We start from the raw sequence: 71,466 nt of genomic DNA, 5'->3' as shown, positions 1-71,466 counted from the left end.
TTCCCCCCTGGTGCCTGTGTGTCTACTGTCCAGTCAGTTTAGCGCAGGGGTGGGGTGAACAGGGATGGAGTCCACAGGAGGAAAAGAAAAAAGACACTGGAACAGTTCAGACAATGGCTTTGGCCTGCCTTTGCTATTTCAAGAGGCTTCCTCCACATGTGATTTCACCCCAAACATCACCCTCCCGCCTCTGCTAAGTTCAGCTCTACCTGTTTCGTCTCTGCCAGCTAAAATCCACTCAAGATAGGAGAGTGACTCACACAATGGCATGACTTCAGGGCTGAAACAGCTTCCTGGTTGTTGATTTGTTTCTATAGCTCGCTTTCATGCGAATAATAGGGTGTAGAATTGCCCATTTTGGGGAGCAGGAAGTACATTGAGATTTGTGTTTAGGAAAGCGTTCGCTAAAAGGGCACTAAAAAGGGTGTAATAAGAGACAGCTACACAACATACACATATGCACACATTGGGACAGTGTCCTCAGCACAGGAAGCCCAGCCTTCTGATGACAGGAAGCAGCCCCTCACCATGGAGACAGCAGTCTGAGCTGGTGTCCTGCAGGTCAAAGGCAGATACATGTACACAGGCAATCTGAAGCCATCTATGGAAGAGGCAGGGAATTAGAAATCTAAAAGAAAGAAGAGGAAAGCGCTCATTTTTATACAGTCCACTGAAGACCACGAACACTTTCACTCACACAGAGTTTACACTGCACAAGCTCTGTGGCCAACACAACTCTGTAAATAGACAAGAGCATCTGACAGGCTGTGAGGGGGTGATCTTTCATCTGTTAATCACCACATATTTTGACTATGTTTTAAAGTGATTCAGTGATTCCTAAATGTTGGTGCTTGGTTTCCCATCCATCCATCCATCCATCTTCATCCGCTTTATCCGGGGCCGGGTCGCGGGGGCAGCAGCCTAAGCAAAGAGGCCCAGACCTCCCTCTCCCCAGCCACCTCCTCCAGCTTATCCGGGGAACACCAAGGCGTTCCCAGGCCAGCCGAGAGATATAATCTCTCCAGCGTGTCCTGGGTCTGCCCCGGGGCCTCCTCCCGGTGGGACATGCCTGGAACACCTCACCCAGGAGGCGCCCAGGGGGCATCCTTGTCAGATGCCCGAACCACCTCAGCTGGCTCCTTTCGATGTGGAGCAGCAGCTGCTCTACTCTGAGCCCCTCCCGGATGGCCGAACTTCTCACCCTATCTCTAAGGGAGAGGCCAGCCACCCTTCGGAGGAAGCTCATTTCTGCCGCTTGTATCCGCGATCTCGTTCTTTCGGTCACTACCCACAGCTCGTGGCCATAGGTGAGGGTAGGGATGTAGATCGACCGGTAAATTGAGAGCTTCGCTTTTACACTCAGCTCCCTCTTCACCACGACGGACCGGTGCAGCGTCTGCATTACTGCAGCTGCAGCCCCAATCCGTCTGTCGATCTCCGGCTCCCTTCTCCCATCACTCGCGAACAAGACCCCGAGATACTTGAACTCCTCCACTTGGGGCAGGAACTCATCCCCGACCCGGAGTGGGCACTCCACCCTTTTCCGGCTGAGAACCATGGCCTCAGATTTGGAGGTGCTGATCCTCATTCCCGCTGCTTCACACTCGGCTGCGAACCGTTCCAGTGCGAGCTGGAGGCCATCACCCGATGAAGCCAACAGAACCACATCATCTGCAAAAATCAGAGATGAGATTCTGAGGCCACCAAAGCGAAAGCCCTCCGCCACTTGGCTGCGCCTAGAAATCATGTCCATAAAAATTATGAACAGAACCGGAGACAAAGGGCAGCCCTGGCGGAGCCCATCACCCACCGGGAACGAGTCCGACTTATTGCCGGCAATGCGAACCAAGCTCTTGCAACGGTTGTATAGGGATCGAATGGCCCGTAGCAATGGGCCAGACACCCCATACTCCCGCAACACCTCCCACAGGACACCCCGAGGGACACGGTCGAATGCCTTCTCCAAGTCCACAAAACACATGTAGACTGGTTGGGCAAACTCCCATGCACCCTCAAGTATCCTGGAGAGGATAAAGAGCTGGTCCAGTGTTCCGCGACCAGGACGAAAACCGCATTGTTCCTCCTGTATCCGAGGTTCGACTAGCGGACGAACTCTCCTTTCTAGCACCCTGGCATAGACTTTCCCAGGGAGGCTGAGGAGTGTGATCCCCCTGTAGTTGGAACACACCCTCCGGTCCCCCTTCTTAAAGATGGGGATCACCACCCCGGTCTGCCAGTCCACAGGTACTGCCCCTGATCTCCACGCAACATTGCAGAGGCGTGTCAACCAGGACAGCCCTACAACGTCCAGAGCCTTCAGGAACTCGGGGCGGACCTCATCAACACCAGGTGCTCTGCCACCAAGGAGTTGTTTAACTGCCTCAGTGACCTCGCCCCCGGAAATTGGCGGGTCATTCCCCGCATCCCCAGACTCAGCTTCCTCCTCGGAAGACGTGTCAGTGGGATTAAGGAGGTCCTCGAAGTATTCCTTCCACCGCCTGACAATTTTCTCAGTCGACGTCAGCAGCGCTCCGCCAGCACTATACACAGTGCAGGTAGAGCACCGCTTTCCCCTCCTGAGACACCTGACGGTTTGCCAGAATCTCTTCGAGGCAGTCCGAAAGTCTTTTTCCATGGCCTCTCCGAACTCCTCCCACACCCGAGTTTTTGCTTCAGCCACTGCCCGAGCCGCATTCCGCTTGGCCTGTCGATACCTGTTGGCTTGGTTTCCCTTTTGTTCAAATTGCAGACACTTAACAAGGTTGTTATTTAAAAAATGTGCTTTTATTTTCCCGTTCCACCATATTCCAAAGACACACATTTAAGTACAATAAACTCATTGTCATGTTCAAGAAACCAGTTTGACATGACACGGTGTGTCATCCTGCTGGAAGCAGCCATCAGAAGATGGGTACACTGTGGTCATAAAGGGATATGGTCAGAAACAATACTCAGATAGGCTGTGGTGTTTAAATAATATCCTTTTTGTACTCTGGGGTCCAAAGTGCGCTAAGAATATATATCCAGAGGATTACACCACCACCAGAAATCTGAACTGTTGATAAAAGGCAAGATGGATTCATGCTTTCATGTTGTTTACACCAAATTCTGACTGTACTATCCAAAAGTCAGAGTAGAAACTCGAGCCTCATTTTTCCAATCTTCTAAGATCCTTTTGATTAGCCCATAGCTGACAGAAGTGGCATCCAATGTGGTCTCCATCTGCTGTAGACTGCGTCAGGTTCAATGTGTAGTGCATTAGGAGATGCTCTTCTGCATGCTATAATGAGTGGTTATCTGAGTTAGGCATGATTAAGACTTCATAAATATTGCAGCTTTTTGTTTACTTAGTGTTCTAATTTACCAAGGTGGTGGTTGCAGGTGGCATTGTGGTGTTGTTCATAGCAAGAAGATCTTGATTTGAACCCAGGCTGAGGCCTTTCTGGCCTTGGCATGTTCTCGGTGTATGTGTCTACATGGGTTCTCTCCAGGGCTGGACTGGTAATCTGGCATACCTGATGGGCCGGCGCACTTTTGGGTCGAAGGGTCAGTTAAAAGACCCCTACGCACCAGCCCTACAAGCACTTACAGCAGCCGATTCATTTATTTTTATTACCGGCAATGTCCAATCAAATCTCTTAACACAATCAGGCCCTCTCCTACTTTTGCTTTAGTTCACTAGAGTTTAGTGAGAAAGAAGTGGTGAAAACGTAAAGCTGAACAATTAAGACAGAAAAAGAAAAAGAAACTAAAAATAAATGCAGCGATCATGGTGCCAGAGCCAATTCTTTTGTCCTAGTCCAGCCCTGGTTCTCTCAGCGTACTCTAGCTTCCTTCCACACTCCAATAAATGATAAAATTATAGTTTAAATTATATCATAGGTTTCCAGTAAATGTAAACATGAGTTCCCCTTTTTCTTGATGTCCAGTGTGTGTGCATGCGTGCATGTGTTTGTATTGTAGTAACCTTAGTCCACTGTTCAGTCATCTGCATCAACGGGCGTACACCCGTTGATGCAGATGTTTACACTCTGGCTCCACGCTGACGCGAACCCTACACACACTTTCCTCATGCTCCCTACTCAAAACCAAAACATTCACCTCCCCCTCCTTTGTTGCCATCCTCCTGCTTTGTCACCATATGCATCCCTTCCACTTTTACACAGTGCTTAACACAAAGTACATAAACATCTGTCATCGTGGACATCAGTGATGTTTTTTGACTCTGTGTTCAAAGTCGTATGAAACGTGACAGCATGCTGCTGCAGAGACAAGTTAATAATCCATCAGGTGGAAGGAGAGTTCACGATGTGGACGTGCACGCATTCAGACCCACCTAAAGAGGATACAGACGAGGAACATTGCAAAGAATAGGCGCTGGTTTGGGTTTTGTGTGTGTGTGTGTGTGTGTGTGTGTGTGTGTGTGTGTGTGTGTGTGTGTGTGTGTGTGTGTGTGTGTGTGTGTGTGTGTGTGTGTGTGTCAGATTGTTTTGTTTTCAGTTTATTTATTTATGGAATTATTTTGCAGTAACACTATTTTGTTTTCTGTTGGTTTGATTCGATGTAACACGTTTAACTGGAATTACAATAATGACTGGTGAAGTGCTGTAATTTGAAATGGTTTCTGTTTCCGTCAAAACAGAACTGTGTCTGTTTGTGAGGGTTCAAAAGTAATTGGACACTACAAAACACTTTGGGTAACATGTTGGTGTTGTTTCAGGTTGAGTTTACTCACAAGTGAAGTCAAATGAACCAGCTGCAAATAACATGGTAGAAGAAGCGGAATTAATGTTTTGGATAGCTACAATTTATGGCTTCACAGCAGGTCAAGAGCGCTTCCCGGAAGAGCCGTGGATGTTTTTCTTAAAAGTGAGTAAAATAAATTCAAATAAAAGACCCCAGATCTCTGAGAACACGAGAAGCCGACCCCCCGCTGAGCGTCAGAAAACAGAGCACATCAGGCTGCAGTTGGGAGATGTTTAATGGGTGGGTGAAAGACAGTGATGGATGGAGAGGAAACTCATAACTCAGTCTTTCCTCTCATCAGTCACACTTGGTGGTTCTAAGCTTATGCCATGGCAGGAATAGCTAATAAGGACATTTGCACACTTGTATTTATTGATGCTCTATTGATGATTTATCTCTCACTTGCAGCGTCATTCTGTCTGCTCAGATTTAAAAAGTGCATTAAAACTCGAGAGCATTTTATTATCCATAAGGGCATAAATCCCAAACAAGTATCCTTTTCTGACTAAAGGATATTTGACAACAATTAAAATGAAAAAGAGCAAGAATCAAGAAAACTTGAGACAGTCTTTGACCCTAAGGAAATTTCCAGTAAATATTAAAAAACAATGATTTTCTATGACACTATAACATATATTGACAGTGAATTCTTAAGTCTTTAGCAGTAATATAAACCAGCTTAAATGAAATCTGTGATGCAGTTAAAGGTTCATTTTCTTTTAGGTTATTTAATAGAAAACAGTCTGTACAAATAAATATAGTGTGTCTACACATTGTCCAACTAACTGATGTATTCTTGGAGTTTCCAATGAAACCTATCCCCACTATGTATATAAACTAACCCCACACGAAGTTTATACTTAATGAATTTAAAATACATCAGATCAGATTTTTGGTTCATGGAAGCTGCCATGTTCCCCAACCATATTTGAATAGTGACCAGGAAAGACATCTTCCTTCTGATTAATTGTGGTCTCTGTACCGGGGTAGAGACTGGCCCTGTACATTGTACACCAAAGGTAGAGGAGAAGAGAAGTTGCAGGTGTTGACTTGCCATTGACCTTTAAATCCGTGCCTGAACCTTCAGATTCCAGATATGAGGCATCATACTGACATTTTATCATCAGAGAAGGGGTCCCCTTTACCAAAGAAACAAAAACACAAAGGAAAGAGACAATGCCACCGACATCTTAATAGAATGTCATGCTCTTTCTCTTCACCTAAAGCCTCTTTTTCTGAACTGAAGGCTCTAACACATGAAAATGCGCATTAATTGTGCTGGTTTAGCTCAGGGGGCGAGCAGGCACCCATCTGCCACATGGCCAGAAAGCAGAGGCCTGGATTTGAGTCTGACCCACAGCTTTTTGCTGTGTCCTCCCCTCTCTTTCTCTCCACTTTCTTGTCTTTATTCACCATTTGTATCGAATAAAGGCCAATGCCTTTATTGTAATATGAGCATGTAATATTAAAACATGCTTTATTCCTGATATTTTTGCAGTTACTCATTGTCAGCAGATTAGACATACAGGGAGTGCAGAATTATTAGGCAAGTTGTATTTTTGAGGAATAATTTTATTATTGAACAACAACCATGTTCTCAATGAACCCAAAAAACTCATTAATGTCAAAGCTGAATGTTTTTGGAAGTAGTTTTTAGTTTGTTTTTAGTTTTAGCTATTTTAGGGGGATATCTGTGTGTGCAGGTGACTATTACTGTGCATAATTATTAGGCAACTTAACAAAAAACAAATATATACCCATTTCAATTATTTATTTTTACCAGTGAAACCAATATAACATCTCCACATTCACAAATATACATTTCTGACATTCAAAAACAAAACAAAAACAAATCAGTGACCAATATAGCCACCTTTCTTTGCAAGGACACTCAAAAGCCTGCCATCCATGGATTCTGTCAGTGTTTTGATCTGTTCACCATCAACATTGCGTGCAGCAGCAACCACAGCCTCCCAGACACTGTTCAGAGAGGTGTACTGTTTTCCCTCCTTGTAAATCTCACATTTGATGATGGACCACAGGTTCTCAATGGGGTTCAGATCAGGTGAACAAGGTGGCCATGTCATTAGTTTTTCTTCTTTTATACCCTTTCTTGCCAGCCACGCTGTGGAGTACTTGGACGCGTGTGATGGAGCATTGTCCTGCATGAAAATCACCAAAGGAAAGGACGTTGCCTAATAATTATGCACACCTGATATAGGGTGTTGATGTCATTAGACCACACCCCTTCTCATTGCAGAGATGCACATCACCTAATATGCTTAATTGGTAGTAGGCTTTCGAGCCTATACAGCTTGGAGTAAGACAACATGCATGAAGAGGATGATGTGGACAAAATACTCATTTGCCTAATAATTCTGCACTCCCTGTACAGCCCTACCTCATCAGGGAGTTGAAAAAATCGTTGACTATACAAAAATAACAGCAGGTTATAAGCTAACATTGTCACAGCTAATGTTAGGCTTGAGTGTCCTAAAAGTCACACTTTCCCTATTACAAGAAAATTGATCATATTCTTACATCATATGACAGTTTATTTACTAAGTGTCACTAAGAGTACACCCACTCCAAAGATTGTTTTATGAATGCCACCGAACAACAGCTAGCAGCAGCTAACACTGGTGATCAAAAGTTAACATAGGCTAACATTAGCTTACCGACAGTTCAGCATGTCTTCAACAACTTACCTCAGTATGGCTGAAAGTTTTACAGCCTCCTCCGGGATAAATGATGGCGGACATCTCTCACCCAACATCGACAGCTGAGGTAAACAGTTGACTGACAGCCTTCCACAAATAGGGAAAAACTACGGAGCAGATCCCTTTCCAAACAGTAGTAGAAACACACCTAGTATGGGGTATATTCTAAATTTAAAGCTTCTGATTTCTTGACTCACTTAGAAATATATGTTCTATAACAGCCATCAAGCTAGGATTCTGCACTCAGATTGGGAGGAGAAAACAACTCAGTTCACTGCAATCTGTAATCTACTGAGATCCGGCTGGAAAAATGTTACAGATACATATGATATGCAGCGTTTGCCTTTAGTTGGATGAATGTAATATAATGTTACAAAGTCACAATGACTCATAAATATCAATTTCCTTAACTGTCTTATTGATTAGTAACATGAACTGAATGTCAAAAAGCTCCTTATCCAAAGACATATTTTTGTCTGACTTTGTAACTATTGTGGAGCTTCTAAAAGATGTTGAATCGATAGCCTGGCCTATAGGTTATGGACTCAAGCATGGATTGACTTAAAGAAAATACGATAATTCACTGTGTTAACAATCAAAAGCTTGTTTGTCACCCTCTGTCATCTAAATGATGAGGGATCCGTGTGGTCGGGTTGGACAGTCCTGGTCAGACTGTCGCTCAGAGATGTCCAGGGACTGTAAACAGACAGAAAGGTCATATGGTGCCATTTCTGTCATGTTCCAGGATAAGTCAGCAAGTCAAAAAATCCTATTTCAAATCGAACTATGCTTATTTTCTTGACTGCAAAACAGATCAGTCCAGTTCATATTACGGCTTGCAGTGGTCTGTGATCTTTGTAGAAACCATTTTCGAATTATTTCAAAATGACATTCCTGGGAAAACTAATGCTGATCATTGGTTTCAGAAACTTATTCAACATTCACTACCCATCTTCTATTCTCAGAAGTCTTCAGCTCCCTCTTTTCTGTCTCTGGCACTTCCTCTCTTCTGTATGCCTTCCTCTTGCTCTTGCTATCTCCCCAGCAGGTCCTGATGTATCCTAAGCAGAGTCTCCCAGTGGGCCAATACATGTCTACCCTACAGCTGTTGTGAGGGCCCGCTGTGCATCTATAAAGCCCTCCTTCTTGGTGTGTCTCCCTTTGATTATCTTCATTACCATCTCGCTCTCTCTTTATTTAAACCCACAGTTGGTTTCAGTGGCACAACTGATGGCACCCTAGGAAAAGCACTTGGCTTCCTTTTCAATCACTTCTCAAACAGAGGGTTACGCAATGCACGACAGTCAACACATACGCACTCAGAGTAGGCTGGTAAACACAAACAATGCTTAAGGCCAAAAAAATTCAAGGAGAGGAGGGGAGAAGATAGCAATAGATAAAAACAAATACAAAAAAGTCAAAGAAAATTAATGACAAGTTAACGACTGAATATTTTTTGGTGGCTAAATAAATAATCAAAACATTGCTTTTCAAAGTGACAATATACGTGAGCTGTTTTTAAACATTTAAATCATGAGTAGCAGAAAATGTAATTGGTCACTGCAGGAATGCTTTGCGTAAAAATACACGCAACGTTTGATCATGTGAGGAAATTCACTCCAGCCAAGGAAACAGTGAGTGGAGAATGCTTATTGTCTGCCTATGCAGCGCCACTCTAGTGACTGTAGACGACAAATTAGTGGAATGAGGACCATTCATTTTATTTCCCTCCCGGGAGTGCTTAATTGGACATTGTGCACAAATGTGTGTGCATGCATTTAAAAGAGTGTGTTTCATGGACAAGGTCAGTGTAGCAGAAGAATCCCCGGAAAGTTTCCCTTTCTCTGCGCAGTGATTCAGGAAATGCACTGAGACAAGGAGCTATTGTCATGAAAAACCAGCTGCAAGGAGTGTGTGTCCGTGTAAGGTCAATGCACTTTTAATGCTATTGGACTGAATCTGAGTTGTCTGACCAGCTGGATAAATCTTGTATTGATTGTGGACAGGTAAATAGTAGGAGTTATGAAACAAACTTGGCCTATGGGTTGTGAAATTGAGCACAAATTTGTAATAAAACGATTCAACAATTCATCGAGTGAACAATCAAAAGTTGAAGTTGGCTTTGTGTTTATCACCCTGTGTCAGCTAAATGACGAGGGATGAGTTCGGTCAGGTTGGACGGTCCTCTTCAGACTGTCGGTCACTGACATTTAGAAAATGTAAACAGACTGACAAATGGCGCCTTTTCAGTCATTCGCCAGGAAGGGTCTGGCCCTGGTTGTGTAGTTAGGCATGTTTGATCTTTTGTGGCCGTGTTCCCAAAAGGTGGTGTGTCACCAGCTATCCAATAAAATGGCAGGAAAAGGTACAAGCGCCCAAAAAAAAATGATATGATGTGACAGAAGTTCAAACAAAAGTAGGATGCAATAAAAGAGACATTGTGTTCTTGTACAATATAGCATGCAATCCTTTTTAATTATTGATTTATACATTTAGTTTCATGATAACTGAGCAAATAGATTTATGACAATGTGATACACATACAGTATTGTGCAAAAGTCTTCTGTCATTTCTTTATATTTTCTTAGGGAAATAGGAAGTAGTTGCAGAGTTTGCTGAAAATTGCTGAGCCTGGAACTTTGATGTTTTCCCTCACACCTTATCTGCATCTTTTCATGTAGTGTGCAGCAGATCATCTCCAGATTGTCTTCACCTCTTCGGTGGTAATCAGGCCAAATAGTAATTTCTTGCCTTGGTCAATTGTCATTTCCAGCTGGAAATCATTTCAACTATCCATGATTTCCAGCTTTCTTTTGTGTAGATTTCCAAACACAAACTAGTGAAGGACATGACTTGGATACATTTTAAAATTAGGGTTTTTTTGCTAAGTTGTCTGTATTTACTGGTTGATTTCTTGAATTAGGTGCAAAAACAATCAAACACACACAGAGACAATCCTCGTTAAATGATCAGGTACAAGAACTGGACTGAAAATGAGCTACAAGAGGTGGCTCAAGACTTTTGCACAGTGCTGTACCTATAGACCTATATATACCTGGCTGATTATAGGGGTTAAAGAACATGTTAACCATAGAGTTTTATCTCTGTGGCTGTTTTGTCGGCTGCACCTGATTAACACATCTGAGTTGAGCTTCCTGTGTTTCCTTCCTCCTGTCACCATCTGTTCACACGTGCATATGCATACAGTTCCATATGATTTCCTTCAAGTTTTCTTTTTCTGTCATTTTTCCATTTTACAGGCACACTTTTCATAGATTTAATTTAAATGAGGGAGGATTAGAGATGAAACTGAAAGCATTAGCTTGGATGATGAGGTCTTATACGCTCCATATGCATATTTTGGTGTATTTATGTGTGTTTGTTTGTAAGTGTAGACAAATGTCTACCTGGAGAATGGCCTGAGGAATCAGAGGCCAAACCGTGCCATCTGGTCCTACAGCCTGGAACTGACCAGTCAGCATTAAGTCAACAGCTCTCTCTCTCTCCATCTCTCTGGTTCTCCCTTCTCTCCCCCTTTCTGCACATATCCACCCACGCACTGACAGACAGGCCTCGGCTATGTGCGGTCTCAGTGGAGCTCTGATGGCCTTTGTGAGGCAGCCATGCTGGAGGCAACAGGCCCGGCTTAGTGCTCCACTGTGACATGCTGGCTTCGTTATTTCTCCATTCAGCGGAGGATATGGTGTCATCCTTCCTCCTCTGCGTGAAAAATGAAATCAGGCTTTGTGAGCATTTTTTCCAGTGAGGCACTAACAAGAGGAGATTTATTTTAAAAAAGACTGAAAAGAATATGCATTCAAATTTATCAGTATGCAGCACAACTTGATACTGGGTGAGGCTAACTGTCTTTTGTGGTCCAGACTTGTTTTGAAGCTACAGTGTGCTGATCCTGTATCGTTTTTTTCCAGTATGAAATGTATGATGTCTGTTGATCAAACATGATGTTTGGACCAGATTCTCTGGATTAGCTTGTGACCCAAGTTGTATGAAAATTCTTGCAACAATTTATATTAATAGCTAATGCCTGGTCTAATCAAATGCATTCAACAGTGTAAACCTTTATTTTTTGTTTTGCTTTTGTTTTGTTTTTTCCTGCAACCAGGTTTGCAACAGCAGAAATGCGCACCTCAACACTAGACAACCAACGGGTGACATGTTAGTCGCAACGTCCAACTTTTATACTGTCTATACTCCCAACATACTCTAATATTCAATTTAATTTAATTCAGTTTCATTTATATAGCATAAAATCACAACGTCAGTCACCTCAAGGCACTTTTATAATACTGAAAAGCAACAATAATAAGGAAAATCCTACATACCAGATGATCACCTGTAAGCAAGCACTTGGCGAAGGTGGGAAGGAAAAACTCCTTTTTAACAGGAAGTAGCTTCCTGTAGAACCAAACTCAGGGAGGGCCAGCCATTGGCTGTGACTGGTTGAGGGTGAGGAAATGCCCAACTTTAAGGTAGGATAAACATGTTTACAGCTTGATAGAAACCGTGGCTTCATTCTCTAGCTAATTTTTCCTTGTATAAACACCATACAGAGGGAAACCAGTGTGCCTGTTTATGTTGCATTAAAGTTTGAAAGTGAGTGACAGACACGTGCTGTCACATAGAGTCACATAGAGACTGACTGTCTGAAAGATGCTTGCAAAAGTTGGCTCTGCACTTTTTTAATCTGGTAAGTGTATCACAGGATTTCCTGAGAAGTACTAGTAGACATCTTAATCGAACAAACAGTGATTGCTCAACTGAGTTGGTGCTGTTGAAATAATGTTTTGCTTTTTTTTCTTAAATGTCATTTAATAGCTTTAAACAACATTTAATGACACTGTAATCAGTTACAAAACAAGCATGCTGACCGTAAGACACATTTACTCTTCTGCGATAACAGGTCACACAATGTGAGTCACGTATTAGCAAGTAGCGAGTGTAAAGCACTGTTGGTTTCTTGGTTCAGTGCACTCTACACCCAGCATTTAGTGGGTGTAGAGTCATAACATCTTGCATAGACACAAATAATCTCTACGCGACACGTAGCTATTGTTGCACCCTTTGAATTTAGTGATGGTGTTAGCATTTATGTTTAACTGACCTAACCACTTACGGCTTACGTTTCAACTAAAGAGCAACAAAGTGCATAAAAGCTGCCAAACATTTATTGTGGCTTTTTTGACTCTGGCTCATTCTGACCAAACATGAACAAAAACACTAATTACTTTGGGTATTTTTAATGGTTCCATACAAATTGAGTTCACAGCTGACAGTCGTGAGGTCGACGACTCTCTTAGGCTACGTTCACACTGCAGGTCTTAATGCTCAATTCTGATATTTTTTGATCAAATCTGATTTTTTGGTCTACTTGTTCACACTACAAATAAAATGTGACAGCAAACGCGCTGTAGTGTGAACGCTCAAAGCGGCCCACATGCGCGAAAGAAGACGTCACACACAACGCGCTCTGTTTAGACCCAGAGCAAACAGTATTGTTTGACTGATGGCCCTGAATATAAAGACTTGTTTCGGACTTTACGTTTCCCAATTTTGCTTTAACTTATAAAGTTATTTTGTTATATACATATATCTTTATTGCTGTTTTAGAGAGGAGCGGTGCTTCAAAGGATAGTTGCAGATTTCTGTCAGAATCTGCAGATTATACAGTACAAATAAAATGTTCACGTTTCCCATACTGTCTTCCCAACAGTTTCACTGGATGGCCAGGAAGCGTTCACGACATCTTCTCGGCTCGCTTCTTCAGCGCTGATAATTGCTGTCTGTCTTGTGTCAGTGACATACAAGACGGATTTAATGCGACACGACCATTCAAACAGCAGTCGCTTTTAAAACATCAGATATGTATCGGATTCTGTACCACATACGAAAATGACCCAAGTCGGATTTGTGACCCAAGTTGGATTTGTGCTGTTCACACTGTCATACCATGATCGCATATGGGTCGCATAGGGTCAAAAAAGTCGGATTTGATGCGCTTTCGCCTGCAGTGTGAAGGTAGCCTTACTCGGCCTTTCTCTCTGCCTGTCTGGAGGAGGGGCGGTTTGTTAGCAACACCGTCAGCACCTGTGCCCAGTGTGCTAGAGTGCTAAAAAAGCCTTCACTGCCGTGGATTTTTGTAGATCCTACGACGTAACCTACATAAGTGGCCGCCTCCCTCACCAGCATTCACACTTTTCTGTGGTGTTTCATGTGTCAATTACATCGTGGTTGAGTTGCAGTGTTTCATACGCGGTGCCAGCCACAATAGAAACAAATAAAATGCTGGGATTTTTTTTTTCCTCCTGGGTCCACAGTTTTTGTTGTGGTCAAAGGCAAACAATTTTTTTTATTAATTAGCATTTTGTGCATGTGTCTCCCTTGTTGTCATGCCCTGTTTGTGACACACGGAAGTCTCCACTACCCTCCTTGTGCTCCACTTAAATTTAGCTTTAAGCAGCTCAGGAGTTGAGTGGCATGTTTTCCTCTTCGGGGTAACATGCCTTTATGTTCTTGCTGAGAGCGTTCAGTACTAAGTAACTCGACTCTGCTGAAAACAGTGCTTATATATACTTGATGCCCTCAACACCTACAGGAACTACACACAAAATACTAAACAGCCTCAGCTTCAGGTGCTAACCTTGCCAAATTTTCTCATTATGATGTGACACAATAAGAAGATTTTATTGATACTAGTACTGAGTCACTTTTTACGTCCCAATCAGTCCTCCCTGTGGACAAGAAGTCGGGTTGGCACAGGCCTACACACATCTTCAGTGACAGTGCAACTGTTTTTATCATCACTGACTCAGAATGTAGAGTAGATACAGATAAGAAAGAAAAAGCTTGCATGGTGCTTGATGTCAATGCACAACTGAAACAAGCACACCGCTAACTAAGACGAATAGATAAGCCTCAAGGGGGCATGATTTGGATGATTTGATCAATTCTTACCCGTTCTTAAATCAAGCTAGTTCTTAATTTCCATCCTACTTATACATGAGCCTGACAGCTGGGTGATTACTTACTAGCCCATTAGCTTTTTAGGCTATTTTTCTGAAATCAGACAGCCTAAATGCTTGTGTTAAGTCGATTAACTTCCTGGTATTGATGGTGTTATTAACTGCTGTGTTTTGATTTAAATAATTGTATCATTTACTGGTTCTTTGCCAGTTTGTAGTTTGACTGATCATTTCCTATTAACAGTCCGCATTAGGCATCAAGCCACTTACTACAGCAGTATAAGTAGAAAGACATTTAGGTTTAAGATTTCAGGAGAATAATGAAGCACAATAGGTTACTTTCCACTCAGTGTCAGGTAGATAGGGTTTTGAGGGTAAGATTCCAGACCTGGCATATGCCAGATGGAGGAAAGACGCAAAACCCCCTGGCACTATCTGTGACTATGTTATTTTCAACAGAAAAACACATCATACAGTGCGAAACAGGCTACTTAAAATACGTAAATGATGTCTAGAAGCATAAGAAGGCTAAGTGTGGGATTATGTAAAAAATATTTATCATGTCATCAAAACCTGAACATGAGTAATTTAGGGCAGATCCTCCCACTCTCAACACACACATGCACACACAGTTTCACTCGACAAGACCGAGTACCTGTATGATATAAGTGACAACATGCTTTGTGTTTTTATTTCCATGTTGCGCTCAGAGCTTTCGTGTAACTGAAAGACGGGCAGCATCAGAAACGCCAGCCTACAGCACTGATGACCTCTTACTCTTCTGCCTACCATGTGGCGTGCTAATACTGACATGACTACTTCAAAACTTGCGATAAAGGACATCTGGTTTTTTTTTTTCTTTAACCCTCTCAGGCTCAAATTAAACTTTTTGTTGCTAATGCACAACCAAGTCCTGCAGTGGTACTTCTGAGTAAAAAAACCTCATAAAATATGTATGTGGGGTAATCAGGTTGTTAGTTTTTAACTGTTGCAAATCGGCAACGCATGCCTCGAGAGGGTTAAACTGTTATACTCTTTAGATCAGAGGAACAGTCAACAAAACATGTAGCTGGTGAACAATACCCAAAGATTTTCATCGCCCACTAATCATGGAGTGGTTGGTTTGATCCCCAGTCTAAGTGCCAAATTTTAAAACCTGCCCCACATATGTCATCAGAGTATGGAAAAAGGTGTGTAATATTTGCATTTTTTTGTCATCATGTCAGAAAAACAGAAAAAGTGTCCTTTTTTAAGCTTCCTGTTAAATAGGTCAGAGCAGGAACTTTAAATATCTCCCGTTCAGTCTTTTATGAACACTTTCTGCTCTTCAAGCACTTTTTTAATACAGTAAAATCCTGTATAAACATCTAATATTTCTGTGCTGACCTGGTTTCCTTTCATTGTTTGCTCTTCTGCAGCTGACCCAAATGTCTGTGTCCTCTAATGCTTGCCTTGGTTACACAATGCCAGTGAAAACAACTTTAGCTGTTCAGTGATATCCAGCAAGGGCATAAAAGTCTCAGAGATATGGTAATCGTGCGAGATGCGTCTGCCTTATCAGCAGGCAGACCTAATTGCAGTTATGCTGTAGCTGTTTCCGCTGTCCACAGAGTGCTGTATTTGTTCTTGTATTATGGTGTTAGGAGAATAAAATGCTAATTCATCTTCTAAAATGGGGTATGTAGGATTCCCAGTGGTGAGATGTTAGTGATAATGAGCAAAACCTATTTGAAGGTAAGAATTATAGCTGTCTGAGGACCGTAAATGCCAAACTAGTTTAGATGCAATTTTTGAACTGTGCTCAACACACTTTGTCCAAACAATAGTCTGGGAGCAAACATGTAGGCTGAGGAAGATCCAAAACAGTTATTAGTACAAATGTATAAAGACCCAAAGTCCTGGTCTACTTCTTAAGACTCTTAAGAGTCTTGGCCATACACACACTGCCTACCTGTTTTGTTTTTCAGTGCAGAAAAATACATCCTGTTGTTCCTGTGCTCATAATAACATCATGGTCTAATTTTACTATTAAGTCCAGGAGCAGATATGAGCTGAAAGCATACTTTAAAAAAAATCTCTTTATTCAATGAAAAAAATGCAAGAAAGTACAAAGCAGATGCGTGCTCAGTGGTAAAATGACATACTGGCTCTAATAAGCATAATGCTGTAATATATAATCAGAACAAACACATCACTAATTCAATTCGTCCAGAAGAATAGATCTAGGCCACAGCGTTCCTGCCAACCACCGTGTACCTCGAGTTCAGGTTTTTTGGAAATATTACCGCAATCCAGGAAAATAAAGCACAACGCCACAGAAAAGCAAGAAGTGCCATTTAAATCTGAGCAGTAGTAGTTCAGCAAGACGCTGTCGCCATGGCAGCTTGGTCTGATTAAGCATTAAAATCTGGGTGTAAAGCGCTGATAACTATATGCACCAACTTTGGACTGGGACAAACGTGGGCTAAGAAAAAGGGTTGAGTTTCAGCTGATGAGTTGAAGCTACTTTCAGTTGCTCCCTGAATTTGTCCAGAAGAAGAACAGGTCTAAGCCACAGCAGGTTGCTCCGTATGTTTGATTTGGCAGATTTTCAGGTTGGCAGTCCTTCCTGACTCAACCGGGCAAACCACTGCACTATGGAGCCACGTACCCCATGGAATCATGGTCAATATTTTAATGTTTAACATTTTAAAGATGTTTAAAATGAATACAAGTACATGTTAAGCATATTGAGTTTAGGTTTAATATGATAAAATGTGCTATATATAATTAAGAATGCAATACACAGGTATATGGGTTAGCTTATTTTTAAAACAAAACATCATTCAGTCCCAGCAGCCCATTCAGGTTTCAGCGTCACATGAAGAGCAAATAACTGCTGATCATTCTTATTCTTCCTGTCTTGCTTGTGAATAGTGTAGTCTTCATGGAGACGGACATGCAGCGCAAACATTTAGCCTTCTGTAGCCAAGTAACACCCTCCCTCCCACTGTCTCCACATACACATGAGGTTTGCTGGCTGAGTTTGCTTAACCTGCTTGAACTGCAGCATTTTCTCAGGACTCGGCTTCATCTCGGGGCTTTATCTACCACAAAACCCAAGCCAACCAGGCAGTGGAAAATTCCCTAAACCCAAACGTGACAGAAGGCTTTTATCGACAGGGTGTGAAACATGGCAATCAAAGAAAAAAGGAAAACCAAAAGCTTTTAATCTGCAAAATCTGGGACATGCAATAATCCCAGGTCAGTCTCTCTTGCTATAGGTCTCTGATTTTTGTCATGCACACACATTCACATTCTGCTCTCCAAATGGGAACTTGAATTACTTTTGTGTGTGTGTCTGTGTTTTAATTACTAAGAGAGAAGCTAAGAGAAGTTTTCACAGATTTATTGTGCTGGGTTTGAGCCAGAATAGGTGAGAGAACTGCTGCTGGCTGTTACTGTTCCCAGCACATACATATGAGTGCGAAGCCCCTCTGCAGGAGGTCTCTCACATCCCTGCAGCCAGCATGAAAACAGATTGTTTATATATTCTGCTAAATATTGCAGAAAACTTGTGGATATAAAATGGAAGGACGCCACCATCATTCCTTCAAGTGCCCAGTAACTAAAGTGAAAGTTAAAGGCTCCCTATAAAAGTAAAAATGTATCGATAACATCTTAAACAATGATTTACTCATGAACCAAGCCCCTTTTTGCTATTTTTTCTTATGTAATATAATTATAATGTTTAAGTATCAATCAATCAACACAGACATTAACATTTCCTTTGTTTCATTTTGGGGTTTGTTTTTTTTCTCAAATGGGCATTGGCAGCGTTCTCAAAGTCACGTACGGCGGGGCGAGTCCTTCTACAGCGGGGCCTTTCCTTCTCAATGAAACCTTCACAAAAGGCAAGATGAAAGATAAATCCAGCAAAAAGGGCGGAAACGGAGCAAAATGAAATAAATGCTGACTTACTGCGTTCCCATTCTGTTTCACACATCACGCCTGTTTGGTGGGAGTGTGTGCCAGTGGAAAGCAAGTAGCCTCTGACACCTTAGCCTTACTTTTGGATGGCATCCACTTTGACACTATGTATAGGAAGGCATCAGAGTGTGTGTGTGCAGGCATACACCGTGACACAGCACAATACCCGGTCCCTAGCCAAAACACAGAGGGTGGGACCCACACCCTGGCTCTGTGCTAAGTGTCACATAGAGCTCTCCAGGGGACATGATTGTACACACTTGCTAAAAGGATAGGGCCCCCCGCCTCCCCTCCTCCAGCGTGCCCACTTTTCCTATACTGGCACCACTCCTGAATTGAAAGGAAATGCAACATCACACGTAATTATCTGCATATACGCTGCACCACTGATCAGATGATTAGCATGGAAAGATATTATTATATAATCTTAATTGTAGTGGAGGTCACATCACTCATGTTTAGTTACCTGCTATGTAAAGTTTCTGGTACCCAGAATTTACCTTTCTAAGTTTCTATTAGTATTATTTTATATATCAAAGAGAAAGCATGGATTAGATGTCATAGATGGAGCTTTGGTTCTGTCTCTCCTCTTTTGCTCCTACCTGGCAGCTCCATAGTCAACATGCTTTGCCCAATACTATCCCTCCTCTGAAGATGTCAAAACCAACACTGTCTCTCTAACTTTGTGTCCAAAACTTCCCTCCCTGCTGCGGAGTCAGGACGGTCTGCTTCTCCCCACCGCAGGGAAAAGGGTAACACCACCTGGGTCTGGGTGCAGTTCCCCCCTCCAGGGGCAAGGGTACCTAGACCCGGTTCGTAGAGTACGCTTGGGGAGTGTGATTGTGTGTACAGCGTCTCTTTATGTCTGTCTCCACGTTGGTTGAGTGTGGAGTAAGTGCATATGAGAGCATGAGGGTGGGAATGGATGTTTGTATCTGTGTGTGCCTGTATGTCTGTGTCTATATGTCAGGTTGGGTATCAGACGCCACCTCTCTGGGGACATCTCAGGCCCTCCAAGGTTTGGAGGCCTATCTCCCCCCACCACTTCCCCTGCCAGTGGGGGACTCCCTCAGACATCGGTGCATTGGTGGTTCTTTGTGTCCGGGGATGGGCATCCAGGTACACACCGGCTCACTCCTTGGCGGCCGCTTATCGGGGCCTGGAGCCTGGGGCTCGCTCAGGCCACTTCGGAGGTGGGGTGCCCCCGGCCTCTCGGCCTGGGGCTCGGTCACTCAGGCACGGCTGGCTGCCGGCGGAGCTCACGGGCGCGTCACTGCAACTCCCCCTGGCTTCTGCTCCGCGGCTGCTGAGTGAACCCTCATCTGGGACTCTCCTCAGCTCTTTCTGGGACAGTGGCGCGGCTGCCCCTCTGTTGGTCTTCCTTGGTCTCTTGTGTTCTGGGGGCCTCTGGATGTCTGGAGTTTTGATCTCCTCCATAACTGCTTCATGCCCTGGAGGACGGGGCAGTGGCCCCCCCACACCCTCTAGCAGATCATTACATGAAGGAACCTTTTAAATACAAGCGCGTCCATGCTCACAGGTGTACACACGGGCGCTCACACACACAAACTACACCCTTTTTGGCTCCTACCTTAAAGCACACTGTGTTCTGTTGATCTTACGTGCTGCACAATAATGTTTAATATTTAGTATTTACTGTCATATTCCCATATATCATTGTGATGTTGTTTATTCTATTACTCTTGTTCTCTTCTGCTTGTTTTCTTTTTTCTTTCTCAACAGGTGATCCAGGTGATCGATATATGCATTTTTTTTCTCTGCTTATTCTGTTGTTTTTTGTTTTTTGCCCTTCTCCCCCGTCCCTCTTCTCAGCTGTTTTTCTTTCCCTCTTTCTTTCTCCCCTTCTTTCCCCCAGTCAAGTCTGTCCCGTATTCAGCAAATGAAAATAAAATAAACAATAAAAGGTGAATCAAATGGACCATTACGGCAAGGCTGGGATGGTCAATTTGGTAAAGTAAATCCGTTAGGCATCTTTCTTTGCCTTAACAATTCTGATGGCAAAAGAGCCAAACGGGACAGGCAAAAAAAAAAAAAAAAAAGAGTGTGTGTGTGCAGGCATACACCGTGACACAGCACAATACCCGGTCCCTACCCAAAACACAGAGGGTGGGACCCACACCCTGACTCTGTGCTAAGTGTCACATAGAGCTCTCCAGGGGACATGATTGTACACACTTGCTAAAAGGATAGGGCCCCCTGCCTCCCCTCCTCCAGCGTGCCCACTTTTCCTATACTGGCACCACTCCTGAATTGAAAGGAAATGCAACATCACACGTAATTATCTGCATATACACTGCACCACTGATCAGATGATTAGCATGGAAAGATATTATTATATAATCTTAATTGTAGTGGAGGTCACATCACTCATGTTTAGTTACCTGCTATGTAAAGTTTCTGGTACCCAGAATTTACCTTTCTAAGTTTCTATTAGTATTATTTTATATATCAAAGAGAAAGCATGGATTAGATGTCATAGATGGAGCTTTGGTTCTGTCTCTCCTCTTTTGCTCCTACCTGGCAGCTCCATAGTCAACATGCTTTGCCCAATACTATCCCTCCTCTGAAGATGTCAAAACCAACACTGTCTCTCTAACTTTGTGTCCAAAACTTCCCTTTGAATGGTTGAACACCAGGTATTTAAACTTATTCACCATCATTGCCTCTACTCTTTGCAGCCTCTCCTTTCCACCTACCTCACTCCCATTCACACACACATCTATTCTGCCTTGCCTCTACTTACTTTCAGACTCTTATTTCAGGATGTTTTACATTTTGGATGTACTGCTGTGGAACTTTAAAATTTAACCAGTGCTGATCATCTCTCTTTTGCTGATTTGATCACCCTCAGTTGTACTACAGTTGGGTCTATATAGTGAATTAATAGATGTAAGCACAATGACATGAGTGAACACGATAAACTATATTGCCAAAAGTATTCGCTTTGCTGCTTTCACACATACATGAACTTGGGTGACATCTCATTCTTAGTCCATAGGGTTTATAATATAATGTTGGCCCACCTTTTGCAGCTTCAACTCTTCTGGGAAGACTTTCCTGTCCTCTAATTAATGGCAGAGGTTGCGGTCAGGACTCATCCATGTCTTTATGGACCTTTATGGAAACCCATTACATGACGTGTTCTACACACTGTTCTTGAGCTAATCTTAAGGCCACAGTAAGTTTAGAGCTCTGCAGCAATTGACTCTGCAGAAAGTTTAGACCTCTGTGCACCACTGACCCCACTCTGTGATTTGTACTCTCCTGAAAGCAGCCACAAAAGTGTTTGGAACACCTGAATTTAATGATTTGCATGGGTGACTGAATACTTCTGGCAGTATATTGTATATTTTGATACCTTTCCAGAGGTATTTGTAGCTTTGGAGAACCACCTGTGCCAGCAGAAGCAGCCGGGATCATTTCCATAAAAGGAAACCATGCAAAACAGAACGTTTGGGGTTTATCTGACAATCATTAGTGAGATGCTTGCAGTAGCCTCGCCCATATTCAACTGACATCAGTGCCTCCAACTTTGGACCCAGCAGTTTCGTGGTGCACAGTAGATAAACTGAAATACATTTGCCATGTGACATGCAGCAGCCAGTTAAATATTTAGTGTAGTATAATATTTCACATTCTCTTCACTGTAAAAGAGTATCAGTATTCATCTTTGTCTCATAATCCTTTAAAAAATGTAAAAACACACACACACACTACAGGTAGAGCACCAGAAAGCAATCGTCTCCACCAGCCCAGTTCTATCTTCAAACACGTTGTCCAATAACCACACAGGAGAGTCTATTCGTCATTTACTCACCTCTCCTACGTCAGCAGCTGAGAGATAAAAACATGTCTGTGTCAAACAGTTACTTATGAGTATGTTTGCAGACCTTGAGGTTTGAACGGTTTAGAAAAATAAAGACAAATGATGTCACAAATGTACAAGAGACAACAAGTTTGTTAGTAAAACTGTTTCTAACAGTTCAATCAGACCAGAAATGCAGCATTTTTTACAGACCGTGTTACAGATTTTATTAAGACAATGACATCATTGAAAGTAAAGATTAAAAACAAACTGAACTCCACAACCTGCCATCATAACACACTGTTCTGACGAGATTCAGCTACACGTATTCAGTCACTGGGTTTTTCAGCCTGAAGCGCATGGATACCTAAATGTGAATAACAAGATGACTGCATTTTTCCCCTTCTTTTTAAATATCTTTATGTCATCATGCAGGAAGCATGACAAACTGTCTTTGGGGAAATGGCGGTTCCTATATTTACAAATTGTACTGTTAAGTTTTGGTTGGCTATAGCGCACACAGACACAGATTATTTCTGAAGCTCAAGAGCAGTTTTTGTTGTTTTCATTTGCAAATTTAGGCTTGTTGACAATTCATCCATAAATAATGAACATAAACTGCAATTTCAGCAACTTTATTGGCAAATGGTGGCAAATTTATATTGGATTTGATTGTTTTCTTATATTTGTTGCTCCAGACATTTTTGACTTTTGTATTCTACAAATAAACAAACTTTCCTTTCTCAGTGCTTGATAGTGATACTCTTCACCTCTGTGAAGAAGTGATAGGAATCTTTTCCTCCCTCCCTTCCCACACCAGAGTTCTTCATTCCTCCAAATGGGAGGTTCAGATCTCTCACCAGCCAGCAGTTGGTCCACACCAGACCTGCTTGCAACCGCTGGGCCACCCTGTGAACCTTCCCCACATCCTTGGACCACACTGTGGCTGACAGACCGTAACGTACACCATTGCCCCTGGCAACAGCTTCATCCTCAGTATCAAAGGGGCTGATGCAGGTGACGGGACCAAAGATCTCCTCCTGCATGACACGGGAGCTGTCAGATATGCCTGTGATGACCGTCGTCGGCATGAAGTATCCAGACTTGTTGCGCTGCGGGAGGTCCAGCTGGTCGAGCCCCTCACCGCAGTGAATTATGCCACCTTCTGATTTGGCAAGGGCTATATAGCTACAAACCTTTGGATTTGAAAGGAGACATCAGAGACATCAGACATCAGAAATTTAAACAACAAGTGTTTAGTCACATTCTGCATTACATGTAAGCACCTTCTCCAGGTGTTCTTTACTGATGAGCGCTCCATTTTTGCTGCTGGGGTCAGAGGGGACACCAGTCTTCCACTTCTTAGCCGCAGCCACAAACCTTTCCAGGAACTCCGAGTAAATACTCCTCTCTACATAAATCCTGCTGGTACACAGGCAGACTTCACCCTAAGAGGAGAAGAAATGGAGAAGATAAAAATGGAGGAATTCAGAAAGTTGTTTTTTGACAACCCACCTTAAGACAAAAAGTTGGGCTGTGATTGCCCCCTTGTGGACAAACTATGTTATTACACCCTCAACACATACAGAAGCTCCTGTTACAGATAATCACCTTCATTTCATTTGCATTAAGAAGTTCAATGAAAGAAAATTTGAAAAAAAAATTCCCGTTAAGTATGTATTAAAAATGGACCTTCTGGGCTTTGTTTTACAGTTTTTTTGCACACCGGCAATTTATACATATCAAATCAAACTCATCAAGTTAGGTTGTGACGGATTCTGCAGTCTAACGTATATTCAAAACACCTACCGTCACATTTCAGTACAAAAAAAAAGATTAACTTTAACACTTCTAAACTGACAACAAACATTTCCAGCTATGATCTGGAGAGCATGAGATTAATAACCTTGTAATAAAGAAATGATTTCTTGAACTTTTCGTTCTGTAAAAATGTGCTTCACTGCTGCACATTCCCCAACAAATTTCCAGTTAAAATAACAATCTGTGGACACAGAAGCTCTAAAGACTCTCGGGCAGCTGTCCTGTCAATTGAGTTTATAATATATAAAAGCCAAAACTAAAAGTGATGGTACCCATAAATAAAATTAATAAAGCTAAACAGTCCTAAAGAAAAAAATATCCTCAGTCACATTTTGTCTTCACCTGATTGAGAAAGCTGGATCGGACGGTGGTCTCGATGCACTGGTCTAAGTCTGCGTCAGCAAAAATAATAGCTGGGTTTTTGCCTCCCAGCTCCAGTGAGAGCTTCTTACAGTAGGGGGCGCTCCGCTCGGTAATGCGCTGGGCAGTGGCTGTGGACCCAGTGAAGGAGACTAAAGGGACCTCAGGGTGACTAACAAGCGCGTCACCGGCTCTTGGACCACTGCCAAATACGATGTTGACGACACCGGGAGGAACACCTAAAGAGATGAAGACGATTGCAGACCACTGATTAATTTCGCACTACAGTGGTCCCTCGCTGTAACGCGGTTCACCTTTCGCAGCCTCGCTGCTTTTTGTGTATTTTTCCTTTTTTTTTTTAACAGCGCATTATGTTCTGCGTCCTGATTGGCTGAAGACAATTGCAATCAATCTCGTGCCGTGTGTCCTGCGCAGTACAGAATGCGTTCAGCTTGTCAAATTTAGATAAATCTTCGTTCGCTAGCATGTATGCATAGTATGTTTGTAAGTTTTCTCCCCAACAAACACAAAAATGTCGACGAAACGTTTTGCGCGGTTTCATTCTATAATACTGGTCTTATTTTTCTACGAAGGTCTGAACTTTGAGTGTTTAAACGAGAGCAAAGTGTGAAAATGTTCGTGCCTGTCTGAGAAAAGTGTATAAAGTGTGTAGTGAGGGGTTTTACAGCCTCAAAGCATCTATAATAATTGTAAAAAAATTAAGTTGGCTCCTTCGCGGATTTCACCTACTGCGGGTTATTTTTGGAACGTAACTCCCGCAAGTAACGAGGGACCACTGTACTCATATCTGTTCATTATTTGCAGATTAAAAAAAATACCTTAATGAGTTATGTTTTTTGCTTTGCTTTAACTCCATCTGCATGACATTGCACTGTGGGTCCTGTAGTCCTACCTGCTTGCTGCATCAACTTGCACAGCATCCAGGCGGTCACAGAGGTCATCTCACTGGGTTTGGCCACCACTGTGTTGCCTGCAGCGATTGCAGGTGCAATCTTCCAGGTCAGAAGGTACAGGGGCAGATTCCAGGGACTGATCAAACCAGCTAAAAAACACACCAAAGGCCATTTAAGAGCACATACACAGGACAAATGGGTCATCTGAAGGTTTCACTGCAAGCAGCCTAAGTGCTCACCCACTCCCACGGGGCAGCGGATAGTGTAGTTCAGGCAGCCCATGTGGTCCATTGGGCTGCAGTCGGTGGTGTGGTGAAGCATGGATGTCGAAAAGAAGCGGAAGTTGTACGCTGCCCGGGGAATATCCACAGTCCGTGCAGCTGTTATCGTTTTACCTACAAAGATTCTGAAGTGAGCATCAAAGGGCAAATGAAGCAGTTGGCTACACATTTTTGAGACAGAGTACAAGATTAGACATTCATGAATCAGTATTTGATTAATAAAAAGTGATTTCTGAGCCACTCATTTCTATTCCTGCATTAGTGACCTGATTTCTAAGGTGGCAACATATAAGACAGTCTAAGCAACCTTGATCTTTGGACTCAGCTTGTGCAAACTCCTCAAGGTTGGCCTCAATCAGGTCAGCCAGTTTGTGGAGGATCTTCGCTCGCTGCTCTGGGCTGCATGCAGACCATTCGGGGAACGCTTCTTTAGCTGCTGCCACTGCTGCATCCACCTGCAGGCATGAGATGAGGTATAAGCAAACTGCACAATTAAGCACGATCACGTCCAAGAATAGAGCTTGATTCCACTTTGAGAGAATACGCAGGATTGTTTAAGTGACATTTTATTGATACACTCTTAAAATCTTAAAAAGCTGATCCTTTATATTAATTTCTAAGGAGTTCAGAGGACTTAAGAATATTGTTAACTACAATAATATGTACACGGATGCATTTCAACAAAACACTACATTTTTGAAGAAGGTCAAACATGAACAGCTGAAGTTAACTGATGTGTTTAATGATTACTTGATTGCTTGCTCTGCAAAGCTCAAAGGTGGCTTTTTCTGAAACCACATTTTATGCAACGCACTAACCTGAAACCTCAAACGTCATTCAGAAAGTTTGTTCTGTTCATCTCTTAAGTCCCTGACACGGAAGAAGTCCCTCGGATGAGTGACAAAAATTTCTCCCAGTGATAATGCAATGTCTAGATGAACACAATAGACTTTCTGGGACTTTCCTACCTGGATGATTAAGCATGCATCAAAACACATACACTAAAATGTACTAATATTGCTGAGTCAAAGGCCTTTAAATCTGACAACAGGATTTGTAATAACAAGCAATCCAACTCAATGCAAAAAATATTCTTGTGCAAATGTTGTGATGTTGCAGCTTAGTACAGAAAAAAGAAATTGTATTTAAATAAGACAGCTCTGCAGAAAGCTGTCAGTCCAGCCTAATGCAAACACACAGCAGGACTTATACAAACATGTCTAAACATATGCAAGGATTCATTCAAATCTCAACCTCTTGGTTTTGCAGATGGTTTTAACTTGATCCCCACCTCCTCCTTGCCACTGTCCGGCACTTTGCAGTAGACCTCGCCAGTTGACGGGTCGTAGGAGTCGATGTAACTCCGACAAGAGACGAACTTTCCTCCGATGTAGTTCTCCAGAACCAAAAGTGAGCGCTCTTCTGACGTTTTCGACATGCTTGTTAATTACAGGCGCCAAAGTAACACCAGTTCACTTCCCAGAGAAAACGATGACTGCACGTACTGCTAACCTGACAAACACTGGGCCTCCAAAGGAGGGGCTTACTCTCTGATGATCCTATTGCCTAACTCTTTATCAGACCTTATTCACACAGATCTTTGAGCCTGAAAGAATAAACACTTTTTCTACACACAGTATCTTAAAGAGAACCTTAATTAATATCATGGCAATATGTCTGCTCAACACAAAGTTCAGATAGTTAAGATAAATGTGGCTTTCCAGTGTTCATAGACAATATTCAAGCATCTGAGTGACTTTAGGTGTGTTTAGAAAAACTGCAGAGGTCTGAAAAGTTTTATGTTTATTCTCACAGGCTGCTTCATATATCATAAAACTGGGTGATCTACTCCTGCTGGTGGTTAAATGAATGAGGTGAAGCCGTTTTGTTTCAGAAAGACGGACACAAAATGTCAGGTATATGTCGCATGACACTATTTACTTGTCTATAAGTTTAAATGGACATTGCATGTATGGCCTCACAATCTTGGATGGGCCTTGGAGGTCCAGGGCAGCCGAGGGATGTCACTGTACCCCCTTAGTTGAATTCTACTGATATACTTCAAATTATAACTATAAATTACACTAATTCATACTTTTTGGTCATAAAAAAAACTTAAACATCCACACCCCTCATAAGTTTTTGCAGCGCTAGCTCAATTTGATCATTCAGTTCACAGTTTAGTGCATAGGGCTTCTGAGGCAATCATGTAACCGGTATGACTGAGGAGGAGACCAAGAGGATGGATCTATGCAGGTCAGGCTTTGGGAAATACCCTTCATGTCTCTTTGAAACTAAAAAGAGGTCATTCATCAGCTTGCGTAGCTCTAAAGCATGACCCTACTCGCAAATAGCAAAGCAAAAGGAAATGTGTTGGTTCACAGTCAGCCGCCAAGTCCAAACGGTGAGTTTAGTGATACCTGGAGAAGAGATGTCTCTGCTATTTTGCCTTACAGACGGACATTTTTGCACCTTTATAACTGTGGCTATATTTCTGTGACTGTACAATGTGTACATGGTTGTAATCCAACACTGCTAATATCTGAACCTCAATGAAAAGATATAACTGTGTTTTTTTTTTAAACAAAAACAAAAAACATTAACATAATTTACAGCACCTAAAGTGCTTTCAACTGTATTTGTGTACACAACTCCTTGAGGAAGTGCTGATTCAAAGGTGACTGCCCACGAAGCCATCACATTACTCATCCACTTACAGAGAACGTGATTCACTATTATGATATGAGCCAAAAAACTCATACCACTAACCAAAGTTCTCATCGTTTTCCTACTCCTGGTTTTTTTTTTTTTGGTTGGTTTTTTTTTGCAGCACATATATTTTCCTGTAAGGTGAGTAGCGTGTCTGCGTAATGACCACTAACATCCTGTGGCAACTAAGCAACTTTCACGCTGAGTTGCTCACTAGTGCAGGATTTCTTCCTGAGGCCTGTGAATGACTTAAAGATCACTTACTGACATGGACACTAGATCCATGAAGTTAAATCCCAAAGCATACATATACAGTTTACACCTATGTAGTTCATTATAATATTTATGTACATTCATTTATATTAATGTAAGTATCCAATCATCCAGTAGCATCACCTTGTACAGTTACTCATGTAGACATGATCAAAACAATCTGCTGAAGTTAACTGAGCATCAGGATGGGGAAGAAAAGGGATTTAAGTGACTTTAAATGGGGCATGATTGTTGGTGCCAGACATGCTGGTTTGAGTATTCCAGAAACTGCTGATCTCCAGGGCTTACAAAGGATGGCCTGATAGAGAAAATATCCAAAGCAGCAGCTCTTTGGGTGAAAATGTCTTGTTGATGTTTATCACAATAACTCTACTTGTTACAATCAAAGTCTGCAGAAAAGAATCTCTGAACTTGCACACTGAACCTTGAAGCAGATGGGCTGCAGCAGCAGACCACACCGGGTTCTAATCCTGACAGCCTTGTTTAAAACCCCACAGCCTATCCCAGAATTGTTGCTGATCATGTCTATCTCTTTAGAATCACAACGTACACATCTTGTGCTGGCTGCTTCAAGCAAGATAACAACTAACAGGTTTTGCAATAGAGCGTCTTTGGGATGTGGAGGAATGGGATTTGCATTACAGATTTGCAACTGATAAATCTGCAACAACTGTGTGATGCTATCATGTCATTGCGGTCTATAAGCTGGCAACAATCACAAGAAAATGTAACAGAATGGACTAAAAGAAGATACTAAGAAGTTACATGGTCATGGCCCGCATGCATTTGTTAACAGTGACAAAAACTGCTGAACATATCGTTCAGCAGTTTTTGAATGAATCATTGTGTTTGTGTTTGGAGAATTCTTGTATACTCGCTCTACAGGACACGTTCGTCCTTTCATATTTCATCTCTTCAGCCGTTTTACCTCAGGGAACGTCACATTAGCACCTACGCAAAAAAACAACCACTATATTTCTGTTTTTTCCAAAGAGAAAAAGAGAATGGAAACTTAACTCTCATTGAACTCTCACCCTAAATTGTGCGCAATTAGAGGTGACAATGAGTAGGTTGTTCGTCAACATGCGTCAGAGCTTTAAAAAAAAAAAAAAAGTGTGTGGGGGTCACAATTGTGAGCATTTTGTAAAATTATTTCACATTATTAAGCCAGCATTTACATTCTAGCTGTGAGACTGTCAGGACAAAAGCCAAGCTTTGTTCAACTTCACATGCAACACTTTTACTGAAGATGGCCCTTCCAGAAAGGTTTGTTTTTCTTGGCTTATGGGATTATAATAACGAAGAGTCACTAGATGAAAGGATTTTCTCAGATGCAGAAATCAAAACTCAAACCACAAGTTGCTGATGTCATGTTCATTTTTTCTTCTTTCTTTTTTTGCACAGAAATGATACAACTCTTTGAACCCCAAATTGCACTCAGATGAGCCTTTGTTTAAAAAAAGAAAAAGAAATAAAGAGGGAAATCAAACCAGGTCTTCAAACAACATCTTTCTGCTGATTTGCAGAAGAAAATCAGTAATAACTCTATTATTGTTTCACCATAAATGAGAAATGCCTTCTCCAAGTAGAAATGATAATTTTCACTTTTTTGTTCTTAAACTACTCCACCCTGGTTAGAGTAAACATTTGAATGCATTAAACTTCATCCCTTCGGTTATTGAAATTAAAATAAAATAAAAATAGTTCTAGTTTTAAAAAAAAAAGATACTATTTTGCCCTTTAGAGTCCCACATAACGTAACATTAGTTACAATAGTTAATTTTAGTTTTGATTAGAAAAGCCTCATCAAGGAAAACGGGGCAGTGTAAACCCAGTGCTGACCCCTCATGCATAGAAGCAGAGAGGGGAAAAACATGGACTTGTTCTTTCACTCCTTAAATAAAAGTCAGTGTTATCCGATTTATTACAGCTCCTTCAAAAAGAACATAGTTAAACCCATCACTGTGAGATGCTCTGCAGGGTAGGATCGGTCTTTCAGAGTCTAAAGAAAACATTGGTTTAATCAAGTGGAATCAATTTAAGAGCAACAGGCTTTACTGACAGATAAAGGTGGAGTGAGCAGGAGCTGGGTAGTGCGCCTGTATGACTGAGGAGGACGCTCAGCAACACAGAGTTGAGATGTGAGAGCTGGCGGATGCATTGGGAGTTTATTTTGTGACATCTTGCCACACACTTGGTATCTGTGCAGTTAGTGATGTTCAGGGCAGACAGGTGGAGTAGCTGCTACACTGATTGGATAAATGGATGGATGAATAAGACGCTCTGACTCCATGAGCGGCGTTTCTTTGATCTCTCTGAATTGCATTTTGTCTCTGGCTGCATGCAGTCTCCAGAGCAAGGTCAGGCTAGCTGGCTCTGTGTCGGCGGAAATGGTCTTCATTCTTTGATCTGCAGGAAAGAAAAATGAAATGGCGTAAGAGTACTTTATTAAACGGGGGAAGTGGGACTATTTTGCCACAGGATCCAACTCATTACCTCAGTGACAACCCCCGCGGCGATGGTGGAGCCAACATATCGCAGCATGAAGCGGCCCAGCTCCTTATAGTCTTTGTACAGCTCTAATGACACGGGCCTCTGGGTCTGGATCTCCACGATGGCATTCATGCCCTTACTCAAACACCTCAACAGAAGAGACACGCAAGAAGCAGCATGACATGAATTTGAATATTCTAACAAGAAGTTGACTTTATGGCGAAAAAGGGGTTAATATGATGCCATCTTGTGGTGGCATTTTCAGTGGAGAAATGTTTTGTCACTCATCTGACTGACTTCTTCAGTCTCGGCTGACTTCAGGTTTCCCAACATCATAAACAGCATATTTGCATAATGACTGAAAGTAGAACTACTGACTAATAATGACTAACAATGGGCCATGAGGTCAGTTTCATGATCATTAATATGCAAATTGTCATGACCACTGACCAATAGCCACCGGTATTAATCACAGAGAGTTGGGGAATGGCTGCGATCACAGCATTGTAAGATGGTGAAATATGTACCCTTAGGCCGCCTCCTCGATTCAGAGATGGCTCCTTTTCACGTAAATGGCCTCTTTGACTCCCCGCTCAAACCAGCGTTCGCCCCTGTCCAGGATGTGTACATGCTCATCATTGAAACAATGTCCACTGGCCTGTAGGTCTGCTTAGGACTTGTTTTCCCTGATATATATATACACACAGCAATCCTCCTGGCAGTTAACAGCGTACACTATATTCCTCAGTTTGCAGCTGGGAGCCTGATCCTTGTGGTGGGCTTTGAAAGCCTTTCCCAGTTTTGTCAAATGTCCAGCTGGGATAACCACATTTACTCTGGGCTTTTTGATATGATGTTCGTCTGCTTCGCTTTGCACAGTGTCTCTGGGGATTGTGTTCGCTCTGTGTAGTAGCATCCTGATAACACCCAGTTTGTGCTCCAGTGGATGATGAGAATCAAACCTTAAATACTGATTTATATGTGATGGCTTGTGGTACAAGTCGACTTAATAAAGTTGGGGAATCCTGCTGTCAGCTGAGACAAAAGAAGTCACTTGGATGATTGGTGAAATGTTTCTCGCACTGAAAACTCAACGTCCAGATGTTAGGAAGCATAAACCATTTTGCATCAATTCCATCTGCTCTGGCATAAATGAAAATGACAACAGGTGCACTGGAGAGGCAACAGAGCTATGAGCATAGGTCCCACTACAGGATGCCCTCCATGCCACCTTCATGGAGTCTGTGATAAAAAAAACTGCACATGAGTTTTTTTAGGACTCTGGCAGCGCTCCTCCTCCTGTTCCCCCTCATACCAGACTTTCTGCTGGGTTAAGGCCTTTCAACGGCCTGTCCAGCCTTCTTTGTAAAACTGCCCGTTGTCTAGCATCTCCTCCACACTATTGAGACTGTGCCAACCTGGGCGAGCTAGCATGAGGCACAACTAAAAGAAAAAAAGAAAAAAAAAATCAGTCATGAGGGGTCAGGCAAGAGCAATGATCTATGGCCACCACCTGCAAAACCTCCTTTCTGGGGGCAGTTTTGTCGTTTCCGCTCCAGTTGAACACTTCTCACTTTCATTTACGCCAAAGCAGCTAAAAATGATGCTTCGTGTTATGTTGTGATGATCTTTTTTTTTTTGAGCAGTGTATGTGCATCTACAGTAAATATCCAAACTACTGTTCGTGTAAAGTTTTGTTTAGGAAAAAGAAATGTCCTACTTAACTAACCACACTTCCCACACATTGACATTAAGGCGCTGGAAGGCAGTACCTTGAACATTTTATTTTGAAGGCTATTCATTGTTTCCAAGTTCAGAGAAAAGCTTCAGCGCTACCATAAACAAAGCAAATAATAAAAAACACTCCTAACAACACAATAAACAGAAACAAAAATGCTGGCGTGCATAATTGGATAGAAAATGATGATAAATCCTTTTCCAAACTCACTTTGGTTTCTTCTTCAGGACCTCGCCGCTGCTCTTGTGTAGAACACTAATTAACTTCCTTATGGTGGCCGGTTCGCTGACTGTCTGGTAGTGCAACAGTATCTACACCAAGCGTGCACACATTTCTAAAGTTAAAGCACATACAACTGTGCAAAGAGTCGTTTCACATAACATAATTATGCAATTGTCATCACTAAAATCTTGGCAGAATTGTTTAGGTGTGTAAAAGCAGAGCTTTGTTGGCACTTACTGGAAAGCCTTGTGTGATGGGGATCTCGATATTGAAAATGAGGACTCGAGCTCTGAATCGAGTGCAAACTCGAATAGGTTCTTTGGGATCACAGAACACACAGCCCATACTGGAAGGAAGCAGCCAGAAAATATGTTTGAAAAATAAAGTACAATAAAAAATTTAAAAAAACACCCTACAAGCAAAATAAACGAAGTCTGTATTTAATCAAAACACTGTAAACCAGACCTCAATACTTATATGTACTGCAAAATATAAATTATAAATTTCCGTTGTTAAGAAATATTTAAAAATACTCATTCAGTTTTATATTAACACATCCTTAGCAATTAATTCTTTACTTGATCTTAATGATGTCCATGCCAGTGAGTGTCAGGCTGACGTGGTCTCCTGCTGCAGCCCAGTCCAGAGCCTCATCGTGTAGAGTAATTCCTGCAGTGCAAAGAGCACAGTGTTGTTCCCCAACTTGCCTTAAGGTGGCAGTGTTTACCACTCATCCACACCAGCAGATGCACACAAAAAAGGTCCACATGTAAGCAGACATCAGGCTTACATTTGTTTTCTTTGTGATTTTGCATAATGTACGCGTGTTTTTCTACTTCTTATTAATATCAAACTATTGTTTTTGTGAGATGCTATCAATCTGTTTCCCTTCAGGTTTACAGAAATTCACTATATGGCTGCCAAAAATAAACTTTCCACCTGTGCAGTGGGTGTTGAGTGATGCTTTGTTGTATTAATGTCAAACCATGACTAACAGACTTTGAGATAAAAAATAATTGAGGTCTCATTTGATAGTTTTTAGTACAGATACTAAAAACCGAGCCATATAAGGTTTTTATTTTTCAGCCCACCCTGATGACATTTCATTTAACAAAGACCGGGAGGGGAGGAAAAAAAGCACATGAGTGCATACCTTTGACAGTGCAGGTTTCATTTGGAGGCATTGCCAGTATTTTGTCTCCAGTTTGAATATAACCAGCCTCGATCTTTCCTGTAACACAGAAGCCTGAACCCTGGTCTGGGAAGAGAAAATCCAACGTCAGCAAAATCTCAGCAATCAAACACAAATTGGAGAAATGAAAACAGACATTAAGAAAATAGACATCAAGGGCCCATTTCCATATTTAACGTTACCTTTAAAGACATCGGAGACGCACAATCTGAAAGGTTTGTCTACAGACCTCTGAGGGGCCTTGAAAGCATCTTCAGAGGGGAAAAAAACAACAAAGAGGAAGTAAACAATAAGTAGCGGTAAAATGCTGGTAAATAACATGAGCTGTCCAGTGACCATTGGCGGTGAATCATGTTCTCTGTAAGCAGACTGAGACTGGATGTTGAATGTTTTGAAATAGATGTCAGTTCTATGGAAGCTAAACTTCACATGTCAGGCGGTGTTGCGTGAATCATTTTCAAGTAAGTCACGTCTATTGCAGCAAGCTTACAGTCAGAATGCATGGATTCTGTAGCTTTCATTTCAAGAAAAAAGGTTGCACAAAAACACACTGCTGCAGCTGCATCGTGTAAAGCTGGTTAGATTATCCACATTCAGTGCTAAAATCATTAAATCTAACTCGATGCTGCGAAGCGTCTTAGGTTTTCCATCTGGTGTTTTAACACTCATGCCAACCCAAAGAAAGGAAGTTTGAGTCATTCAATAATTAAATATAATAAATGTAATCAAATATTTAGTCAATTTTATTGTTTAAAGAAAAAAGAAACTTTCAGCTCACACCAGCTGACCTTCCCGGGACTGAACCAGAGATCTTTCACTTGTAAGTTTAATGAACCACCACTACACTATAAACCTTTTATCTCCGGCTGCTGGCAGATTGCCACTCTTGCCTATAGTTTGCATGGAAGATGTCAACTTGCCTGCAACCATTCGCAAACCAAACACCAAGTGATATATAAGTTAAAAAAGTGATGAAAACCAGGAACAGAAAAGATTCACAGTCAAAGTAAAAGTTAGTGCAGCAGGAAGGCACAGCTTTTAATTCAAAGACAAACAGTCTCCACAGTCGGTGTAGGTGGGAGTACTTGAGTCTGCGTCTTCCATGCAAATTATGGGCAAGCGTGGCAATCTCTTAGCAATCAAAGCATTCAAAGCAATTAGAAGGGGGTTTTAGTAAGGCACCTAGCAACTTCTAGCAACTATTGGCCAACTGGTTGGGTAAAACAGATTGTTCCCTGTGGCTCACAGGACCACTCTATAGACCTGTGTGACTGAGGCATATGGAAATAAACAACTTACAGTAAATACCTGCAGCTCTTAATGTGATTATAGGGTTTTCCTTGCATTAGTTAACAGCAAGATGAATTTCAAGCTGTCAAACTTGATGATCTACATATGACTAATTCTTCTTTCTGCATACCTTCAAGAACAGTGAGAGCAGAACTGCAAAGGGGTGAACTTCTTTTGACAAAAATATAAGTGCTGCAAACACACAGGCACTCCAGAATTTAACAGATTTAAGAGAAACGGCAATATATTTAGATTTACATAAAGACAGCTACATCAAGAGTTTAGTCTACTGACTTATGTTCCAATTTATATAAAGCTTTTGAAATATTTAATCCTGCTCTATAACTATAGCTGGGCATAGGTAGTGCAGTCAACCTTCTTAGGAAACAAAACTCGTGACTCATCACGTCAGATCACACATTTAGAAAAGTAGAGAGTGAAAATGTAGCTTGAGTCAAAAGGCAATAAGCGCTTTCGGCAGCTCGAGACGTGCCACAGTGTATTACCAATCTGCTCCAGCAGGCTCGGCCCAGAGTACCAAGAGGTGAGCTGTGACACTGAGCTCCTGGTGGCAAGGTTTTCTCCTGACAGGCCGCTGGTGGGGATGTAGAAAACATCAGACTCCTGGAAAAGCAGATAAACACGGAATCAAAGAGAGAGAGCAAATATTTACTCACAGCCAAAATATTATACAGATGCAGAGCTATGTCCTCAGACTTCGTGCCGGCTCACCTTGAATCCTGCCTGCTTGAGAAAATGGCCAAGTTTCGAGATGATTTCTTGGAAGCGCTCCTGTTGCCAGTTTACCTGATGTGTAAACGAACATACAGGAAAAAGGAAAAACACAAAGAAACAGAGTTTCCCCTTCAGCACTGCTTTGATATGGAAATGTGTCACCAACATGCCAGTGATTATAGGAAACAAAAACAAAAACACAATCTCACACACATACACACAGTTTCTTAAGGCCTTATTCTCTCCTGTTAAGGTCTTCAACATTCAGAAGGTGTGTATATATATAAAAATTTAACTTCTTTTAGACTGCAGTGCTGTCTATGCAGTCCTGCATATGGTGTCAACCAAGTACACCCGCAGTCTCACAGGGTAGATATACCACCTGAAGCTGAAGCTGGGCAGTACTAGTACAACAGTGACAGGCTAAAATATCAACCCACTTTTCTAAAATTCCTTCAGATGCCAGATATTACATTTCTTTAAATATATTTGCATGTAATGCTTACTGAACATCACACCACCATATTTCAATCTACGAGGCCTGTTACCAGGCCTTTTCTTGATAGATTAGATTTTTTAGTTGCACTGAAATGTGCAGTGTCAACTTTCACAATGATCTTCAAAACTGCAGAATAATTATAGTCATGACACTAACTTCGAGTTTCCTGGTAACTACAGCAATGATGACCGTGCTTCTGCAGTTATTCTGACCAATCGACTCTTTGATTTGTCCATCTATACACAACAGGCCTGCTCTTTCCCTTATCGTTTCCTATAATCTGAACTTCTCCACAATGTTGTTCTTGAACAGAAAAGGGAGATTCTGGGCACACCTTTTGCAACAAAGAAAAAAGATACCTTAGCAGGATTTGCTGGATTCACCCAACGGTGGACAAGCTGAAGATTCTTTTCAACGTTAATTTTTAAACATACCTGCAGGACTGTGTGCTTATTTGTTTAAAACAAACAGACTGCCACTCATATTGTTCAGCTGTAAAAAACAGTTGGTCTTAAAAATGCCTCCACAGTGCTTCGTTTTAGTGCAGAAGGTCTGACCTGGTCCATCTTGTTGACAGCTACAGCCAGCTGAGTGACACCCAGCGAACGCACCAGCAAGGCATGCTCTCTGGTCTGACCACCAGCCTCGAAGCCCGCCTCAAACTCTCCTCTGCTGGCATCCACCACGAGCACCGCCACATCAGCCTGGAGAGAGAGAGTAAGGCGAAGGGGTGTTGAGATTGGCATGCATACGTTTCTGCAGAGGCAGACTTAAAAATAAAAACCACACACTGTAAATTTTCCAAAACATATTCTGTTTGTAACTTTATAAACCACTGCTAATGTTTCCACATTTAGAAAGCATTTGCAATGCTATCAGATTTTAACATGAGCAGCACTGATGCTTTCAGAACAGGTCCTGCTTATATATTGTGCATAAACTACCCTCAAGTCTTAGGGGCTCTTTTTGTTGTTGCTTGTAGTAATTTATATTTGGAGTCATGGCTCTTCTCTGATCCCTCCCTGCCCTTCCACATACACAAAAAACACACATGGAAAGTGAGAAGCAGGGAGCCAATACAGAACAGAGCACTGATGGGGGGTTTAGTACAATTATTTTTAGAATATTTGATTATCGCATGTAAAATTTTATCGTCACGCAATGAATATTTTCCAAGTTAGTGAAAGAATGAAATTTTCAGTTTTTTACTTTCTGTTGTTATTTTTTCTTTCAGCATTTTTTGAGTTTTTACAGCATCAAAACATAGGCCCAGGAAATTTCTCAGTGTTGGAAAACACATTTAACCTGTGAAAAACTGCAATTACATCAGCTTTCCACCCACTCCACGCATCACAATCTAAAGCCAAAATCTTGTTTTTGTTCACCACATTTTCTTTCCTGTAATCAGTTTTGAGCATGTATATCAAGGGATGTATCAAAGATTCAGTAGCAAAAGTGCACAGACTTAACCCTTGATGTTTATATGCACTTCCTGAGAAAATCACTTTAGAGAACTGCATGAATGCATGTTGTGTAAACCTTTTAATGTCACCACTGGGATAGGTGAGTGCTGAGTTACTTACACTGTGTGAAAATTTAGATTTTTGCCTGCTGGCTCATCTTCTAGCCGTGCCTCCTCCTGTGTCACCATTTCTTTGTTTTAACATTAAATGAAGCCATGTTCTACATTACAGTTTGGACAATTCATGTCGAGTGTAGGCCAGCGTTAAGATACTGCACTGAATACATGCGTCACAGCAACTGGATGCTCTCCTCTAAACTTTAGTAAACTAAGTAAAAATGGCACAGTATCTTATGCAAAAAGAAAAACAGTCAAAAGTTGAAGAGACAAGAAAGAAATTGCAAAGAGAGCATGCCCTGAAAGCCAAATTTATAGCTAAAGCACATTAAATAAAAATAATTAAATCAGCTGACTGACGGGGGAAACCCTATTACTGACATTGGTCATAATGAATGCCCCAAGTGTTTCATGACAAAATATTTTATACTTTTATACTATATACAAGTATAAGCAGGTGGCTTTCTATTCATTTTGACTTAGAAATTCATGTTCTACTGGAGAAAATACATTGAAAATATCCTCCTAAGTACATGACACACTGTCACCTTGATTTGCTTACAGCAGAAACTCCTTAGTCACTACATGAAGAGGTAAATGTGAGGACAGTCATATGGTAAAAGAGAAATTACACGAGCTCCCCAAAGCAGACACAGACAAGCACACCCATGCCTGCAAAAACACCTTGCGATACCAACACCCAAAACCACCGAAGTTATTTCAAGATGTCAGGGTGCGGAAGGAGGGAAAGCGGCCATTTTAATCGAGAAGTTTTCAAAGTCAGAAAAATGTTTTAGGATCGGTTAGAATTGTTTAAATGGTTGAGTCATATTTGCAGCTAACCAATGGATTGAGTAGAGTACAGCAGAAGATTCGATAAACAGCAATCTATTTTTCAGAAATAGGTTACTGAGCACATAGGTTACTGAAATAGGTATTTTTCAAACTGTATCCCCTTCATTATTATTACATTATATTTATTATTCATCTCATAAATTATAGATGCATTCAAGCCACTTTTCAGTTTCTGATTACTAACCTGTACATAGATGTAGCTTTCTAACTTCGTTACTTACACTCATTCATATTCATCTGTAACCTCTTCTTATGAGGTCTGATTTTGTATTTTTGCAGCACTTAAATTTCATCAGGCACGTCCATTTCGATCATTCGTAAACTGTAAATGCGCAGCCCACCAACATCTAGCAACATCTCACTCACAGCCTTGATTTACATGCACTGATCAGGCTGTGTGAAGAGCTTTTCATGTTATACCTGTGCAGCTCCTGTGATCATGTTGGGGATGAAGTCTTTGTGTCCTGGTGCATCCATCAGTGTCACCACTTTAGAGTTTGTCTCAAACTTTGTCATGCCCACATCCATTGTAACACCTCTGAAGCACAAAAAGGGGGGAAAAGCCAACAATTCATTTTTTAACCATTTGATACACTTGGATATGAGAAAATTCTAGATGTTAATAGCGTGCTAAAGTGTCTGGAAGGCCTTATAAGGGAATCCAGATTTAAAGTCCTGGTCATTTCCTGTGTAACTGCACGTCTGGTGGGCGAGGCTCGTAAGTATTACGCATCTGCTTCAGAACTTAGTGATAAGTTGAATATGGATTCCCACCCATGTCACTTTCTGTTTCTGCCGTATTTCGCTTCCGTTTCACTCTGATAATAACAACAGAGTGCAAGCAGGGACAGATTTTTTAACACTATTTTTTTTTTCCATGATAAATGCCTTTTGTACGAAATAAAAATTCCATGTCACGTAGGAAAAACAGCTTTCTTGTAACAAATTAACCCTTTTCATCCATCCAGAGCAAAACTGACCGACTGCATCGATAACTCAACAAGGCTTTTCTAATCTAAAGAAGCTTGAGCAAAAAAAGATTCCAAGTTGAATCTCACATCTTTTAGCATAACAGTAGTTACCTGTGAGCTAATAAATCTGATTTTACCCTCAACTTGGAATGCATATATAGACAAACATTTTTTGGAGTAATAAATATAATGTTATGTAATAAAAATATGTCCTTAAAAACAATAAATGCACATTTTCTCTGCAAATATAAATTTGCTGATTATTATGTAATAACTGTGCACGCATCTTTCACTTTGTGCGCACTTTCATAGTCAATATATACCTGTCTCTCTCCTCGCCCGTTTCATCCAGAACCCAAGCATAGGCGAAGGAGGCTTTTCCTGCCTTTTTCGACTCCTGCTCGTACTTATGCATGGTGCGTTTGTTGACATTGCCGAGCAGATATAGCAGGTGGCCCATCAGTGTGCTCTTACCCGCATCCACGTGACCTGTAGAGAGAGGACTAGCACTGTAATCATAGCGCCGAGTTGAGGGAGAAAGTCATTCAAAAAGAAAATAGGCTCTAAGGGCGGGGAGTGTTAAAGGACTCTGACGAGGAATGGAGGGAGGGATAGACAGATAAGGAAAAAAGGAAGAATGTGCAAAGAATGATAAGACAGGTGGGAGGACTGAAAATGATAAAACAGCAAAGGGAAGCCACAGATTGGAGAAGGAAATAAGTAGAATTGCACAAGTGGCAAGGGGGGTAGAAAGAAATGGGAAGAAGGATCGAAGGTTCTGGGGGGGGGGGAGGAGGGGGGTATCGTGGTAAAACGAAAGGTTTCATAGGCTGTGGGAAACTAGAATCATCTGCACTTCTGAAACTACCAAGTCACTTTTTCTGCTGTAACTGAGAATGAGAAATAATGATTGAGCAACTGAGCTGGTCTGAAGCTCGACTCATTTACTACATTCAACGGTGACATAGGCACAGCCAACCAAACAAGGGCAGCAAGAAGAGATCTTCAATATGATTAACTGCCCAACTGTAAATCGAAATATCAAGGCACTGAACACAGGTTCTAGAATATGAGGGGAAAAACCAACTCTGCAAGAAGTGCCCGATTTAAAAAAACAAAAAATAGGAACTCCCACTCAGCATACTTTTGGGTATACTCCCAAATTTCGAAGCACTGTGACTGCTGATCTTTCTCTTCTTTTAACGTATAACTTGGATTTGCATGCATTCAAAATACCCCAAAGCGTTAAATGTTAAAGTACTATTTAACTGAGTGGTGCACAAAATAGTTCATAAAGGTGGAGCATTAATATTAGTATATTCAGCCTACCTATAACTACCAAATTTAACAGAGGCTTGCCCCCTTGTCTCTTCTCCAGCTCAGCTTTGATATTGATGGCCTGCCGTGCCTTCCCAGATGAACGGCTCAGGGTGGGACCGGTCACGGGCTCGTCCCCATTGGACCCTTTAGATGGAGTCTCAGGGCGTTTGGAGGCAGCTTCTGTAGCTGTGACGACAACACCGTTCTCCCCTGTACTGAGAAGAGAAATTTAAGTGTGAATACGCTTCTTTGCAACAACTGAAAATTATGTCTCGCAAGCTCTAATCTCCTTCTAACCAAACAGATCAGTCTTTAGCTTTTGCTTTAAATTAAACCACAATTTTGCTAAAGGCTTAAATCACAGTCAAATAACTTTTTTTTTTTACTGTTTTAAGAGAACAATCTGAACATGACAACAGGGGAAGGGTTAAGTTACCTTGGAACATCAAAACCCATAGTCTGCTTCTTTCCAGAGACGGTCATGCGGGCCACTTTTGGTAAAACTTCAGAGTCCAGTTTATTGTGAGAAGCATCTCTGCTTTTAGCTGAGAAAAATAAGAGACACAAAAAGGCAAACAAAGGCCTCCATGACTCACACTTTCTCCAAGGAGAAAAAGTTTTTCCGTTTGTTTTTTTTCCACTGTGGTCGCTTACATCTAGACTTTTCTGGGCATGCACTAAGATCAAGGTTAATATAGAAATATTAGCTAAACTAAAAGACATTAAGATTCAATCTTTCAACAATTATCAGAGTAAGTGAGTGGAGCAGCTTCAAACCTCAGATTCACAATGTGTCTAACCAGTCCAGAGAAATAATGTCAATATTTATTGTGTTATTAAGTAGATAATGTTTTGTCTGTGAAGGTTCTCAGTCATCCAGGTCATCGTAGTCAAAGGAGATTGCAAAGAAAAGCGTCTGGACTCCTTTAAGTTGCTTGAAGATAATGTTTTACAACACTCTAAAACAACCATGCACACATCAGTGATGTCCAACAGATTCAGGTAATGACTATTTTACTAGTTATGGTTGCACGTTGGCATATTCTTGAGAGCAGTAAGAGTGCAGATTGCAATAAGTTGCACTTTGAGCCTCATATCTATCTGATTGCTAGTTCATATTATGCAGCAGTGAGACTTGTTGAGGTCACTGCTTTGTCATCCCAGTCCCAAATGGCCACCGGTCCCAGTCATATCAACCCGTTTCTGATTCATTTAGACTGGGCTGCACAGCCAAGCCTACTGCACACACTGTGCGTCTGTGCGCGGCAGTGACATCCTGGTTTAGAAAGGGTTAATTTCAGAAGTGGCCGTTGCCTCCCGTCTCCACGTAAATAGATCAGTGTGACACAGCATTTCGCAGAATGAATCTTTTGAAAAGGTGTCACCTCAGCAAGTGCAGCACTGAAAGTGAATGCATCCATTATCACACACGCACACACGACTGATTAAAAAAATATGTCCATATATGCACAACAGAAAGCCTGAACTGCTACAAGGTGAAAAGGGCCTAAGATCTAATAAACTGCCACTTCTATTAGTCTTTATTTTATGTTCCTTTCCTTGTTGTATCAAAATAGGATAAACTCCCACACAACCCCCCACTGCATTCCTTCAGCATTTCTATAATGTGTTGGAGTGATAAAACAGTGGATATACCTTCATCTTCTAGCTTTTGTTTAGCATGAATTTTATGAAAACACTACAACTCTGTCAATCCTTGCATGTTTATACCTTTTGTTCATCATAAAAAATACCCTGAGGGAAAATGAGAGGAAAGAGGTGCGATTCAACAGAATATTAATGGACTTTCTCTAACCAAACACTCTCTGAATGACTTGCTCTGCATTAGAGAAAAAGTCCCTTTCACTCAGAAACATTGCAACACAAGTCAGCTCACCACACTCTAGTGAGGCTTTTTAAGTTAATGGCATTTGCATACTGTTGATTCCCACACACTTATCCATATCTACTTAAATGTGGAAAAAGGGGACAACCAAAGCAGAGCTTGCAACAACTGAGATAAAAACTGAAAAACTACACTTAAGAAATGACAGGTAAATCTAATCGACAAAAGAAAAAGGTTCAAAAAAGTACCACTGCTGCGATTAAATTACAGCAATTTTAAAAACACCACCGTCATATGAAATCTACTGTTTCAGTTTCACCTGTCCTGCAGTAAGCAGCAACATGAGATGGAAAAAGTACTCTCTGGGGAATTTTGGTTCTTCGTGCAGCTGGGGGCTTTTCTGGTCCTTGTTCAGTGACACAGAGGTTTCTACCACCTGTGTCAACAGGACATCAGGCCACTTGAAAACTTGAAAATCACTTACAATTCTGTATCTAAAGGAGTTGGAGCCCTCTCTAAAATCCAGTCAATTGCAAATCACCCAAAAACCTACATATTAATTGAAATTAGTACAAAGATAAAACATTAAGGGTCAAATTGGGAAATGTTATTGCCTTTTAAAATATGAATGTTAGCAAAATAGTTGAGACAGCAGTGCAAAATAAAACTATATATCATTTTCTTTGGTGTATAAAATCAAAAATATAGTGGAATCTCTATATGCAAGGCCGTAAACCTCATAGCTCTGATCTTTAAGCAATAAAGGGCGTGGCATTGTAGTGCAGGAGTGCTTTATAAATTGTACACCTACCCAATGTTATTGCTGTCTATATGCAGAATACCAAGTACTGAGGACAATGTAAAATCTACAAATACCAATACTGAGCTTCAGGCCCCGAGACAGGGTCCTTGACAGACAGCCACTGACAGTCTGTCTGTATATAAAAAAAACAGGCCAGCAACCATGATGGTAGAGAGACGGGGTGGGTTTGTGCATTTGGATTAGCTGCACAGCTGTAAATGGTATATACAGATTCTGGACCAGGATCATTTTTCATTCAATCAATCGATTAATATAATTTGACAGTAGTTCAAATTATGGTCAACTGATTTCATTCTTATTCATGTTTCACATAAGAGTCACAACTGTTTTTGGAAATAAGGCTAACACTGCCTCGTTAGAGCAAGTAAGAATGATACGACAACTGGGAAACTCTAATGAATCTACCAATACACACTGTGATTAAAAAAATACATCATGCTCTAAAGTATGTGACAGGTTCTTTGCTTTTTTTTTTTTTTTTTTTAATGTTTTTTCAAAAAGAAAAAAGAAAAACCAAACATTCTGCTGTACTCCTTCAAGTTCTTAAGCAAATGTCAACCCCCTTATTAACTGTGCATGTTGCTTTGTCAAAACACTGCAACACTTTTCCAAACAGGATGGTAACATGAGAAAAATGATTCGGCGCAATATAGCTCCGAGGCGCAGAGCAGGATCTTTTACCTTGTTTGGACTGGTAAGTAAACACATGGTATCCTTCTATCCAGGATTTCTCTATTATAGGGGACCCTTAGTGTGACTGAATGAGTAAGTGAGTCATCTTATTCATGACAGAATAAAGGGAGTGCACCCAGGATATGCAAATCAACCCTCCCTTGTCTGTCCAAACACAGAAACGCAGTGCGGACAAAAGTACAGGTGAGGGGTGGGGCAAAGACTACACCAACCACTTGAGGCCGCTACAGCCTACGAGACATATAAGGTGTGTCGACTTTATATCAAAATATCTAAAGAGAGACAGGGGTGGGAGTGGGGAGGAATAGGGGAATATTTGAAGTGAGTCACCTAACATTTCTGAATGTGCGCCAGTTTCATCTCTAATTTGTATTGTTACAAAAAACGAAAAAAGGGAAATTAGTAATTAAGAATATATGTAAACCAGTTTAAATCTATTGTTAATTACACGATTTCAACCATAAAGGCTGGAATAAAAATCCATGGGGTTCTTCGGTTTAAATTTAGTCCATCTTCTACCCTAAACTTGTGGATCTATTCTCAATGAGACAATCTGGGAGTCAAACTTCATTCATGTTTGAAAAATAGATGGAAACATGAATGAAAAAGAGACTGCTGGTGGAGGCAAAAGCTATGAGTAGGATCTGACCCCTTTCACGATGAGTCATACAGACCCACAGTGTCAGTACCACAATTGAAGATTTCATAAAATATATATATATATCTGCTTCTGTGACTTCCACCTACTCAGCAGTTAACCTTTAGTCACAGAAGCTACTTGAAATTCTCACCTAATGTGTTTTTATAGTTCAAAACAGGTCTATAAAGAGACTGTCTCTGACCTACAGCACGACAACCTACAACTTTAATGTACACTGTGGTTTACACTGTTGTCTAAAAAAAAAGAGAAATAAATAACTATGTCAATCTATTTTAAGTGACATTATTGTTCAGTGCTTTCTTGTTTGAGGAATCTAGAAGTGAACTTTAATGACAGACATGACTGCACATCTGCCCCTTCTGCAGAAAGAACGCCAAAAGACCCGCATGGAAAAATAAACAAGTCTCTATGCCAACTTTAACAGCACCATGCATCAAGCAGGGTAATGATAGTAACGATAGTGAGGTTTTGAAATGACACACTGTACTGTGGCTGGACTCAAGTACTCACATTCTCAAGGGTTACTGTACATGAGCTTTTACCTTATTCCTGTTCAAACCTACATTTTGAGTCATAATTATATTCACACATTAAGATCTCTGTCATCTGTATGTTGCTCATGCATACAGGACCTTTTTCTGCACTTTTACATTATAGAGTAATTGCCACTGGATGACTTATTTTTCTGCTACAGTGTTTCATATAAAATTAGTTGGAGAAACATTTCAAATCTTAACTACTTTAAGAAACTGTGACTCTTTTTTCATGCACATTTGTTAAGTTATCCCAAAACCACAACTTAACAACCCTCCCACCACCAAAAAAAGGTCAAAGGGTCATACACTACATGTAATGCTTTAAGAATAAAACTACAGAAGTCTTAGTTTAGCAAAAGTTGATAGTGATTGGGAGAGCCTAGAAATCTGAATTTACCATTTATAACAAGCTGCTTAAATATGGTTTTAACAACACTTTATTACAAGGTACACCTTGCTAACCCTGGTTTGGACCCACTTTTTTCTTCAGAACTGACTTAATTCTCAATGGCATAGATTCAACATGGTGCTGGAAACATTCCTCAGAGATGTTGGTCCATATTGAGGTGCTTGCGTGACACAGTTGCAGCAGATTTGTTGAATCCACATCCTAACATCCTTGATGAGAATGTCCCGATCCACCACATCCCAAAGGTGCTCTACTGGAGTGAGATCTGTTGACTGCGGAGGCCACTAGAGCTAAAATAAAACTGATGTTCAAGAAACCAGTCTGAGATTATTTCAAGTTGCTCATGCTCAGTTTGAAATTCAGCACATTGTCTTAACCATGTTTACATACCTAAATGCATTGAGTTGATGACATGTGCTTGGCTGATTAGATATTTGTATTAATGAGCAGTTAAACAGAAGTGTATGCTCTGAATAATATGCAAGGGTTTGCACACAACTTAAGGCTGAACTGTTTGCCAACATGAAAAAAAACCCCAACAACAACAACAGCAGGGGCGACTGTAATCTTTTCTGCCATAGAAAGAGCCTAACAGCTATATTATTAATACACACCTTCTTCTAGACATAAATTTTCCACATTTTATCCCAATTTTTGCAAATTTAGAGCATGTCTGAATGGAAAACAAGCATGCAGCTAAGCAGACTTTGGCATAAAAAGTAGCATTCTGCTAAAGCAAGGCGATTAGTGGGTTAAGGATTTATTATATGACACTCCCCATCTGCAAACAATAACTGCAATAACTAAATGAGATCAAAATTTGAAAAGAAGCACTTGGTCATGTAGTTTGACGGTAACTGCAGTTAGATGGGACTAAAAACTTCCCTACTGCTGTTTGTTTCACTGAAAGGCATTTTATCCAGTTTTTCCCCCAACACATAGCATGGATTTCTTGGGTGCGTTGCTTGGGAATGTTACCAATATATGTCTGGGCAAATGATATGTCCAGGCAGGTCGCCCAGGCATACTACAGTCTGTCCAATCCCATGTATTGCACTGAAGCCTGGCCATAGCGGGCAATGCTGTTGGATTTATACTGACATGTTAGTATTAGGGGCGGACGTTATAGTCTCAAAATTATATCACGATATTACAGAATTGTAGTGGCACAGCATAAGTCAACTGTAAGCAGAAAACTAGCCTATCAGGTTTTTCCCTGGACCATTTAAGTAGAAAATAACCACTTAACACTTTAACAATAACTCACACTGCAAGAGCTGCACAGCACTGTTACACAAACAAATTCAACCATATTTTCTACATGGGATGTTGTATCCCAGTTTGCGCTTTTAAACCAGTTGCCTAAAGCCCTGCTTTTCCACTGTGTAACCACATCAGTAATTTCCATCCACCGTTTGCTCTTACTGTCGTATGGAGCATAATTAGCAAGTGTTCAGGCAGTTTTTGGTGGAGTCATTTGCTGACATTTGGGACAATCATCCCTGCTAGCATCTCTTCCTTTGTAGAACTTTCTTGTACTTGACAGGTTGTTTCTGCCTCAAGTGGTGAAACACATTTATTTGTTGCTTCCACCTTTAGCTGGAATAGTTTTCTTTCAGTTTTCTTTCTTTCTCAACAACCCTCTTCTTTGTTAGAGGGTTGTTGAAGCAGCTCCTTTTCAAATATTCAATCGAAAGCTCACATGTGGCTCTAAGAAATACCCGAGTTTGTCCCCTGGTTGGATGCAATAAGAAACATAAACGCCTGGCATTAAATTTAAAAATAAATTACTATTATACTTGTATTACAAAACAATACCACATGGCACAGCCCTAGTTAGTATGTCTGCATTGCTCTGCCATCATGAGTCAAACTGAGCTGTCAATGCCAGACTTGAAAAAAATCAAATCGTGATCAAGATACATTTACTGAAATGCAGGAAGATAGAAAGACTAAAGACGCACCAGAGTCTACGCATGTATAATTTAAAAAAACTATATGTTTACACTGTTTACACTGGCAGAATTATAAATTAGCAAAATAAGGAAGTGAGATATAATTACAGCCTATTATATCGTGTTTTACAGAGCTATAATCTTACTAATCCACTTACTAGGTTTGCAACATACATTATTACCACACAGATCTATCACAGTTATTGAGGTCTGTGTCAAGTCTACTGTTACAATTCTGGGATGTGCACATCAGAAAATGATGTAGCCTAAGGCTTGGTGATATGGGCCTATGCATCGAAGAGTACTCTGTTACCTGGACAGCAACTCCACTGCTTGGCGAGGGGGGGAAAAAAAAAAAAACAAAAAAAAAAAACACACACACACACACAGGACCACAAGCAATTAGGTTGTTCGTTGCACGTGCCTGCATACACACAGGCCTCCACCTGACACAAATAAAATCTAATTATAAAATCTTACCACAGCCTGGACCCTGGCAATACTTTAAAATAGAGTTATAGTTACTGTCTCAGTTCATATTAGTAGCTGATATTTGGGACAGAAAAAGAGCTAGTGAGTGCCTCCAAAGATTTTCAGCTACTGGAAACCGCTAAACAGCTTTCAGGCAAAGTATGAGAACCACTCATCCAAACAATTTCATATTCAAAATCACATTTTGTGACAATGATTGCATAGTAAATACTGAACAGAGAGATTCCTTGATTTGTAAGTCAAATATTCCTAACAAAGATTTCTTTATTTATAAGTAATATGTGGTCGTTTAAATGTGTAACATGTTTACTTAGTACAGTATATATATTTGCACGATTGGTATTAGGAAGTAGTAGGACTAGCATGTTAACTCCTGGGAAAGTGTAGCTGTTAACAAATTTGAGGAACTACTGTGCATGCCAGCTGCATGGTTTTTTTTTTGGGTTTTTTTAAAAAGACATTTAGGATTTGTCTTGCATTCAACCACAGCACCGAGGTCAAATGTTCTGAATGCAAAATTTTCCATTTTGCCCTTTAACAGAACACACACCACAAAAAAGACATAATACTGACGCATGTAAGTCCAAGTGCATCTGCTTATTTTTGACCACTTGTTAGAACAATAGTATTTTCCAGAGTTGGCACCACTTCAAAACCATAGTTTGTGCAACATGTATGCCTTGCAAGAAATGCAGAGCCTGTAAAGACACAAAGAGGATTTGATCTGTCACAGCCTTTGTGAAAGCTGTGAAAGTTGAGAGGCTTGATCAGATTTTCCTACGTAGGTGGTGTATAAGAGGCACAGCAGTCTATCGGCTGCTGTGCAGAGTCGACATGTGCTTGGCTTGACATTTTCTCCAAGAGTGCAGCTTCCTGCACAAACCCACACAGCGGCTCCCCTTGAGAAAAAAGGACAAATAGCTGCTGGACAAAACCACTTGCTAATAACAATTTGTTCATCTCTTGATTCCCTGAAAAAAAAAAACATTATAAAAACACTCTGGACCTGCACATTTTCACACAAAACAGACCACAACACGTCCAGGGCATCTAATTATTTCCAAACACCATTTTCCAAGGACTGCAAGCTTTGTACACTGAAAAACCTGTTTAACCTCTAATGTTTATCTTGCTATTGTTAACACTAACTGTCCTTTATCATTTATCATCTCCCTCAGGCTCTCCTTTCTGGAAGACACCCCGGGGGTCCAGTTTACTCTCTGCACCTGCATGACGTTTACTCCTCTTCTACCAACATGAATTCCCACTTAAAACAACAATGAATGAGTAAAAAACAAGAGTGTCAAAACCAGAAATGCCTCAAGACACTTTAGCATAACCGTTTAAAAATGGAAGCTTTACTGCAGATAAACAATGTTTTCTTTATAAAAATGTCTTTAAAAACAGGCAAATGCTCTGTTAACTGGTAAAGATACCACTATGACCAAGTGTTTATTGTCCTATACTGGCAGTTTACTATACAATTATACATTAAAATAGAGCACTTTAAAATTCATTAGGTAGGATTAGTTCCTTACAACAAGCCAAAAAACGTGTTTAACACACGCACATTCGCAAAAACTGAAGAAGACTAGACAGAGGTTCACTCAGAGCACATAAAGTCAATCATCTTTATTTCGAAACAGACAAATTAACCTTTGGCAGTGTGCGAAGACACACCCAGTGTAAATTAAACCCATGTATACAAAACGAAATTAAAATCTTTTACTACAGTATGAACGCATTCACTTTGACTAATTCAGTAAAAGTATATAGTGCTTTCATGCAAAAAAAACCTGTTTTTCAATATTTAACAGTTAAAAGATTTTGCTTGTCTTTGTGTGTCTGTACGCATATGCGTATGTGTTCCTCTTCCCTCATGGGAAAATCTCCAGGTGTCCTCTAAACCAAAAAGTCAAACCCATGATCTCAAACACAGGCAGCAGTAAACCAGTACAATGGTTAACTGATCCATATTCCAATAGCTGCAGCACACCTGCAAACAAAGTCAACCTCTTTTGTCTTTTGAGGGTTCATGCAGCTCAGAAAAAAGTCACATCTAGAGTATACATGAACTTTCTCTTTGCTGTGATCATAAAAAAATTAAAAAGCCATTGGCCTTCGAAGCATACAAAAATAAGACTACATTTAAAATGAAGGAGAGAAAGCTAACTACAGCAATAAGAAACAAAGATCTTTCTAAAAGTTCCTAAAATACTTAAATTGTTCTTTGAAGGTTTGTTTGGGTTAGCTAAGATTATTGTTAAGCTGCCAGAGTGAATTCATTTCTCTTTGTTCTGTATGTGTTCACTTAAAAAAAAAAAATACATAAATGCTTGAATAATCTTCTTTCTATTATTTTTTTAACCAGTGATCAGAGTCAGCATGTCATTTTGTTGGACCCAAAAGTTCTTTTACTCCCCTTAAATGAGTGCAACCCTGAGTGCTGCATCTCTGGGTTTAGTTCAGTGATAAGAGCAAAAGGGCCCTGATAGAAGTGGGGTTCTCATTCAAAGCAAGTCAAGTTAGCACCAAGGTAGATGCAACTGAATTAAGCGCTTTCCTTGTGGCTACCTGGTGAAAGCTTTCCGCTGATTAGCACGGACGATGTCATCAGGCGAAGGGGTGTCGAAGCGGAAAGGTACAATCGGCAAAAGTGTGGGAAGCTGCTGTTTGGATTTCTCCTGCGACTGAGAGAGGAAGGCCTTGTAATAACTTCCTCTCCTCTGACCTTTTATTTTTCCCTTCAGTACATTTTTCATCCTCTTTTGTCTTCTGCTAGTCTGAACAGACAGCGTAATCGCAAACACTGATGGTTTTGCAAAAACGGAAACATCCAACCCCAATGCAAAAGCAGCTGGAGACATGGGTGATGGGAGGTCACTTTCAAGCTGATGGAGACCTTCTCCATGTGACTGGGCCATCAGTGAAGTCAGATCAATAGTGTGACCTGGTTTAGGTTGTCTGAAGATTTGGTGGTATGGTCTGTGGTCGAGTTCACACTTGGCACCACCCTCTTTAGCACTCTCTTCTGACATGCCAGTCTTCTCTGGTTTTGCTGGTGAAAAGAGCGACGTGAGGGAGCACTGTGACCCATTTGAGGTGGTTGAGGTTTTGCTTTTGTGTTCAGACGCCATATGTGACAAAGAGAGCTGCTCAGAGAGACCAGGTGGTTGCTTCAGTGCATTTTCTGGAGATTCAGAGCTGAAAGGCTTGGGGGAAGTTGAGAAACTGTTGCTGTAATGCTGCGAGGCAAGCTGGGACAATGAGACAGTGCCAGCCAGACATGGGGGAGTGATGCTAGTTATTTTTGATGAGGAGAGAGCATTCGCTAGTCTTTCAGTGCTTTGTGATTGAGGGGAACTCTTTCTGTTTTGGTGCTGGGAAGCAAGTTCGCACAGGGATAGTGTTTGTGCTGGTGCAGCCATTCCCTGAAACATTGCAGATGGTATGCTGCTTTGAGGAGTAAGGAGAGAGTTACTGAAAGCTGGGCTTCGATTTGAGTGCTCCTGGATTAAATCGGCCAATGTTGGGCTACCCTTTGAACCACCCAGCATGGCTTTGCCTCCAACCCCAACAGACTGCTGATTTTTCTGCACAACAGAGCTGAGACTCCCAAATCCAGGAGGAGCAGCCATAGAAGAGCCTGCAGCTGCTGTCTTGGGGTTGTTTAGCGATAGACTACTGAGTGAAACTGAAAGGATGGAGGGAGGAGAGGCCGGTGATGCTGATAACGTCTTTAAAGATGCCAAAGCTCCCAGTGAAATACTACTCTGACTAGACATAATGGATGCTGTTGTTGTTGCGTTTAGTCCTTTGTTGAATGAGGAAACGTCCAAGCCCTGCCTTGTGTCAGCTACTACTGACCCCTTATTCTTTTGCTCATGCTCAGAGATGAGCTGTGCCAGACTACCACCACTGCTAACACCTGGGCTAATGTTTTTAAGGCTAAAATCCTGCTTTTCACAGCTGCCGGCATTTGGTTGAGATAAGAGGTCACATAAGCTGGGTGCTTTTAGTTCGGGTACATGTGGATGTGCATGTTTGTGCCCATGTGTGTTGGCTTCATGTGCCTTGGACGTCATGTCTGTGTGAGAAGAAGACAAGCAGGCTCCTTACCTTACAAAAGCCAAGTGCAGTTGTCGAAGAGGAGGGGTGAGGGGGACCACAGAGCAGAAGTCAAATCAATCATATAGTAAAAAAAGAGAAAAAAAAAGACAGAAAGAAGGCACTTTGTTAAACATTTGTATCACTATACAAATTTGTGTGAAATCAACAAAGAACACTACTGGCTGTTAGGCTTCCATACACCCAATAATGACACATATTTATATAGAAGTACTAGCAGCAGTGACCTATGTTGACTGCGTTTGAGGAGGAAATGGGAAATACTTATCTTGGAACACCCACCTATACAGAAAATTTTTTTCATAGCTATGAAACTCCACAGAAAACCCAAATCTGTTATACAACCCTTTAAATGCCACAAATTAACGTCCTCCCGGTGTGTTACTACACTGAATCACTCAGGGGTAACAGTTTTTAATCAGTAAAACAATTTTATTTTGACCCACTCAAGGTGTACCTTTGTCAGCCACAGCCTCTTGTTTGGTTCTTTGTGGTTGCGGCGCTTTGTCCTGGTTAGCTCGCTCTACTGTACCAGTCTCTTCAGCTGTACTTCTGGTAACTGGAGCAGTTTTAGTGTCTTCAGACAGTACTGCGTCCAGTGCCCTCTGTGGGTCAAATCCACATTTTATGGCTGCCTGGGTCAGGACTGAGTCCGGCACTGCATCTCCCAGCACAGTCCGCATGTGGTCCAGACAGGAATACAGCTTGGCTAAAGAGTACAGCAAATGTTGGACACACACAATAGATTTGTGATCCATACAAAAAGCACAAATTTTAAAAAAGACATCAAAAGTTTAAAGGACAAAATGAACTGGTGCATGGAACCTTTAATTGTAAAAACACAAAAAACAAGTTGAGAAATGTTTATATTCTGAGACGCAGTTGTGTGCTCAAAAATACTACCTTGATCAAGAGGGTTGAGATTCTGGTTGACAGTAGGGGACACAGGGACAGCCTCATCTTCAAATTCTTCCTCCTCTAAAGGCTCTTCCCTTGGTGCATGTCTTTCTTGACGCGAGTAGATGAACTGATTTGCTAGATAAGCCAAAACCATTTAATTTTAATAGTAGATTATACGTTATCATATATGATGTCTACTTAATGTTGCATATTTTCAAACTTAAACTGGAAAGGCAAGCAACTATTGTTATCAATGAGTGTAATGAAAAAAAGTTATTTATTTGAAAATGCAGTGTATGCTTAACTTCAGACAGATTCAAATTAGTCTGCTCCATCTTCACTATGCATCAATGGTAACCAACCTGTTGCTGGTGAAATGCAACAGTAGTCATCCTCCACAGACTGTCCATACATGTCATCATCTTCAAAGTCTGAAAAAAAGAAGAAAAAAACAACACTTAGATGGATACCTTTGCTCATTTTGTTGTGCCTCACAAAAACAGTCGTATACACAATTGCAGTAAAGTCCCTTTATGCCAGCTGTGACTTTGCTTTGTCAGCAACTTTATGAATGCCACTGCACACTAGAAACCTGGAGATTTTCCTCTAATCGCTTAACTCTAAGCTTTATTTACAGATATATTCCGCAAATTTACAACATTGGGAGATTTGAATGTAAAGAAGAGCAAGTAAGGAATCTGGTGTTATTGGCACAAACAAAACACTGGATAGTTAGCAAGCTAGGCAAGTAGCTAGCAATAACCTGAGTAAACATTAGTAAATTTAGCAGTTACACACACCTCACATCAAATTTTTTTTACTATAACATTAATCCAAAATGTTGGGTTTGCGTGGGTATTAGTAATTACTGTCGTTATGGGACAATTTACCATACGCTAGGTGCCAAGTGACACGACAACAGTAGGATCTTGCCAGTTAAACGAGCTAGCATTAGCCGCTACAGCTACTGAGTAACTGTAAACTTTAGCTTAGCTGTAAACAGCTAACTGGTTTAGCTCTTAGACGCCTTGCCGCGGCATTTAAATGAGAACCGTTTTTGCCATCTACCTTCATCGTAGTTGTAACCTCGAACATTTCTATGACGAGACATGTTGATTATGCCTCCTCTCTCGGCGCCACTGTTATGTTATTCGGTTCACGGACATGTGTCCACTGCCCAGCGAAGCTCCTGCAGTTGCTGCTGTGTGAAGCTAGCCTACCTTAGCAGGCAGGTCACAATAGATTCGACAGTCACGCAAATACATAAATGTAACCACAACACACACAAAAATAAAAACAAACAAACGTATTTGTTGTAATTACGTCATTTCATCGACGCCGAGCTTCTGCATAATTAAAGTAAAATAAATAATAATAAAAAGTTTTTTTCTTCGCTGACGTAACTTCCGTTTGTAGTTGGCATAAGATCTCAACGGGTTTCAAAACGTTTACGCTGTCAGACCTATATTACACTGGATTTATTTACAGCTACAACTCTGTGCATCCGTCAGAGTAAAGTTCTGCAAGCCTAAAATAGTAATATAAGTTGCACCCCATATATAAAAAAAATGAAACATTGCACGACACTTCGAGTTTAACAGTAAATAATAAGAAATAACACAAACCACAATAGAGAAAGAAAATAAATTATGTCGCAAAGAAAGAGAAAACAACCCATAAAATGGAAAAGTTATAATAAAATTACTCTTTAAAACAAAGTGAATGGCTGGGAGAGGACTCTGTCTGACGGAGATAAGAGTATCACAGGAAAATAAGAGAGGTGTGAGGTGGTATGAAATACAGTCTGTAAAGTGTTAGATTTTCTCAGGTGTTAAGTGTCCATGGTGTGAAGAGGGTGGGGGATGCAGCATTTCCTTTAAGCCCTATAGTCTTTTTGCCACCAGGCATCAGGCACCTATAGCAATGGCTGAAAAAAAGAAAGAAGAAAAAAAATTTGCAGAGCTGGGCCTCACATGTGGTGATGCTCGCTGACCTGTGGTTTCTCAGGCTGTGCTTGAATTATATATTTTTTATGTTTAACAGGAACAATACTTGTAAATATTTGCTGCACTGAAGCAGAGTGAAGTTTTCCATTTTGGTAGGACACTGTCATAGAAAGATAGAAGCAAATAGGTGAAGAAAATCAGACCAAAACAAAGAAGTGGGGGAGTGTCTATGTGACTCATATCAGTAATAACTGACCTGGCTAAGTTTTCCTGTAACAGCAAAAGCAAATGTTTTTATTTGTAGTTACACCCCCAGGGATAGCTCAGTAGGTAGAGTGGTGGCCCCATGATCGGAAGGTCGGGGGTTTGATTCCCCTGAACAGCTATCCTGAAGTACCCCTGAGCAAGGCACCGTCCCTACACACTGCTCCCTGGGCGCCCAATAGCTGCCCACTGCTTCACTGAGTGAATGGGTTAAATGCAGAAAGGAATTTCCCCATGGGGATCAATAAAGTACACTTTCTTTCTTTCTACACGGCCTTAAAGATCTGTGGACCTTTAACTGTGAAAAAGGCCTGACAAAATGATAAATAATGTTCTGATTTGCAGTTTTTTAGTCTTTTTCATTTTAACTGTTTCCCGCTTGGATGTTTACGAGGGGGTAACCCTTTTTTCTCTTTCTAAACATAATTGTAACCTGTTTTCAGAGTATTATACCTGGGTGTGCATCACGAGCTAGTGAACGTGATCTCTGCTTTTACAGCTTACTAGGGCTACGTTTGAAAACAAAACAAAAAAAAACAAAACAGGACCAATTCTAATTGTTGTCCAGCCACATCTTTAATGATTCATTGAGGTGTCAAAACTCATCATTAAGGCTACAGGGGGGGTTTTTCGAATGTCATCTTTATGAGAGGAAAGAGTTCGATCATTTGATCTTCAATTTCTGAGGCAACACTTAAAAGGCCAATATATAAAAATCTTAATTCCACAATTTTGCCATCTTATTGGCTTCAGTGCCGATATTTTCAAAGCTTCCCCCCGAATAGGTTGTGCACCGGATGGTGCTGGGACTTTTCCCCCCCCGCAGCTCTGTGTTTACAGTGTATACATGAGGAGAAGGCTGATGATTGTCTCTGTAGTTTCGATGACTTACTGCAGAGATTTCCTCTTGTTCCCCACGGTGTTCCCAAACTCCACTTGTCAGAATTCTCAGCGAATCCCGTGCAGGCCTGCGTGGCTGACAGCTGAATCTGACCTTCCTCCACACCGATGAAGTCATGCCGTTCTTTTTTTACAGGGTTTTTTGACCCAGCTCAGGTGTTCAGATTTTCTAGTTTTAAGTCATACGAAGGAAACACCATAATGTTTCAAGCAAACAAACAAACAAACCAAAATTTAATGTAAAAGGGATAATGCACCATGCACTCTCTCAAGAAAAAGAAGAAAAAAAAAACAAGTGAACTGAAAGAACTCGAGCCTGCTCACTTGAACTACTATGCGCATACAAATTTGAATCCCACCTTTGATTTTGGGGTGTGAATGACTATTTTGTCAAAGGTTATCGCCTATGGTTAGGGGCCAACCCATCTGAGCCCACACTACACCTCAAACAAACACTCAGTGACATCATATTTTCCTGCTATCTTTGTACCACAAGAAATCTATAGCCTGTCTACCACAAAGGGGGAGAAGCGAGAAGTGTATATGTGTGCCCTTTTTTTTAGTAATATTTCATGTGCTTGTTTATCTGCGAACTGGTCTACAACATGCCCCTTTTTTGGTGTCAGATATGCTTGCAGATGTATGCATGTTTTGGTTTTTTGATGTATCTTATTGCCTCAATGAAAGGGAGGATGATGAAAATGTCAGACAATAATCTGATAGCAGCGATGCAGGTGAAGTTTACAGCATGCATCTGCACGGTGAAATGAAATATGAGGTCTGGCGTGTCTCCCCCTTGCTAAAAATAGAACAGAATAAAGAACGGCTCCTGCTTAGGTAATTGTGAAGACTTTTTCACGATTGATGGCTCATATTGCAAATGGCAGTTTGACGAAGATCAGATTAACAGAGGTTGGTAAGAACAATGGGGGGGGGGGGGGGGGGAACACACTCATATCGGGAGGGGGACGTCAGTGTAGAAGATGATCATTTGTTTTACGTAAAAGTTTGCCCGCGTGTGTGTGTGTGTATGTGCCTTTGCCTGCGCATGCATGTGTGACCCTGAGTGGGTGGAGGTTTCCCCTCACAAAAAGAAAAAATTCCACTTCCTGCGTTTTGAAGTTTTAGCTGCACATCTACATGTCAAAATAAACAACTGCATATGCATACATGTGCAATTGTTGTTCATTGCACAGTTTACAGGGTCACACAGGTGACAGAGGGAACTCTTCCTTTACATCAAAATGTTTCTAGGACATTGTACAAACTAAACACTTCAAACAGCACCTGATGCAAGATGGAAATGGAACATATTGCATAAGGGAGAAGACATGTATGCCAAAAAAAGAAAAAGAAGTCAATTGAAACTAGAGTAGTTGGTCTCTGCAGCATTTCTCTTGCATTGTCCTTGGTCAACATAACCTTTTGAGATTCAAAACAAAACGGAGACTTGTTAAAAAAAAGAAAAAAACGCCACAACTTCAACCAACCAGTCTTTGACACAGTGCTATGCCAAATACGTTGTTTGTGTGTGTGTGTGTGTGTGTGTGTGTGTGTGTGTGTGTGTGTGTGTGTTTTATTTGCTCCCTGCCACCTTGATGCAATAGAGATGAATCAAACATGCGTTCGTGTTGCAACAAGGAGGTGTGATCATTTCACACCTTCACACAGGATCTGAACACTTGTTTCCTTTCAAGGGCTTTTGAGCACTCGCCGGACAAATCTCTGTTGCCGCAGAGTTTACAGAAAGTCTGATCAATTAATCAGTGGCAGATGAGTGGGATTTCTGAGAGAATGGATTCTGCGCTGATTAAAAGGATTAAACAGATGGATGGACAGATTGCTGGAAGAATGATGGGATCAGAGGATAATTGCTTTGTTTGTTTTTAAACCTGTAAATTATATCATTTTTTTCATCAAATTAAAATAAGGATGTTTGCATTTGTCACACCACCTCGAAATGAATTACCAAACATTTCACGGGATCTGCATGATAGCTCCCGAGAAATGGAACACGGTGGTGTCTGTGGAGTCAAGTGAAAGCAGAGGGTTGCAAATATTGGTGACAACAACATGTACATTTGCAAACAGATTAGTCTGCTGTAATTGTAGAAGACAAAGCCTTTGTGCATGTGCGTGGGGAGGGGGTGAGGTCCCTTTAAAGGTTGGCAGTAGGTACCGGGGAACACTTTACATAATTTTCCAAGGGCCCCAGACATGATGGGAGCGCATTTTCACAGGAACTCACCCTCACCCTCGGGGAAAATGCAAAACATACACCCTTTGCAGTCAGGTGGGCAAGTAGTCCAAACAACTAAAGTACACACAGATGATACATAAAAGGTATTTAAAGTAGCAGGTTGAGAAATTAAAAGATAATCACATTCAAATCCATAAATGCTGAAGGAATGGAAATAGTGGTTTTGTTTTTTTGTTTTTTTAAGAAAACAACCGAAAAACATGTGTTTTGTTTAATTTTCATGTACTCGCTACATTCATTAAACATGTATCAGTAGCTAAAATATGAAATATCTAACAATCGATTAAAAATATAAAAATTCCCACTGGTTTTAGGCATGTGATATATTTTTTAAAATACACATTTATTCTCAGTTAACAATTAGTAAATATGTAGCTACATACCCACACATAATCACGTTAACCTTTCTGATGTTTCCAGTGCTCGCTTAGATGCAAGCACATACGGTCTTCCCGACACTGTGCACAGAATCTTGTAGGATGAGACCATGAGCCATCATTAAAATCATTCAAATGAACCACCCTGTGCACACACTGTTTTGCAAAGGGGGTAGCTATCACAATACCTCTCCTTAACCTGCCCAATAGCACCCATGCAAATGTCCCCAGCTAAAGAGTCAATGGGCTTTGGGCTTCCTCCTCAGCCTTCTACAAAGGAATTTTCATATACCCCTGCTCCTTTCTTTCAGTTTGGTTTCAGATGACTCAAGGTAGTTTTACATATTACCCTCAAAGAAAAAGATACATCTGGGGCCTGTGCAGAAAACACACACACACTTTTAATTTCCGTCTTTTCTTCCAAGTGATCCCAAACTCACATGAAGGCTGCTTGTTTACTGATGTCCCTGTTTTACTAACCTAGAGTGGCACTTGAATGTTTCTGTGTCCTACAGAATGTTATTTCTGCAGAAATATCCTCAAACCATCATTGCGCTTTAAAATGATCTGTTGATGCTCAGAGAAGGTTACACAACCATCTCTGGAGTTTAGACTTCTTCACTTCACAGTCAGGCAGACAGAAAAAGAAAAAACGCCAGGCCATTATCACCCTTAACAGCAGTGATCAAGAAACAAAAGATCCCATCGCAAGCAAAGTGTGTCACAAGATCTGAAGACCTGTTTTGCATTAGTTAATGTTAATCCTTATTAATGGATCGTCAGGAGAACACTGCACAACAACAGACAGCAAGGAGACAGCCACCGCTTCTGCAGGTTGCAAGACAAGCCAGGGGATCACTGGAAAATGTTTATTTAAAAAAAAAAAAAAAAGCGGAGAAGTGTTGTGTTTGCACAGAGGACACTGCTGCTTCCATCTGTGAAACATGGTGCTTTTTTAATGTCAGGGAAAGCTGAATTTAGAACGACACCATTCTGGCTCATGTAGCATAAAATTAGCCCTCTGCACATAGTTTGTCCCGGCAAAGAATGGTTAAATGTAAAAAGTTAAAAGTCAACTACACTTGTATTTTTGCGGGGGGATCTTGGATTGCAGTCTTACAGGATAACAGCTATTTAATTAAAGTTGAATTTGAATAGATCAAAAAGTCATGGTTGTACACAGTGCTAAGAAATAATACAGAGTGGACACTGAGCTTGCTAGGTCAGGTAGAGGACAAGCAGCAAAATGTGTTTTATACAATGGAATAATAATATACTACAACACAGTAATTATGACCATTTTGCTCTGCTCAGCTTGATGTAATCAGCTGATTTAAAGCAGTCCTCATTTTACCCTTTCCAAAAAGATCTATGAAAAATGGGAATTAATGGGGAGCCCTTGCTTGTTAATAACAAAAGTTGGATCTAGAAAATGTGTTTTAGTGTTTTAGTTAAAAAACCTTTGAGAATTCGTTTGGGGAGCAATTTAAAGATAGTTTTAAGTGATTATTTTATTCTTTATCAGATTTTGATCGTCAAGTCAACATGTGTAGCCCCATGCTAAGAAGACTACGTCCCTCTAAATATCCATGACTTTCAATGCAATGCATCAAATATATGAATTTTATACATAACACATTTTGTGGTACACACATTTGAAATTATCCACACTGCCTTTATTTTTGTCTCATGGTTGAAGTTAATCAGAGAAGACCAGAAGGGCTGTGTTCATGCAACTTGAGGCCCCTTTTACTTTCAGTATGATGTTCAAATTCACAGGCCCACAATCAGGAGAGTCACAAACACTGTGGCAGCATGATGTGTATAGCAAGGCATGAAAGCAGAAAGCAACTGCTCTCCAAAGAAACACAGCAGCTTTGCAAGATTACGTCCAGAAAGGGTTATATGTAGATAATCCTCAATAGATGGGATTGTTATTAAATGTACAGTAAAGCATTATGTTAAAGACAGGAAACAGTTGATTTACAGTAAAAGCTTTATTTGTGAAAAACAATGTTAGTGGCATGCTTTGGGCCACTAACCAAACCATTTTTTCTTTTTTTGTGCACTGATACACCAATCAGCCAGTTTCAGATGACAATAATGGTGGCCACACCCACACCAAGCATAGGTTCACAAACTCACACATTCTTATGCATGCTCAGAAAAAAACCCATATTTGCAAGAATGAGCCTGAATAATCTGCATTTGCAAGGCACACCTACACATATCACTGGGGTAGGTCATTAGTGGGTCATTAGTGGGTCCTTTTAAGTTTTTGATCAACAGCAAAGGGGCTGCATCTACATCATCTACATCTCAAAGGGATTAAACGACTCTCCATCAGCAAAGCACAATAGGTCCTACCATTTAGTAGGTAAATAGTTTAAAATGCATTATAAGCACCCGAGAATACCCCCCCCCCCCCCCCCCCCCCCATTTCTTCACTGACCAAATGGTTTATCTGGGCTCATTGTTCACTCAATTAAGACATGTAACCCTGTGGTAACAATATGAGTTGATCCCCTCAGGAAAGTAAGTTAAATAGGTACAAATTTTCTTTAGTGCTATTATCAGTTAAAAATTACTAAATAGTAAGAGGTGAAATTGTACATGTTTTGTCTTATATGCTACTTTTCCCTCATTTGTCAAAGATCCGTTTCTCCCGAGGGAGACAATAAAGCCTAATATAACATCTAAGACTAGTGCTGTTCATATATTTTCATATATATGTTGTTTTAACACACATAGCTGTCTGTTTCTCACTCCTTTTTGGTATTAGAGACCCTTCAGTTCCTCTTCAGCCTGAATGCAAACAAACAGCTTCAAACTAATCCCAGACATTAGAGAGCTTAAGGATTCTTTAGGTTTTATCACTGGCTGTGTAAACACTGCGGGTGGTTCAGGTACTTGAGGCAAAACTGACAGGACTGTAACTTGTGTACTCAGGAGTTGCCTGCGACGTATGAGGACAACCAAAATGAAGATGAAAAAAATAGATTAAGCAATCTAGTAGGGCACACTTTGAAGTTGTAGTCTACCTCATTTAACTCATGTCCAAAGCTATAAACTGGAAAAATTGTACTTGCTTCACTTCACTGAGCCATGTAAGCACTTTTAGAGGCTGCATTAAGTGGCGAGTTTTTAGTCTACAGTAATGTGTTTGTGCATAAGCCTCCATCAGCCTGTTATTATCATTACTTCTCTGGAACAATAGATTGGTATCGGGTGATGGTAATCACAAGTGATTAGGACAATACGGCTGCGTATGTAGGAACAATAAGAAGACACATTTAAACCAATAAAGCATTAACCCACCCACCCCCCATGAAATGAATGGTTGAGTAGAGACAGCTCTAGCAATTCAGAGCTTCACCAAAACAAACTACACACAATATGTGACAAATGAGTTGGTTAAATAAAGAATAATTCCGAAGCTTTGCGGTATTACTAAGAAATAAGCAATATTGTACAAGCCACGTGCATTAATAAGCGCAAACTCATCCAGTCTGTAGTTTCAATATTGATTATTTTCAGAAAATTCAAAGAGAAGAAATCAACCTAAAGAGGCAGTCATGTGTGGTTTAAAGGCGCCTATCCTCTGAGATAAGTGCAAATAAAGTACCACAAAAAAAGTTTAGTGCAATTGCAAGTTCTGTAACTTTTTTTCTTTTTATGGGCAAACAATAACACAAGGCCTGTTCTATGCTTTATCACCAAGAAACATCTGTGGCACCAAGAGGCACCCTACAAACAGGTAGGCAATCACCACTGGTCTCATTGTAACTTCACTTTCCTTGCATGCCATAAACCTATTTGTATTGTTTTCTTCAGACAGATGCATTTCCTTCTCCTTTTGAGTGACCTGGCTGGTGCGCTTAAGGACACGTTTGAGAAAATCAACCAGGAACTTGTATTACAAGACAGGACCAACTCTCTCACATGCACACACTATATTGGGCACTTATTAAGGAGTCCTGCTGCTTCCCCAGTGTGATCTATCTCTATAGAAGAAACGATCAAATCAATAACTACTAAGGTTCATGACAACTTTTTCTTTTGGCTTCGCTGCTGCATTGTACCCTGACCTGTTCAGAATTATATTAATAAAAGAGCTATTAAACTTCCTCTCCTGAGATATTGCATCATTAGGCAGGTTTCATGTGTAGAGGCTTACAAAAATAAGGTCAGAGATCACTTTTTTATCATACAAAGTAGATCCCATATCGCATTCACTTATTAACCCTATTCGAAGCACATTTCAAATAGGCATCTTCTGGCAGAACGATATGTCATACAAATCCTGTATATTTTCATTATTTTACTTTATACTCTCTCCACTGGGAAGCTGATATCTTTTGCCGTTGTCTTGTGGCTGTATTGTAATTTATTCTGACTTTCATATCCCCCTGAAAGGAAAGGAAACCTGTCACATACACCATTAATAGGGTCAGACCTAAATCCAATGTATTTAATTTGTCCTAATAAATAGAGTGAATGTGACCAGTTAGCTTAGCATGTATTTTATCTAATTTTATGTTTTAATGGTGTCTACTAAAGCCAGTTGTGGTTTTGATAGTAAGGGGTCTCTCACTGCAAAACTCAACATGCTTTCAGGATATATCTACGAGAAACATCACATTTTCTTATAGGCGGCATCTGCTTGTCCATTAAAACTCGGACTTGCTAAAAACTGTAGACAGAGAAATTGTCTTGAAGAAACGCCTGGGGGTCCACAGCCTCAGGCCACGACCGAGAGGCGCCAAATACAGACTGGAGGCGCGGCGTATTGGTGAAGGGCGAGCACAAGGGGCGGGAAGGGGCGGGTCCGTAGAAGCAGCGGTCGCGTTTTAAAAGTGAAGCTGAAAGTGAGGAGCGAGAGCAAGTCAGTGCTGTCTGTCGGCTAGGTGCTTACCGCGTTCACCAAACACCGTCAGCAGACTTTAAGCATGATTCGGCGGTCCAGAAGCAGGTAAGAGAAACACGAGCAACGACTTTGGCAGCTTTAAAGCTTTCATTTCTGTCTCTCAAAGACTCGCAGCTATTATTGTAGTTTTCTCGTGAGGCATTATTTCACTTGGATACGGCGTGAAGTAAGTGCGAAGAGTGCATCCTCTTGCCCTAGCTCGCGCGTGTGTGTTTATATTTATATATATATTGATATATTGATATATGTTTTACTTCATATATACATCATATACATATATATATGTGTGTGGTCAGCCTGTACTATGCGCGAGCCCTTTACTTTTCTCCAGTTGGAGCTGTGGAGCGCTCGCGCCAATGACAGGTGGCTGGTCATCGCTCGGCTTTGACAGTGCTGTGCCGTGCACGCTTCGGCGTGTCTTAACTCGCGGATAGTAAAAACAGGCTGCAAAGCAGTTCATCTGCCACCGATTTCGGCTCTTTTCGATGAAAACTTGCACACGCTACACACACGACTGCTTTCCAGCATCTCCGACCGAGCGCGAGGAGCGATGGATATTATTTTGGAAACCTGCGCTCTAACATTGTACTCCACGCGCACTTCTTCCGCGGAGACCCAATGCTATTTTTCTCCCTTAAATTACACACATTAGGTCTTGTGCGCGAATCTCATGTTTGAGATGTCAGGGATCCTTTTTGAGGATCTTCTTTGCACATACACACAAAAAAGTCACCGTTTACCTCCGTTTACAGACGTGTTTTTATCTCGTTTTGTCCTCATCGTAATTAGAAGAAACTGCACCCGGAGTTAATTTGATTGGTTTAAAAGTAATTATCGCTTCTTTTCACGAAGAGCCGATCCAGCTGATTAATCGTTCTTCTTGAGAGCGCTGTAATCATCTTCTATTGTTTGCTTGCTTTTTTGTTTGTTTCACGCTAATTATCTCATTTGCGCTGAAACGCAGAGGCTGTTGGATAAATTTGAGAGAAGTTGTTTATTTGCTCGCCTCTGCGAGTAGTAGTCACGCATTTGGGCAAAAGGAAAATAAGGAAGATTATGGCGTGTAAATATCCTTCTGTACGCATGCACACACACGCACGTACACACATAGTGGGGTTCCTCTTCACCTGTTGTACTGTATGACAGCACAACTATCTACCTGTCCCGCATTCTGATTAGTTGACCACATGGTGTGTGTGTGTGTGTGCGCGCGCGCGCGAACGTGAACTCTGTGTGCACGTGTGCGTGTGTTTCCGTGTGTGCATGGCTGTGCTGTACAATGCCCTGTGCAAGTTTGAACACGCCAGGGTCACAAAATTATGATCGCATGTGCCAATCCAGGTATCTGTGGAAACTAAAAACACTGGAACCTGTTCGTCCTCCCCCCCCTCTCTCTCTCTTACACACACACACACACACACACACACACACACACACACACACACACACACACACACACACACACACTCACTCTCATACATGCACACCCCCTGTGGGTGTCTTGGCTAAAAGCCTGCAGCCAAACCTTCAAGAATGACTGGTTTTCTCTCTGTGTTGGAGTTAAGCGAGTGACTAAAAGAGAGGGCTGAGTTTTTTTTAATGCACCTCATAAAGAGATTAATAGGGAGTAGTTTAGAACAAGTAAAGTACTTATTGTCCTATTATTCTTCTGTCTATTATCCTACACTCTTCTTTTTCCACGCAGACTCCACCTCTTTTTAAAATGTTGCCCTCTGTGTGTGTGTGTGTGTGTGTCTGCAGTCTGTACAGCAGTGAGGATGACGAGGAGGAGACTGAGATGTATGAACATGATTATGATGGATCATTGCCCAAGCCTGGGAAACGCCAGCTCGGCAAGACACGCTGGACACGAGAAGAGGTATACACACACACACACACACACACACACACACACACACACACACACACACACACACACACACACGTCAATACAGTTCAAATTCTGCTGTTCAATACTAAATATTAGTGACATATTTTTAAAAAATGTACTCTCTTTTTTCAGGATGAGAAGTTGAAGAAACTTGTTGAACATCATGGAGCAGAAGACTGGAAAGTAATTGCAAGCCTATTAACTGTAAGTAGCAGGCATGAGGCCCTGATTTGTCTGCGTGCAACTTCCCATTGTGTGGAGATGATAACAAACTGTATTTTGTTTTTCTCTCTACACAGAACCGTACAGATGTGCAGTGCCAACACAGGTGGCAGAAGGTTCTCAACCCAGAACTCATTAAAGGACCGTGGACCAAAGAGGAGGACCAGAGGGTAAGAGCACACTGTATTTTTGTGGGGTTTTGGGGGGGAGGGTGGCATGGAAAACTGTAAATATAAATGCAAGATTAACTTGCATGTAGAGTTTGTAGTGTGCTTTAGCCGTGTGTTATAACAGCCATTAGTGGTGACCTTACAGTGTAATTGTTAGAGTGGGCTTTATACTAACTGGATACCACTGAGATCAACAATTACTTTGTGTTCCTGTGTTTAAAGCAACTTCTCTGTAGCAACTCCTGAACTGTGGTTGCACACTTTTACTCACCCTTACACAACATATAACACGTTTAGGAGTTATATTTCCACCCAGATGCCACTGTAATGATTAGCAGAGTGGCTAATGTTCCAATGGAAACTCCCTCACTGCTCACCAGCAGGTGTTCTCAATCAGCTACACTAGCGAAAGATCAAGAAAGAGAGAGAAGGAGGAAGGAAAAGCAGTGCATTTAGTAAAACTTCTGAGATTTTTATGGATAATCATTTTTTTTATTTCTTCTCTCCCTCCTGTTTTCATATCTCTGTACCACTCTACTTCTCCCTCCCCTCCCTGTTATTACTCCTTCCTTCCTCTTTCCCCATGCTCCTCTACTACCATTCACTTCTTCCTTTTCAACACTCTCCCTCCTCCTCCTCCTCTCTTGCCTTTCCTCTTTCTCTCACCCCTCACAACCCTAAAAATCCCCAGGTGATCGAGCTGGTCCAGAAATACGGCGCCAAACGCTGGTCAGTGATCGCCAAGCACCTGAAGGGGCGAATTGGCAAGCAGTGCCGCGAGCGCTGGCACAACCACCTGAACCCAGAGGTTAAGAAGACTTCCTGGACGGAGGAGGAAGACAGAATAATCTACCAGGCGCATGAGAAGCTGGGCAATCGCTGGGCAGAAATCGCTAAGCTGCTCCCTGGCAGGTGAGGTGGAGAGAGGGAAGAAGAGGCAGAAAAGGAGAAGCTAGATGAATCACTGAAACCTTGTTGGTTAGCTGCGCAATGTTGCGGTTAAGAGGCTGAAATGGAGGGGAGGGCACGCCAATAAAAGTGAGCATGAGAGAAAATGGAGTTGTGGACATAGAGCGCAAGCTGGGAAAGAAAGGTTAAAAGGCTAAGTTAGGACGTGGGGGGAAGGTGTAGAATGACAGAAGAGAAAACACAGATAAATATGTGGTTATTGTAATTGCTTTGCACTGATAACCTTATCAATTGCGCACATTTTTAAATATGCGTGTATGTGTGTGACTGAGACTTTTCCTATCTCCCTCAGCGTGTGCGTGCGTCTGCATTGATAAAGCTGCTGTGTGCAGCTAGAGGATGTCACATCCCCTTTAAGTTAACACATGTCCCTTATGACCCGCAGGACCGACAACGCTATAAAGAACCACTGGAACTCCACCATGAGGAGAAAGGTGGAACAGGAGGGCTACCTTCAGAACACAGCCAAGAACAGCAGCCCCTCGCTCCCCGCCAGCCGCACTTACGTGAAGACCAACAATCAGATCATGTGCTTTCCCCAACAGCCCGGTCACACGCAGCTGACTTCCAATTTGCCGCTCAGCTACGCCACCTACCTGTCTGACGCACGTAGAGTAAGTGGGCTTTAAACCAGAATTTAGGCAGATCTCCGCCCGCAAGATCTTGCATTTATTAACGTCTGCTTCTTTCTCTGTAACAGGTGCACTCCACCCTCTCATTCAATATGAACATACTCAACATTCCCCAAGTCCAGGTAAGAATCGCAAACCTGAGCGGCGATCGAAAGATGGGGTAGATGAGTTGTTTGGATTGAATTGGTGCTCACGCATTTCTTCTGCTCTTTCAGAGACACTATAACGAGGAGGACCCTGAGAAGGAGAAGAGGGTGAAAGAGATCGAAATGCTGCTCATGTCAACAGAAAATGAACTGAGGGGCCAGCCGTCACTACCGGTGAGTCACACTCGGATCTGTGTCTGGATTCAGGAGGGTGAAACATGTGACAGCACAATTTATGTGTTTTTTGGTTTTTTTGACCCTGGCTTTAAGGACAGTGGTTGGACTTGTGTTTTTTGTGTGTGCATGAGGAGGAGGAAACATCTGGGTGGTCTGTTTCTGCAAAAAGTGATGCAATAGGATCTTATCACCATTTCTTTTGGGTTTGCATGACCCCTTGTGCAATTCTCTACTCAACACTTCTTCTGTCGGCCTTTACATTAAAGTTCCCCTTCTCATTTGATCACGGCTGAGCGTTCCCTGCGCTTCTTATATCTGTGCTTCCTTTGCACTCGCTCCTCTGTGCTTTTGTGTTTTCAGGTGATTATTCTTTTCCAGTCTGTAACATTTTTTTCCTCTCTCCAGATTTGTTCGTTCTATCAAAACTGGACCAACCAGAGCTCCATGTCCAACAGCTCAGAAGGTGCTGCTCTGCCTTTACCTCATCACCAGGCAGCCAGCCATGAACTGTCTCTTGACCAGAGCAGCTCAGCTGAGGACAGCGCCCCCACAACACCCGTCGAAGGCATTAACGGCAACAACAGCAACAACAACAGTCCCCACAACAGTCCTGCATTCTCAAATCCAATGCCAGGGATAATGGAATCCATGATTGACTCAGTAAGTATCTTCCTTACACTGTGTCGTGCTATATTATGTTTTTATTTTTGTCTGTCGTGATCAACTGGAACCAGCTGAAGAAGATGCCCTATAAATTAGAAACACAGATATAATAGCGGGCCTTGACCCAGAATTTCCCACCCTTTTCCCAGAGCCTGTTAGCAGTGGGTTCTTGGAAAGTAGCACTCTTAAAGCAGACAGGGTCTTGCCCAATCGGTGCTCAACAACTGCTAAAGAATCATTGACTGGTTTCATGTCGAATGCCAACCCATGTGAAGTCACAAATCTACTCTGTTCACCCTCACAGGTCACATGACCCGTGCTTACACAGTCACCACACAAAACTAGTGTTTGTCCCATTGTTTAGCTTAGCTTAGCGTGCTACACGAGCTGCCTGGTTGTCAAAGCCTTGTCAGGGGTCTTTAATTTAATGTTTTCTTCCTTTTTATTTCACAGTTCCTCAACCAGCCAGTGAGCCCAGAACACTCAGACAATCTACCCTTTAACTCGCCTGTGCCTGCAAGCCTCCTAAATGATAATGAATTGTAAGAAGCTTTTGTTCTCATCACTTTTATTATGCAAACCTGTTATTGTTATATGAGCCTTTTTTAACAGCTGTTTTTTTGCGCTTTTTCTTTCCTCTCTCCTCAGGCTCATGACGCCTAATATGTGTGAGTCAATTCTGGAGTCAACCCCACGTACACCCACGCCTTTGAGATCAGCCTCGACCCATCAGGAGATCAAATATGGCCCCGTTAAACTAATGGTGAGAGACTTTAATGTGTGTATATATCCCTCGGTGCTTAATTTGACATGCAAACTGCTGCTTTGCACACTGCATTGTCCTTGGGACTCACTCGGAGGTTTGTGTTGTTTCCAGAACACCACTTTGGGGCAGCAGATGGTTGGGTCCATCAAGCAGGAGCCAGTGGAAGATGCCATTAAGCATCCTCCATTTAAGAAGATAAAGCAAGAGGTACTTTCCACCCTACATATGCATGTACAGATATGCAAAAAAAAGCATGCGCATATGATGTGAGACTGACATAAGAAGTGTTATTTTGTATCTTAAGAAAATAGCAGACAGGGGTGAAATATCAAACTCAACCATTTGCATGTTGCGGTGACAAACGTGTTGTGTTTTTGTTTTTTAGTTACATTTTGCAACACGTTTGACGTCAGCTTAAAGAATAGCTTGAGGTTAATTTTTGCAAGCGAGCTTGTGTGACTTGGTTACAAAAAGAGGAAAATGTGGGGTTTTAAATGACCGTGTTGTGTTTTTTTCCGGGGGTCCTAGGTCGAGCTCCCATGCAAGAGGGGCCACTGCATGCAGTGGGCAGGGCAAGAACTTAACAGGCAGCTCTTCTCCCCCAGTCGCCCAGCTCAGGAAGTATCGGTAAGTTGACATTTGACCTTAAGTCAGACCTCCTTATGTGTTTTTGTTTTGTTTATGTGAGTCCATCAATGAGTACGCACAGGATCAACCCTAAGATCCTTTTCAGTCATTGTACTGTAATTATTGTGTTGTTAACAAGTGTTGTTGCATTTTTCTTTCAGGACCTACTTACAAGCTCACTCTTGAACGAAGACGGACACAAAATCTACCAGCTCCCTCACAGAAGCCTGAATAACCCACTACAGGTGTGTGTGTAATTAAATCATAAATTTATAAAATAGCTTTGCATGTTAACATAAAAACTCATCATCTTCTTTTTTTTCTTACAGCAGCAACAGCTGGGTTCCTGGGATCTGTTGGCCTCCGGGAAAACAGAGGAGCACATACTGGCCTCGGAACACAAGTTCTTGAGTGCTTTCCCTTCAAGGACACTGATGATATAGACTGAGATAAATGCTGATCCAAACACATCAACTTTTCCTGCACTGGAGTTTAAAAAAAGAAAGAGAAAAAAAGTCCTTAGCTCAACCAGGCTAAGGTGTTTAGCCCCCCCAGCTGAAGCAGTAGAAAATGGTTGGAGCAATGGATGGATC

At 41.3% G+C, this 71,466-nt stretch overlaps 3 protein-coding genes across 5 annotated transcripts in view; 1 reads left to right on the top strand and 2 right to left on the bottom strand.

The window, feature by feature from the left end:
• Positions 1-22,288: 22,288 nt before the first annotated feature.
• Positions 22,289-27,123, bottom strand: aldh8a1 (aldehyde dehydrogenase 8 family, member A1). Its single transcript, XM_080883793.1, has 7 exons — positions 26,909-27,123; positions 25,925-26,072; positions 25,576-25,731; positions 25,336-25,485; positions 24,405-24,661; positions 23,528-23,689; positions 22,289-23,437 (listed from the first exon to the last, which is right to left on the bottom strand). The coding sequence occupies exons 1-7, from the start codon at positions 27,053-27,055 to the stop codon at positions 22,985-22,987; spliced, it is 1,473 nt and encodes a 490-aa protein (XP_080739919.1). The 5' UTR covers positions 27,056-27,123; the 3' UTR covers positions 22,289-22,984.
• A 2,839-nt stretch (positions 27,124-29,962) lies between these two features.
• On the bottom strand, positions 29,963-55,313 carry hbs1l (HBS1-like translational GTPase). 2 transcript variants are annotated; one of them, XM_080883101.1, is made up of 18 exons: positions 55,005-55,294; positions 54,299-54,367; positions 53,940-54,071; positions 53,494-53,745; positions 41,930-42,038; positions 41,503-41,708; positions 40,497-40,662; positions 39,623-39,740; positions 37,326-37,472; positions 36,267-36,341; positions 36,041-36,158; positions 34,427-34,495; positions 34,206-34,310; positions 33,631-33,721; positions 33,290-33,398; positions 33,041-33,141; positions 31,096-31,240; positions 29,963-31,008 (listed from the first exon to the last, which is right to left on the bottom strand). In XM_080883101.1, exons 1-18 carry the CDS (start codon positions 55,045-55,047, stop codon positions 30,997-30,999), a joined length of 2,067 nt encoding a protein of 688 aa, XP_080739227.1. In that variant the 5' UTR covers positions 55,048-55,294; the 3' UTR covers positions 29,963-30,996. The 2 variants fall into 2 exon arrangements, with proteins under 2 accessions (XP_080739227.1, XP_080739228.1); XM_080883102.1 differs by lacking the exons at positions 29,963-31,008; positions 31,096-31,240; positions 33,041-33,141; ... (9 more) ...; positions 41,503-41,708; positions 41,930-42,038 and adding an exon at positions 50,342-53,022 and having other exon boundaries at positions 55,005-55,313.
• A 9,240-nt stretch (positions 55,314-64,553) lies between these two features.
• Positions 64,554-71,466, top strand: part of myb (v-myb avian myeloblastosis viral oncogene homolog) — an 8,208-nt gene continuing 1,295 nt past the window's right edge. The window contains exons 1-15 of one of the 2 annotated variants that reach the window (XM_080882382.1): positions 64,554-64,655; positions 66,372-66,489; positions 66,634-66,705; positions 66,801-66,893; positions 67,585-67,805; positions 68,248-68,476; positions 68,563-68,616; positions 68,710-68,814; positions 69,223-69,477; positions 69,934-70,022; positions 70,129-70,243; positions 70,358-70,453; positions 70,775-70,873; positions 71,035-71,118; positions 71,206-71,466. The exon at positions 71,206-71,466 is cut by the window's right edge and continues 1,295 nt beyond it. In XM_080882382.1, the coding sequence (XP_080738508.1) occupies positions 64,633-64,655; positions 66,372-66,489; positions 66,634-66,705; positions 66,801-66,893; positions 67,585-67,805; positions 68,248-68,476; positions 68,563-68,616; positions 68,710-68,814; positions 69,223-69,477; positions 69,934-70,022; positions 70,129-70,243; positions 70,358-70,453; positions 70,775-70,873; positions 71,035-71,118; positions 71,206-71,316 (1,764 nt within the window). In that variant the 5' untranslated portion in view covers positions 64,554-64,632 and the 3' untranslated portion in view covers positions 71,317-71,466. Of the gene's footprint in view, positions 64,656-66,371; positions 66,490-66,633; positions 66,706-66,800; positions 66,894-67,584; positions 67,806-68,247; positions 68,477-68,562; positions 68,617-68,709; positions 68,815-69,222; positions 69,478-69,933; positions 70,023-70,128; positions 70,244-70,357; positions 70,454-70,774; positions 70,874-71,034; positions 71,119-71,202 lie in introns of both variants that reach the window. The other variant, XM_080882381.1, reaches the window with a different exon arrangement.

The sequence above is a fragment of the Rhamphochromis sp. 'chilingali' genome (assembly GCF_963969265.1).
Source record: "Rhamphochromis sp. 'chilingali' genome assembly, chromosome: 5".
Classification (NCBI taxonomy): Eukaryota; Metazoa; Chordata; class Actinopteri; order Cichliformes; family Cichlidae; genus Rhamphochromis; species Rhamphochromis sp. 'chilingali'.
The sequence above is the reverse complement of the archived record's forward strand: the minus strand, read 5'-3'. Positions and strand labels throughout refer to the sequence as shown.

What these genes read in the sequence shown, in the direction of transcription:
- aldh8a1 (XM_080883793.1), bottom strand. Translation starts at nt 27,055, where the DNA reads ATGTCGAAAACGTCAGAAGAGCGCTCACTTTTGGTTCTGGAGAACTAC. An exon ending in AGCTGAGTCCAAAGATCAAG is followed by an intron (nt 25,732 to 25,924) that starts GTTGCTTAGACT and finishes GAATCTTTGTAG; the next exon opens with GTAAAACGATAACAGCTGCA. An exon ending in GATCCAGCTTTCTCAATCAG is followed by an intron (nt 23,690 to 24,404) that starts GTGAAGACAAAA and finishes TTCTCCTCTTAG; the next exon opens with GGTGAAGTCTGCCTGTGTAC.
- hbs1l (XM_080883101.1), bottom strand. Translation starts at nt 55,047, where the DNA reads ATGTCTCGTCATAGAAATGTTCGAGGTTACAACTACGATGAAG. An exon ending in TCTCAACCCTCTTGATCAAG is followed by an intron (nt 53,746 to 53,939) that starts GTAGTATTTTTG and finishes TGTACTCTTTAG; the next exon opens with CCAAGCTGTATTCCTGTCTG. An exon ending in TCAAGCAGGCAGGATTCAAG is followed by an intron (nt 36,159 to 36,266) that starts GTGAGCCGGCAC and finishes CTGCTTTTCCAG; the next exon opens with GAGTCTGATGTTTTCTACAT.